Source organism: Oncorhynchus mykiss, chromosome 2, assembly GCF_057628025.1.
Source record: "Oncorhynchus mykiss isolate SJ-2025 chromosome 2, ASM5762802v1, whole genome shotgun sequence".
NCBI lineage: Eukaryota > Metazoa > Chordata > Actinopteri > Salmoniformes > Salmonidae > Oncorhynchus > Oncorhynchus mykiss.
Window position 1 is genome coordinate 32,951,351 of NC_143023.1, and position 52,496 is coordinate 33,003,846.

At 43.9% G+C, this 52,496-nt stretch overlaps 4 protein-coding genes and 1 pseudogene across 18 annotated transcripts; 4 read left to right on the top strand and 1 right to left on the bottom strand.

Annotated features, from left to right (window-relative positions):
- Window positions 1-1,022: 1,022 nt before the first annotated feature.
- Window positions 1,023-7,884, top strand: LOC110487856 (pre-B-cell leukemia transcription factor 1). The gene is made up of 8 exons (XM_090197624.1): window positions 1,023-1,622; window positions 2,427-2,500; window positions 3,850-4,094; window positions 4,516-4,706; window positions 5,449-5,584; window positions 5,685-5,826; window positions 6,913-7,001; window positions 7,183-7,884. Exons 1-8 carry the CDS (start codon window positions 1,384-1,386, stop codon window positions 7,261-7,263), a joined length of 1,197 nt encoding a protein of 398 aa, XP_090053750.1. The 5' UTR covers window positions 1,023-1,383; the 3' UTR covers window positions 7,264-7,884.
- A 93-nt stretch (window positions 7,885-7,977) lies between these two features.
- On the bottom strand, window positions 7,978-14,134 carry LOC110487833 (uncharacterized). Of its 13 annotated transcripts, none has more exons than XR_016486117.1 (11): window positions 13,663-14,038; window positions 12,456-12,609; window positions 11,816-12,148; window positions 11,480-11,709; window positions 11,000-11,333; window positions 10,606-10,754; window positions 10,391-10,452; window positions 10,148-10,249; window positions 9,316-9,780; window positions 8,798-9,129; window positions 7,978-8,681 (listed from the first exon to the last, which is right to left on the bottom strand). XR_016486117.1 is itself a non-coding variant. In XM_090197583.1 (11 exons), the coding sequence occupies exons 1-11, from the start codon at window positions 13,715-13,717 to the stop codon at window positions 8,159-8,161; spliced, it is 2,397 nt and encodes a 798-aa protein (XP_090053709.1). In that variant the 5' UTR covers window positions 13,718-14,134; the 3' UTR covers window positions 7,978-8,158. The 13 variants fall into 13 exon arrangements, 4 of the variants coding, with proteins under 4 accessions (XP_090053709.1, XP_021415439.3, XP_021415426.3 ...); XR_016486107.1 differs by having other exon boundaries at window positions 10,148-10,277; XR_016486114.1 differs by having other exon boundaries at window positions 9,316-9,413; window positions 10,391-10,464.
- Window positions 14,135-14,903: 769 nt separating this feature from the next.
- tap1 (transporter 1, ATP-binding cassette, sub-family B (MDR/TAP)) lies at window positions 14,904-24,600 on the top strand. The gene is made up of 12 exons (XM_021559784.3): window positions 14,904-15,333; window positions 15,780-16,109; window positions 16,211-16,518; window positions 16,707-16,837; window positions 21,126-21,331; window positions 21,659-21,856; window positions 22,139-22,267; window positions 22,514-22,702; window positions 22,800-22,973; window positions 23,137-23,296; window positions 23,527-23,663; window positions 23,885-24,600. The coding sequence occupies exons 2-12, from the start codon at window positions 15,792-15,794 to the stop codon at window positions 24,110-24,112; spliced, it is 2,178 nt and encodes a 725-aa protein (XP_021415459.1). The 5' UTR covers window positions 14,904-15,333; window positions 15,780-15,791; the 3' UTR covers window positions 24,113-24,600.
- Window positions 24,601-28,441: 3,841 nt separating this feature from the next.
- Window positions 28,442-37,216, top strand: LOC110487876 (bromodomain-containing protein 2). 2 transcript variants are annotated; one of them, XM_021559809.3, is made up of 12 exons: window positions 28,442-28,638; window positions 30,321-30,612; window positions 30,827-30,964; window positions 31,128-31,269; window positions 31,483-31,640; window positions 31,810-32,319; window positions 32,538-32,666; window positions 33,010-33,249; window positions 33,694-33,968; window positions 34,493-34,818; window positions 35,078-35,203; window positions 35,300-37,216. In XM_021559809.3, the coding sequence occupies exons 1-12, from the start codon at window positions 28,607-28,609 to the stop codon at window positions 35,425-35,427; spliced, it is 2,496 nt and encodes an 831-aa protein (XP_021415484.3). In that variant the 5' UTR covers window positions 28,442-28,606; the 3' UTR covers window positions 35,428-37,216. The 2 variants fall into 2 exon arrangements, with proteins under 2 accessions (XP_021415484.3, XP_021415470.3); XM_021559795.3 differs by having other exon boundaries at window positions 28,444-28,638; window positions 33,010-33,261.
- Window positions 37,217-42,517: 5,301 nt separating this feature from the next.
- Window positions 42,518-46,111, top strand: LOC149985058 (H-2 class II histocompatibility antigen, A-U alpha chain-like; annotated as a pseudogene). Its single transcript, XR_016490449.1, has 4 exons — window positions 42,518-42,528; window positions 43,167-43,459; window positions 44,199-44,504; window positions 44,626-46,111. The product of XR_016490449.1 is annotated as an H-2 class II histocompatibility antigen, A-U alpha chain-like (transcript).
- The last annotated feature ends 6,385 nt before the right edge of the window (window positions 46,112-52,496 follow it).

Consider the following 52,496-nt stretch of genomic DNA (forward strand, 5'->3'; position numbering starts at 1 on the left):
GTCGCCAGACCCACAGGCTCCAGGTCATCTATAAGTCTTTGCTAGGTAAAGCTCTGCCTTATCTCAGCTCACTGGTCACAATAACAACACCCACCCGTAGCAGGTATATTTCACTGGTCACCCCCAAAGCCAATTCCTCCTTCGGCTGCCTTTCCTTCCAGTTCTCTGCTGACAATGACTGGAACGAATTACAAAAATCGCTGAAGTTGGAGACTTATATCTCCCTCACTAACTTTAAACATCAGCTTTCTGAGCAGCTAACTGATCGCTGCAGCTGTACACAGCCCATCTGTAAATAGCCCATCCAATTTACCTATCTCATCCCCATATTGTTTTTATTTACTTTTTTCTCTTTTGCACACCAGTATTTTCTACTTGCACATCATCATCTGCTCATCTATCACCCCAGTGTTCATTTGCTAAATTGTAATTACTTCGCTACTATGGCCTATTTATTGCCTTACCTCCTCACGCCAGTTGCGCACACTTTATATAGACTTTTTTTATTTATTCTATTGTGTTATTGACTGTACGTTTGTTTATTCCATGTGTAACTCTGTGTTGTTGTTTGTGTCGCACTGCTTTGCTTTATCTTGGCCAGGTCACAGTTGTAAATGCGAACTTGTTCTCAACTGGCCTACCTGGTTAAACAAATGTGAAATTAAATGAAATTAAAAAATAAACTCTGTACTGGTAACCCGTGTTACCAAGTTATCATTACTCATGGTGTATTTATTCTTTGTGTTATTATTTTTCTATTTTTGTCTCTACATTGTTGGGATGGGCCGAAAGTAAGAATTTCACTGTTAGTCTACACCTGTTGTTTACAAAGCATGTGACAAAGGGCCCGAGAGTTAGGATTTCACTGTTAGTCTACATCTGTTGTTTACGAAGCATGACAAATAAAATGTGATGGAAAAAATAGTTGATGATTTGATTGGTAAAGACCTGTGACCTTATTATGAAGCTGATGCATTATTACATTAACTGATATGAAATCAGAAGATGATCCCGCCCCCATCATGGATGCAAATGCTCAATGTATTAGGCTACTTGCAGAATGAAAGATCCCCCTCTTCTCTCTTTGTTTCTGTTTCTCTTTTACACATACACATAGGCCTACACACGCCGTTGCCTCATAGTTATATCCATTTACCTGATTGTTCAGAATAATTACTTTGTTTAAAGTCATAGCTATGAATATCCCTAGTACAGTAGCCTATGGGCTCTGTCTGGAGTACAATTCGAATTTTTATTAACATTCTTGTTCGAGACTTTCTTTGTCAATCGCTAGGGGACTCTAGTGCAGGCCTGCTATAGTGTTTGAGTTTTGAAGGGTGTGTGACTGTGATTACTCGTCCGCGCCACTGTGTGCCGCTCAGGATGTTGCAGCAGCAGCCTCTCACTGGCAACGGGCCCTCTAACGGCCGGGGCCTTGGCCTGAGCTCTCACCCCGGTATGCACCCTCTAAACTCGGTTCATCCATCTTCCCACCACCGCTCCGACGGAGACACGGGCCACGAAGGCGCAGAAAATGGACATGAAAGCCGCAGAGACATTGGCGACATATTGCAGCAAATCATGACCATCACCGACCAAAGTTTGGACGAAGCACAAGCAAAGTTAGTCACAATTGTTTATAACTTATTCAGATTTAGTCACACATTTCTGCAAATTTGCTCAATGGCCAAGAGTTAGCTAAAGTTTTCAGAAGTTTTCAATTTTTTTCTACTTTGAAGTTTTTTAATAAGCTAGCTAGGTAGCCAACGTTGCTAGCTAGCTAATTGGCTTTATGTCATGATATGTTGTTTATTAAATAGTTATTACTTATTCCTCTGGGCTATTTACACGCCTGTTGTTGTTGTGATTTTTTTTGTGGCTAACTCGATGAAGAGGGTGAATTCTTGCTAAGCTAAAACTGGCCAGTTATCTAGCTATGCTCTTGCTTTATTGTTAGCTTGCTAATGTGTTACTACTAACGCGTTAGCCAGTTAGATTTACATGTATATGAATTGCAAGATATTATAAACGGATTGTGGCCATAATCTTGGCATTATCCATTTCATGCTACATTTGTTCTACGAATAAAATGTTAACATATTAGCTACATATTGCAGCTTGCTGCTAGCTAGCCATAGCATTACGTAGCCAACGTTAGCATAGCAGGCTACAGTGAACTCCAGTCAAAAGGTCACGAACAACAGAGCCGATGTTTGTTGTTGTGAATGACATCTAGTTAACGTTAGCTAGCTAAATAAAGCGTGTGAAAGCAGGGAGCTAGCTAACAAACAAATAGCTAGCTAACTAACAAATATTTTGTTCGTGCTAATGGCTCGTTGCTAAATAGCTGACTAGATATACAGCTACAGTAGCTAACGTTAGTTAGCTAGCTAATAATAACAATAATATTTTTTTCCAATCGTCAGAAAACACGCATTGAATTGCCATCGAATGAAACCAGCTTTGTTCAGCGTCTTATGTGAGATCAAAGAGAAAACAGGTAAGTTAATTTTCACTAATTGAAACCCTTTGTTTGATTTTAAACTTGTTGCTAATTCGTTTAAAAGTTTCTGGCCATCTGTGATGAAACAGAAGAAGATGTTGGCTCCATCACAATAATAATGAGTTGCGCATAATCCATGCAGTTAGATGACAGTTAGAAAATTATTTAGCTATTTTACATTTTCAACAAAGATGTATTGTGTATGATGACTTTTCAACAAGATGACCCTTCCTTTATTTGTTTAATCCACAAAGTGCTTCTCCAAGTCTGTACCTCAGAGGGATAATATTTTAATATACACTGAACAAAAATGTAAACGCAACATGTAAAGTGTCCCATGTTTCATGAGCTGAAATAAAATATCCCAGAAATTTTCCATATGAATTTTTGTGCACAAATTTGTTTACATCCCTGTTAGTGAGCATTTCTCCTTTGCCAAGATAATCAATCCACCTGACAGGTGTGGCATATCAGGAAGCTGATTAAACTGCATGATCATTACACAGGTGCACCATGTGCGGAGGACAGTAAAAGGCCACTCTAAAATGTGCAGTTATGTCACAGATAACTTTAGGTAGTGTGCAATTGGTATGCAGACTGCAGGAATGTCCACCAGAGCTGTTGCCAGAGAAAGTACTGTTAATTTCTCTACCATAAGCTGCCTCTAACGTTGTTTTAGAGAATTTGGCGGTACATCCAACCAGCCTCACAAAGCAGACAATGTGTAACAACGCCAGCCCATGACCTCCACATCCGGCTTCTTCACCTGCGGGATCGTCTGAGAACAGCCATCCGGACTGATGATGAAACTGTGGGAATGTACAACAGAATAATTTCTTTACCTGACTTCAGTTCGGCGGCGTAATCGACTTCAGTGGGCAAATGCTCACCTTCATTGGATTTGGCACGCAGGAGAAGTGTGCTCTTCACGGATGAATCCCAGTTTTCACTGTACCGGGCAGATGGCAGACAGTGTGTATGGTGTCATGTGGGCGAGTGGTTTGCTGTTGTGCGTTGTGAACAGAGCACCCTATGGTGGCGGTGTGATTATGGTATGGGCAGGCATAAGCTACGAACAACGAACACAATTATATATGGAAATTTGAATGCACAGAGATACCATGGCGAGATCCTGAGGTCCATTGTCGTGCCATTCATATGCCGCCATCATCTCATGTTTCGCGTGATAATGTAAGGCCCCATGTCACAAGGATCCTTATATGAACTGTAACTCAGTAACATATTTGAAATTGTTGCATGCTGCATTTATATTTTTGTTCAGTGTAATAGGAGACATTGCAACTTAGTTTACCATGAATCAGATTGACAGACCTCTCTTGTTGCAGGCCTATCAATGCGAAATGCACAGGAGGAAGAATCACAGGACCCACAGCTGGTGCGATTGGATAACATGCTGCTGGCGGAGGGTGTGGCTGGGCCGGAGAAAGGTGGCGGGGCGGCAGCGGCGGTGTCCGCAGCCACCAGCTCTGGAGGCATGTCTCCAGACAGCTCACTGGAACACTCAGACTACAAAAGCAAGTTGAGCCAGATTCGCAACATCTATCACACTGAGATGGAGAAATATGACCAGGTACTTTTCTAGTTGTTGTTTTTTTTCAAGCAGTGGGGCAGTCCCAATCCTTTTGTATTGTTTTTTTTGCTTTATTGAAGAAAGATGGGGAAGATAGAGGGAGGGTGAGTCAAAGAGCAGTGGGCCGGATTCAAACTCATATCGACTCTGACATACACTGTACATGTGTGCTGGGGTCAGTGGCTGTACTTGATTTGAGGTGGAGGGACTTGACACTTTGCACACACTGAAAATTACACCCTTTAGCGAAGTAAACTAAAATGAGGTGATGTTATAATTTAGGTGAGATAATTGAACATGAACATAAATGACCGACGTCAACAGTGTCGGCCCGCTGTTGACTTCCATCCTTTGAGCTCAACTGACTGTCATATCTGTCTCCAATCCCCCCTCTCGCTCTCTCTCTCCGTGTCTCCTGTAGGCCTGTAGTGAGTTCACTACCCACGTGATGAACCTGCTGAGGGAGCAGTCACGTACGCGGCCGGTGTCACCGAGGGAGATTGAGCGCATGGTGGCTATCATCCACCGCAAGTTCAGCTCCATCCAGACACAACTCAAGCAGAGCACCTGCGAGGCCGTCATGATCCTGAGGTCCCGCTTCCTCGACGCCAGGTCAGCGTGTAACACTGTTATTGGGGTGACATAACACCTGTCAAAACTTGCCATGACAGTGAATGACAATTCATATACAGGTAGTATTTTTAATGAAGAATAAAACATTCCATAAATGAACAGTGGTTCATGGTCATACCAGTCATATTTCAAATCAAATTTATTTGTCACATACACATGGTTAGCAGATGTTAATGCGAGTGTAGCGAAATGCTTGTGCTTCTAGTTCCGACAATGCAGTAATAACCAACGAGTATTCTAACTAACAATTCCAAAACTACTACCTTATACACACAAGTGTAAAGGGATAAAGAATATGTACATAAAGATATATGAATGAGTGATGGTACAGAGCGGCATAGGCAAGATGCAGTAGATGGTATCGAGTACAGTATATACATATGAGATGAGTATGTAAACAAAGTGGCATAGTTTAAAGTGGCTAGTGATACATGTATTACATAAAGATGCAGTAGATGATATAGAGTACAGTATATACGTATACATATGAGATGAATAATGTAGGGTATGTAAACATTATATTAAGTAGCATTGTTTAAAGTGGCTAGTGATATATTTTACATCAATTCCCATTATTATTTACAGAGCATAATCATGTTATTACAGTGCAGGTTGTGAATGACTATTGTGTGTCAATATCAGTTGTTACTGTAGTTGTGAAACGTATACTTCTGCCTGGGTTGCATGACTACTCTCAACACACTCACCTTTGTGTTGTCAGGCGTAAGAGACGAAACTTCAGCAAGCAGGCGACGGAAGTCCTGAATGAGTATTTCTACTCCCATCTCGCCAACCCTTACCCCAGTGAAGAGGCCAAAGAAGAACTAGCCAAACAGTGTAGCATCACTGTCTCTCAGGTAACCTTGTGTCATATATTTACTATTAGCTCACCCGTTGATACGCCCATATACAGTTGACTCCATTGACCAGCCTCTTACTGGCTTGTTAACTGAACAGGTGTGCAACTGGTTTGGAAACAAGAGAATCCGCTACAAGAAGAACATTGGGAAGTTCCAAGAGGAGGCCAACATCTATGCCATGAAGACGGCCATCGTGGCGACACAGAGCGAGGACTCTCCACACACGCCCAACTCAACAGGTAAGAGCTGAGGAAAGGAAGCCAGGCCTAGTGATACAAACTGTTTTGAGTTTATGGTTCATTTGGTAGTAGAAATGGATGGGTTGTTAGTGTTTTTCTGTTACGGAGCATCAAGAGGAATATATATATATTCTGTTGAGTCTGTCACTGAACTTAAAGGGTACACCATATTTAAAGGGATGGCTTAAAATAAATGTGCTGAAACCCCTATTGAATGAAACATCTGTTGACCAGCAAGTGGGAGGGTTTTCAGCGGTTGAATTACATTTAATCAGCACACGCAAGGGAACCATGTCTGCAAAGCCCGTTACGCAACTGAATAAGATACGTCTGAATTACAACTACTGAGAAGTGCATTGGAAAGGCCTGCTTGAGAAAGGTGTCATTTTCTAAGTTGTAATTGGGCCTTTTGTTCTGTCTTGCCAACTCCTTGCCCAACAATATAATTTGGTTTTACAGCGCAATCAGATCTGGGACGAGGCTGATGTTGTAGGCCTAATAGCCTTTATTAAAGACATCTCCCCTTTTGTTCCTCCACAGGATCAGATCTGGGACCAGGTTGATGTTGTAGGCCTAATAGCCCTTATTAAAGACGTCTCCCCTTTTGTTCCTCCACAGGATCAGATCTGGGACCAGGTTGATGTTGTAGGCCTAATAGCCCTTATTAAAGACGTCTCCCCTTTTGTTCCTCCACAGGATCAGATCTGGGACCAGGTTGATGTTGTAGGCCTAATAGCCCTTATTAAAGACGACTCCCCTTTTGTTCCTCCACAGGATCAGATCTGGGACCAGGTTGATGTTGTAGGCCTAATAGCCCTTATTAAAGACGTCTCCCCTTTTGTTCCTCCACAGGATCAGATCTGGGACCAGGCTGATGTTGTAGGCCTAATAGCCCTTATTAAATGCGTCTCCCCTTTTGTTCCTCCACAGGATCAGATCTGGGACCAGGTTGATGTTGTAGGCCTAATAGCCCTTATTAAAGACGTCTCCCCTTTTGTTCCTCCACAGGATCAGATCTGGGACCAGGTTGATGTTGTAGGCCTAATAGCCCTTATTAAAGACGTCTCCCCTTTTGTTCCTCCACAGGATCGGGGGGCTTCTCACTCACTGGACCAGACCTTTTCCTGGGTGTTCCACCAATGAATGGAGAGCAGCCTGTCTACATGGGAGCACAAGTATGGAACTTCACTGTCATTCACATCATGTTACATATCATCTTTATTTTAGCTCGTAACTAATTGAGAGCACATTCTCATTCACAACAACAACCTTGTGGAGGAGTTGTATTGGAGTGGAGAGGGGTTAATGTAGGTTAATGCCACTACAAGTCACCACATGTATTTTTCTCTTTGGCAGACTAATGGGAACTGGCAAGGGCAAAACACACCCCCCTCTGCCACTTCCCCAGGAAACGACCACTCAGAGGAGTCTGACTGATGGCCCCGTCCACTTTGTGTCGATGACATAGATGGAAAGAAAACGGAAAAAGACTGAAAGAATGATATCACTCTTACTTGGCTGCAGTTTTTGTATGTATTTTCTGTTTCTTACTGTCCAATTATATTATGTCCATGTTCATTATGTGTGTGTGTGTGTGTGTGTGTGTGTGTGTGTGTGTGTGTGTGTGTGTGTGTGTGTGTGTGTGTGTGTGTGTGTGTGTGTGATGTTTTGTATTGGGATCATGGGTTTTGTTTTCCACTACTTTATATGTTACTGTGGTATGTGGGCAGGGAGGCTTGGGAAATTGCATTACCATTGTTTTATTAGGCTATATTATTAATGCTGTTACAAATATTTTAGGATTTTAGTTTAAAGGTCAGATATAGTTGCATTTAGAGGATGTGGGGGCAATAGAGAAAATCCAAAGATTTTGTGTGTTTGTTTTCTCTTTTCTACTGGGCTTGTTTGTCTGTGTGTGTCTATATCATGAATGAAGTATGTGTGCTGGTTATGTTAACAGTTTGAATGAGTATATCAACAGTGCTGTCATTCTGTACAGTGAGTGAAAAACACCTGTATTCTCTCTACCTCTTTTACAATAAAGACTCTGTATTCACAGTCAGTTGGTTTGTCTTGATTGGTTGATATTAGCATAAGAGAGACAGGTCACCTCCTAATATGGCAGAAGAAGAAAAAATTGCACATTAATCGTTTATTGATTTGGATATTTAGAGTAATTGAAGTTACTCATTTATTGACTGAGTTTATATCCCTTCTGTCAATCTACTGTTATTTAGGAGCAAGGGACCTTTTACAGAAAATGTAAACAGCACATGATTGACATGATGGTATTTGGGGTAATTTCAGCATGATATCTCACAGCAGAGCCCCCTTACAAAGCTGTTTGGTTAGAGTCAGGCATGTGGTTATTTAGCTTCTCACTTCGGGCTTTCTGTTCTGCCTTTTTAAAACTTGCTGCCTCAATCTCTGGCGCTGCCCTCCTGGGGTTGTCGCTACTATCGACTATTGATCTGCGATCTGATTGGGTGGGAGCATCTGTAGGAGGGACTACGATCACTCTTTCTATGGGCTCAGTGGCTATTTTCTCTGATAAGGCAACATAAGTCGGTTCGGGCTGCTGTGAACTGGAGCGACGCTGCAGTGCATTCTGGGTACAGGAGAAGGACCGCTGTCGAGGAGCAGGCTGGGGTAACAGGAAGTGCGGTGTCGCTGCTCTCGGGACTTCCTGGGGCCTTTCACGATCTTCGTCCTCTGAGGTAACCTCCTGTAGAGTGCTGATTGGTCTTGGTGGACGCCCCATGATTCTTGGGGTAACCAATGCGGTTGCTGATTGGTTGAGCTGTGGCCGCCAGTTCTGAGGGGAAGGGCACTGCACTCTGCCCATTGATAAATCACTGTCAAAAGAAGAGGAAGATCATACGAGTAGGCAGTGATGAATTTGCCTTATCAAGATGAGTAAATTGCACAAATGTTATTGTGAGTAGATGTGCCAAATGCCACAAGACTTTACCTTGGTGGAGGCGAAGACATATCCCGATGCCCTATGACACCAGAGAAGGAGGCACTTCTCCCAGGGAGCCCAGCGGAATTCACCCATTGGCTATACAGAAAGGCATGCTCATCCCACAGCATATCATTGGCTTGCTCCATAGGAATAGGCCCTCTCTGAACCCTGTGAGCTAATAGGAGCTCCAGGACTTGATGATGCATGCCCTCTCGGGCAACATCCAGTGCCCGGCGTCCTCTGCGATCAGACAGATCCTGATTTGCCCCGTTCAGGAGCAGGAACCGGGCGGTGTCGTAGCAACCGTGAAGGGCGGAGAGGAACAGAGCAGTCTCACCCTATCAGATAATGGGAGTGGTATATATCAGAATGGGAGTGTCGAAGCAATAATATTGGAGTACCCTAAAGTTTAAGCATTCTACGCAGATTTATCTGAACATAGTTTCTTCGAAGTTCCTCTTCCTAAATCTTCATACAAGTATGTGAAGAATCATTAAAGCAGAGGCTTCTGCTGGCCTTGGTACCTTGTTGTCCTGTAGGTCCACCGCAGCACCGTAGCGAGTGAGGGTTCTTGTCAAGGAGAGGTGGTTAACTGAGCATGCCCAGTGGAGGGCTGATCTCCCTGGGAGAGAGAGTGCATTTCAAGTGGAGGAAGGTAAGGGAAGGAAGGTGGGAGTTCAGTACAGAAAGAGAGGGAGTAAGTCAGCCAGTGAACAAACATTATACAACAGAGTCAAGCCCAAATGGTGAAAGATGGGGAAGAGGGAGATTTTGAAAGGGAGGAAATGAAAATGAAAATTATGGTGAGGGACTAGGGAATCAGCCCGAGAGGGAGAGAGCGAGAGATAGTGTGTGTGTGTGTGTGTGAGAGAGAGAGAGAGAGAGAGAGAGAGAGAAGGGCAATGAAGGTTAATATGGTACATCCACACTGCCTGGGCACTAGGGCACATTAACTTCTGTATCAGTTTGAGAGGGGGGCAGCAGGGGTGCTGTAGAGAGGAATGGAAGGGAAGAGTGGGAAGCCATGGAGGTTTTACCAGAACAGAAGAGAAGAGAAGGGGCACATGGGGAGGACCAGAGAGAGATGAGGTCAGTTACACTGGTTACTCAAACCCTCAAAGTAATACAATATAGTAATATGTATGTGAGGCAGTGTGTTTATAAGGTCGTTATTACACCCACGGAAGCTACATAACATTTATGGACATTTGTTCCATGCAATATTGATTTTTAAAATACATTTGCAGAATAATCATCCCATGACACTCTACAGGGAAGTTCAGTTAACTTTTTTTACCGTCTAGCCTAAATTTTGGTTCATAATGTAATTGGGAAATTGGGAGAGTAAAGTGATACCAGTGTGGTCTGTGTTGTTGACCGGCACCCCAGCTCGTAGCAGCTCCAGAACCACACGGTCAAGCCCACTCCGGACCGCACGAATCAGGACCACTGACCCATCTGGACCACACCATTGAACCGAAGCAGACTGTCATAATAACGTTTGGTACAGTCAAAATGGAATACTGTAAATAACAACCAGCGTAATCTACAATTGAAATAAACATATTGACATTTATGTAGAATATGTATGGAACTCACTTGATTAGGTGTTCTGTGATGTGTCGACGGGACAGCATTTCTCTCCCATCCTCTTGGGGGGGCTAAAAGTGGAGCTGAAAGTCAATTTAGTTACTTGTGTAGTTACGTTGTGCAAACCGTAAATTATTCTGTGACAAATTAATGTAAAGGAACAATGAGTCATTTTACAAGCATATTAATACAGTATGTTAACCATGATCAGGAGGTGACGTTACGTTGTATGGGTGATTGTGGGTGGCTCGGGGGGCTGCGGTAGTGCTTCTGCTCTTGCGTTCGGTGGTCACAGATGGACCTGTTGATGTCCTCCATAGAACTCTGGGTAAAGTCAGTGTCACTTCCAATATCCAGGTCCTTTTTCAGGGGCCTGAAATCATACGTTTATGCTCTGAATAGCAGTACTTTGTGCATACTTAGTGATATGACTACAGTATCACTAGTATTGTGTAAATTAGATATAGTCCAACACAACCGTTTTATCTAACAGACAGAGTAAAACTGAAAGCCATACAACCCATTACAATGAAGCAAACTGTTATCTGATCACAGCGCTGTTGATTTACTAGACTGAACATCCTCTAACTTCTCCCATAATCATTCATCTTCACTCACCGCAGTCGAAGGGCATCCTCCCCCAGTGGCTCTCTGCGTCTTTTCTTCTCAGCCTCCCTCGCTTTCTTCTTCTTTATCCCATTCCTGCCTTTCTCTCTCCCTGTCCTGCCCCTCTGCTCTCGGTGGGGTGTGTGCTGTGCCCATGCCTTGGCCACATTGGCTCCGCTGTCATTCTCAGTGACAGTGGATCTGTGCCTAACCCTCTCTCCTCCTCCCTCCCTCTCCGCTCGTCGTCGTCTCACCCTTCTGATCACCAAGACAACCATCAAGACCAAAGCCAGTACCAGGCCCGTTGCCACGCCGATCACAGCCCATATCCATGGAGGTGTTGCTCCTGTGTGGAGATGGGGGGCAGAGATATTAGGTGGTACTCACACACACACACACGCGCACACACACACACACACACACACACACACACACACACACACACACACACACACACACACACAAACACAAACTATGTAATAGGATACATACCATCATTAGTGTCCTCCTTTTCCTCAACTGGGTCCTCCTCTCTCCCTCCTATTTCCTCCCCAACCCCTCTTACACTAATAATGGCCTTTAATTCTGGGTGAGAGGGGACCAACACACGAGTCGATGACGTAGCAGCCCGCAGGAAGTTAGCTGCTTCGATGGCGTACGGGAAACAGGTAGAAGGAAGACGGGAGCACGGCCTGTTATCCACTTGCAGGAATAGGAGTGAACTGTTTCAGAGAGATGGGGAGTGAGAACATTGATGAGTTAACAAAAGAGACTAGGTTAAAGTTAATAAAAATAGGGGAAGCAAAATCACAATCTCTTCATAGTTACCCGTTTGAGTCATCAGAAGAAGCTTGAGCCAGCAGGTTTTCGAGCTGCTGGGGATTAAAGGTGAAGAGGTCCTTGCTGGGGTCAAGGGGCATCGTGCCGCGCAGTTTGAGGGGCGTCTGCAGGAGGGTGCTGAGGGCCCAGAGAAGGGAACTGTTGGAAAATGTGCCGTGTTGCAGGGGGACGTGGGTGTGCAGGAGCAGGGTACCCTTAGCCCACAGAGGGCTGTGGTGCCTGTGACAGTCACTCCCATCCCAGCCACAGGCGGCACTTTCACAGCCCTGGTCACAGTAAGAGTTGGAATAGTGGTCTCGGCAGTAGTGGATGTGACCTGAACTGAGAGAGGGGATAGTTAGAAGGATGAAGAGAAAGCGTGAACCCCAGCTGAAACATCTGGATGTATACAAAAAGGAAAGTGAAAGAGCAGGGTGCGTTTCATTCCAGGAAAATGCTCTCCCCTCTGCTCTTATTCACTCCCCTCACCATGAATATGAGACTACTGGGTAAGAGTAAGTCACCATATTGCTTTCACATATCCAGTCCTGTCAGATCCATGAAGGAGAGTGAACAAATGGAAGAGGGGATGGAACATCTTCCTGGAATGAAATGCAGCTCAGATCTCCCTGCTGCTACAGTGTCTTACTTGCAGCGTCCTTTGTCCCTCAGACAGTCGAACCCGTCTCTCAGACACTCGGGCTCGGTGCACTCTTTATCACATGACCCATCTCTAAACTTGGCCTCACACTGTCTGGACGGACACTGGGCCCAGGGGTCACCACCAGGAGACGCTGCTGCTACTTGGTGAGGAATCACACACACACACACACACACACGCACACGCACACGCACACACACAAACACACACACACACACACACACACACACACACACACACACACACACACACACACACACAAACACAGACACAAAGGTTGGATTTCCACTTAATACTAATATACTAACTTAAACTGAATCACTTTGGATAAAAGCATCTATTAATTACAATACTGTATTACTGTATCAAGCAAGAACCTGTGCTTTGACCTACATTTTCAAGCTGTGTATTGTATAGGCCTAGGTGTATCTATCACCACCAAGCATTCATTGTTAACAATGCTTGGTACCGTGCCAGCCAGGCAGGCTATGAAAGGTGTGTCCTTGGCATGAACCATGAAACGGGAAATAGGAGGCCTGACACAAACAGGAAGTTTCCAGGAGAGGCGAATAGCAACAGGAAATGGAGTGGGCTGGGACTGGATGAAGGTCGGAGGTCGTCACCCTGGCGATGAGGAATGGAATGGGACAATGGAGAGGCTTGGCAGGTGTGTGAGGGACAATAAAAGTATAGCACAGGAGAGTTGGGATTGGACATGGTGTACTGTATAGCAGTGAACATTCAAGGAAATACAGTACAATCTTTGACTCTTATGCAAGCAAAGCACTTTTTGGTCAGTCATATCTTTAAATCAGTGACACATTCACGCAGCATCTTATAAAGTGATGATGAAAGGATGTGAGAGCAGTATATGTCAAGTACGTCACAGTATTTTCTCCTAATGATATATCCTCAGAAATCTATAAAACATAGAAGTGAGAACATCAATGTAAAAAAAAAGTATGTTTTGTTCCTGGGTTTCAAAATAAAGAAAGTCGCACACTCCATGTATAAACTCCCATCAATTTAATGGGTATTTATCAACGTTTCGGCATCACTGTGCATTCCTCAGGGTTGCTAGGAAGTACCATGTAGGACTTCCTCTCTTTAGTCAATTACCTAGTAGAGACTCTACCTCACTCTCACAGGTATCGAACATCATATCAACAAGATAATAGCTGGAAGATGGACTCACCTTGACAGCACCTGCTCAAACCCAACAGAACAGCTATCCACAGCACCAGCATCATTAAGGCAGGCAGGTCCCAGAGAGGATGGAGATGGCAGTAGCCTACTCTCTCTCACTATCCTCCCAGCTGTACCAGTGCGGTTACTAGGTCCAATGCCTTGGTCCAGCTATGGCAGGTCCGGCAGGACTGTACTCCGCTACAGTGTTGTGGGGTATCTCTCTGGGTCTCTTCTGGAGAACTTACTGTCTGACTGCGCTCCTGACCATGTTCGCAATGGGACCATGTGAACAGTTTATATCTAAAGTGGTACACCCAACTTCCAGTGCTGCTACCACCCACCTCTCTCTCTCTAATTATTTTTCAGAAGCACTGCGGATATGTGGACAACTTCCTGACACTGTGTGGAAAACAATAGGAGCGGTGTGTGTGTGTGTGTGTGTGTGTGTGTGTGTGTGTGTGTGTGTGTGTGAGTGAGTCTGCAGTCTGTTTTTCTACTGTTTATAATGCCTCAGGATGTAATCTTTCAAATGAACCAGGCCCTGTATTCATGAAGCAATCTCGGTGCCCCCTGTTCATGCAATCATACTAATTACGTTAAAAAAGGCTAAACTGATCCTAAATCAGTACTTCTTCTCTGAAACACATTATGAATACAGGCCCTGGAGTAGGCCTGCATATATCACTTATTTTTAACTTCCCATGCAGGAGCATGCTCTCTGCATGAAAAAATATTTATATAATCTTAACTACTGCAAACGACAAATAAAACTATTTCAAAATCTCAAAGAAGGGATAATAACCTCCAGGAATGTGGTGGGTGTTAAACTAGACAGATACAGCTGCAGCACCTTATGTCATCTGTCTCAAATGAAAGGATGGATCCAGGAACAGGAAACTAGGGGGTTCTACTTTCATCCTTAACCTCAGGACTCATCAATTATGCCAAGAAACAGCTTCACAGCAGGTGGTACAACAAAGATTGTGTGCCTTTTCAAGTGTTGTTGGGGGAGGGGGGAGGGGGGGTGGGTCTATTTCAGGCTAAGGCATACTACTTACTCATTATCTGGGCAAAAACCTAAAATAGTTTTTATTTATATGATGAGTTTATATATAGAAACATTAGGCTGCTGTGCATTGTCAAGGGGAATATGCAAAAGATGGTCATGGAAATAATGTTCAATGATGGTAGTGATGATGATTATGATTATCCTCGTGTAGGTCATCAAGCATTCCACACGATGTCGCTATTCTGCATTAGATTCCTTTCAAGTTCAAAGGTTAATCAGCCAGTAAGTAATTTCCTGTACAACATTTTCATATATATCAAGCCCTTACACAGTAATCACCTACTCGTTTCACATAAAGTATAGCATAGTATAATTAATATAAAATCGGCATTTGCCAATGTCAAGAAGGGGCGGGTCGTTCAAAAGGGACTTTCCAGTTGTGTACTTTCGGTTTTATTATGAAGCACAATCATCAACTCGAACGTGGGGTCCTCAAGTCTAGTCGCAGGCTGTTGCTGTATAACTAAATTAATACGAAGATTGCCCTTTATATGATATGCGTGTGTAACATAGAACATAGGCTAGATCTATTCTTAATAGATATAGGCTATCGTTTCCTTGACATTCAGAAGAAATTGCAACCTCATTCGTAAGAGCCCACATGCAAACGTGAGTAGTTTATATTTTTAAAAATCTATTTAAACGTGTTATATTGTGTTATATATTACAGCATGTGTTGTTACAATTCGTCATATCCTTCATGAAGCCAAAAAGACTTTGAAATTCACCTAATTGAAAGTGAAAGTAAAAATTGAAGCATAAGATAACAGCTGACACGCTAGCACCCAATGTTGTCCCTTATTAGTCGGTCAGCTGTTTTTCATTAAATGGTCACACTCCCTCCAATATATTCAGATAATCTATGTCCCAGGGGTTTAATTTGGATTTTGTGAGAACTAATTCCCAAATTGCCACTTTTTCCATAATATGCTATAAATAGGTCTATGTGCACATTTCATGTTCCATATGCTATCCCACTTAGTCCTCCTCAATTTAACCCCTGGATATGATGTTCCTCAACCTCATTATCTGTCTCTCCCAACCTCCTGTTCTAGAGCCTGTTCAGAATGCCGAAAATGAACTTCTCTCCGCTGCTCTTCCTGTGCATGGATGTGTGTGTGGTGCAGACAGTCCGCTTGGCCCAACTCTCCCCTCTTCTCCTCCACCATCCCCTCATCACCTTGTGGGGTGGAAGCCTGCTCCGTGCCGGCCTCCACCTCTTTCTCACCTTCAAATTCCCTGGAAGTACCCCATGGATGAGCAGCTTTGAGGGGCTCCAGAGCATGGGGGTCCTCTGCTTCCATTGCCCACTCTACATCAGCCTTCTCTGGGCATGTGGCCAGTCCATCCTGGGGCAACTATGGGGATGGCACTCCTGGCAGGGGGTGCGTGACAAGTCTATATTGCTATAATTATGTTAATATATATACCCTTTTTTGTTTTAAAAATTGACAAACCAAACAGACTAAAATCACTTGTTTTTCAGCTACTTCAGGGCTACTGCGTAACAGTCGTAGCATGTTTGTACTGGACACGCTACGTCCCTTCTCTTCTTACCAAGCCCACCAAGGAACCACAGAAGAAGACTGGGGCCTCTCTAGAGAAACTGATGGGATACATGAAGCCTTATTTCATACGCTTTGGAGCCGTGCTGAGTCTTGTCGTCATCTCCTCCCTTGGTGAGATGGCTATTCCCCACTACACCGGCCGAATGACAGACTGGATTATGAATGAAGACGAGCCTGAAGCCTTTACTCACGCCATCACGGTCATGTCTCTGATTACAGTCATGAGGTATAGTACAGCATATATCAATCATTGGTGATACGATACTCTTGAGTCCTTCCAATTGATGCTCAGTGTTTGATACTACTGTTTAATTTGGAGGTTTCAAGGGTCCTAATCACTTCCACAGGGCATTTATTGTATGATACTGTAGTAACGTGTTTATTTGCCCTCCTTCTCCCATCTCTATCATTCAGTGCTGTGTGTGAGTTTGTGTGTGACCTCATCTACAACATCACCATGAGTCGCATACACACCTCCATCCAGGGCCTAGTCTTCCAGTCGGTGCTGAAGCAGGAGATTGCTTTCTTTGACACAGCACAGACAGGTGAGTCACATCTCATTGCAATCTACAGGTAACTGCCTAAATAAATTAAACACCAACATAAAGTGTCTTAATAGGGCGTTGAGCCACAACTATCCGCCAGAATAGCTTCAGTGTGCCCTGGCATAGATTCTACAAGTGTCTGGAACTTTATTGGCGGGATTGGCACCATTCTTCCATGAGAAATTCCATAATTTGTTGTAGGGATGCACCGATATGACATTTTTGGTCGATACCGATGTCCGATATTTTCCTTACCAAAAACAAACCCGATACCGATAACCTATATTTAAAATTTTAGCAGCCTTTTAAGCATTCTAGTACAGTTAAATAGTTGAAACCAAGTGTCATGTGTTCATTTGTTCAGTTAGGAACAGATTGTTTAATAACTTGTAAATTAGAAAAATTCATCATCCATGAATGTATTTTATCGCACAACAGATATTCATGACAAATATTTTTATCTGCCCCGCATTACAAAGATGGTTAAGTTGTTGATGGCTCTTCTTACTATCCCATCTTGACTGTATGGAGAAACTTAAATGCTTTACAAGAAATATTGGTGAAGCTGCACTGAAAAGGTGCTTACTGTCCACACTAGTACAGGGAGCACCAACATACTTGCACGCAGCTTTAGCTAGGATGGGGAAACGGTGCTTGTTCCTTCCCCAGTATCCAGGTGCATCTTCATTCCTGGGAATAGTAGGTTCTGTCAGGAAAATGTTGGCCGATGTAGTAACAGAAATTGAAAATACAATGCGTCTCTCTCTCTCTCTCTCTCTCTCACACACGCACGCACACGCACACACACCAAAAAGTTATTTTGTTGGCATTTACGTATCTCCTCATTACCAGTAAAACATAATCAAAACCTATTTCTTTCACTTACTTGCTGTGCTGTTTCGTTGTTCATTTGTTCAGCCGTTTCATTCTCAACCAGGATTTTATCATACATGTCAAGCAGTGACGTTTCAGCCCTGTCTGTCCGTGGCCTCTTCTGTCGTGGGTCCTCTTCTTCGGTGCTCACTGTCACTGTGTCCTTTTCCATCTTGTCCAGCTGTGTCAGTAACATTTCATGTAAACCCTGTTTCTTGTCTGCATCGAAGTACGGTCCTTGTACCTAGCATCGTGCATGTTGGCGACACAGTAAAGAGGCTCAGAGAGAATGCCACCAAATTGCTTGTTCACAGCGTCTATAGTAGAGTATTTTTTGCACGTTTTAACTCCACTGTCTGTGTCGGAAGTTTTGTTCAGCAGGTGTTTCAATGCCATGACAGATGGTATCACGTCTGCTGCAGACACAGTTGAATAGCTTATTTCTCGAGTCAGTTGTTCGAATGGAGCTAGGAGTGTGTTCATGTTTTCAATGAGAGTATCTGGTTTGTACGGATTGTTGCATGTAACTCATAGACAGCTGTGTACACGCCAAGCACTCGTTTTTGTTCCAGCAGGTTCTCCATCATGTAAAAAGTACTGTTCCATCTGGTGGAAACGTCTTGCTTTTATGCCTTTTCGTTTTCACTCCAAGCTGCTCCTGTATTGCTTGCAGGCTGTATGCCAGCTGTGAGTGTTTAAAATGACCAACTATCTTCCTACCTGTTGCCACTGTGTCAGAAATGCTGCATTGGACCAAAACACCTTCGTTCACAGCCAGTTTCAGCGTGTGTGCCATGCATGGCAAACTGGCGACTACGCATTCTTCCGAAGCCTTTGTCATGTTACGTGCATTATCACGTAGCACAGCGTGTACTTTGTTCTTGGGGATTTTCCAAGTTTCAAACATTTTCTCAAATGCCATTGAAATGGCAGCAGCGGTATGAGAAGCAGCACATTCTTGAGCATGCAATACGGCTTTCCTCAATAGGAAATCCTCATCGACCCACTGTGCTGTCAGACTCAGCATGCTCATGGGGCTGATGTCGCTGGTCCAAATGCCAGTCGTGAAGCTAATAGCAGCGACGCCCATAGCAAGTAGCTTGTGGATGTGCAATTCAGCAATACTGTGTAACTCCGGTAGGGCAACATCTGAAAAATAGCGTCTACTTGGTAGTGTGTACCGGGGCTCGAGATGTGTCATATATACACATATTCATATACATAGCTCATATATCAAGCACATATATTAAGCCGCCTGACTCAAGTCATTGCACGCACCCCTGTCCAAACAGGAAGCACCCTACCCCCAACCATAAACTGCCCCTCTCAGTTCTCCCTACCTCACGATCCCCTGACACACAAATACCTTCTTGCATAAACACACACTCCATCCCCCCTCTACTGGTCGGGTGCCCAGAGCAGAAGATTCTGCTGTGCACCATTGGGGCTCCTGCTCTGGCTGCAGCAGGTCCGCCTCCAACCCTTCGGGACCATTCAGAAGGCGACACGACAAGACTCCACCTACATCATTCTTTGTATAAAAACTGTTGTAACCTTTGTCTAAGCCCTTTTTCAGCTAACTCCATTTTGAGCTAAATGAATCAGGTCCGTGCACGTTAAACTGCAGGACAAGATATCTTTTGACTCAATAAACTGCCTTTTTGTTACAACTGAAATCCACTCTGTCCAGCGTCCATGATTTGGTCTCACTCTCCTGTAAGTTAATCATCAACAGATGCTCGACCAGTCGGTGAAAGCCAACATCATCCACAACAGAGAACGGTTGATTATCAAGGGCAATTCATTCCATTATCTTGGCATTAATGCATTCCGCCTTTGAGTTGTCTCGCTGAAATTCTCTTACTCTTTCAAATGACTGCTCGACTTGAACTTTTTTTTCTGCTTTTGTTCCAAGTAGTCGCTGAACGTCTGGGGTGATGCACTTTCAAATGAGTAATTAGGTTTGTGGTATTAAAAGATTTCACTTCCTCCCCTCCTCTGGAAATACTAGCAGCACAAACCTTTTTGTTATCTTCCTTTGAAACTTTGAAATAGATTCACAGCGCAGTCATCGTGGCCTAGGTTAGGAACGCTGTGTTGAACATGTAGCGCTGTATTTTTCTTGGCATCCTTACATCACCTGCACTTCAGCTTTGACCTCGGCGTTAAACTAGATGTTGGCATTTTTGGCTAAAATCGGCCAATTCCGGTGCATCCCTAATTTCTTGTTTTGTTGATGGTGGTGGAAAACGCTGTCTTATGCGTGTCTAATTGGGTTGAGATCTGGTGACTGAGACACACACATAAACCTCCTATGCTCTTTGAGACCTCTCTTTCAAAGTCACTAAGATCTCTTCTTCTAGCCATGGTGGCCAAAATAATGGGTAGCTGGACATATTTATACAGACCCTAAGGATGTTCATTGCTTAATTAACTCAGAACCACACCTGTGGGGAAGCACCTGCTTTCAATATACTATGTATTCCTCATTTACTCAAGTGATTTCTTTATTTTTATCAGGTTTGAAGGTAAGACCCAGATGCAGACTGTGTCGGAGGAACAGTGTTTATTACAGCAACAGGGCAGGCAAACGACAGGTCAAGTCAGGCATGGGGTCGATAACCAGAGGAGTGGGGTAAAGGTACAGCACGGCAGGCAGGCTCACCCAGATGTTGGTAATCCAGAGGTGGGGTAAAGGTACAGCACGGCAGGCAGGCTCACCCAGATGTTGGTAATCCAGAGGTGGGGTAAAGGTACAGCACAGCAGGCAGGCTCACCCAGATGTTGGTAATCCAGAGGTGGGGTAAAGGTACAGCACGGCAGGCAGGCTCACCCAGATGTTGGTAATCCAGAGGTGGGGTAAAGGTACAGCACAGCAGGCAGGCTCACCCAGATGTTGGTAATCCAGAGGTGGGGTAAAGGTACAGCACGGCAGGCAGGCTCACCCAGATGTTGGTAATCCAAAGGTGGGGTAAAGGTACAGGACGGTAGACAGGGTCAGGGTCAGGCATTATACCAGGGGATAATGTGGAAGATGGGCGACACCTGGAGGGGGGTGGAGACAATCACAAAGACAGGTGAAACAGATCAGGCTGTGACAATTTTGGCAGTTACCTGTACTTCACCTTTCTTAAATATATTTTTATACAGTTGTTGGGTTATTAATTGATTAAGCTAATTGATAAACACATACTGTATGTCCAAAGGATATACCCCAGTTATTTTTAAATGAAAAGGAGATTATCTTAATAAACATGAGTGATCAGGTCAAGAGTATTGTGCGGATCTTTCTTTTCTTCAAAGTGAAGAGGATACCTTTATGCTATATATGTATGCTTTACGCTATATATATGATATATATATTTGCACACCGTCCCCTCCAAGGGGCTAACTTAACCTATGACCTTTGTTCCAGGTGACCTTGTGTCACGCATCACCACAGACACCAACGACATGAGTGAGTCTCTGAGTGAGAAGTTGAGTCTGCTGATGTGGTACTTCATGCGGGTCACTTTCCTCTTCATCTTCATGCTCAATCTCTCCTGGAAGCTGTCCCTCTTCACCGCTATGGGGCTTCCTATCATCTGGGTCATACCAAAGATATCCGGCAAGTGGTACCAGGTACAGGAAATCAGACCTTTTTCTAACGTATTGTAGTGGAAGTAGCCTGGTCCCAGATCTGTTTGCGTCTTCTTGGCAAAATGTATGGGGTGACAATGACAATAAGAGTTGGCTAGACAGCATAAACAGATCTGGGACCAGGCTATAGTGGGGGTAGTTTTGTGAACTACTGAACACTCCCATGAGTAACCTTGTCTGAGAGTTGCAGTTTTGTGTTTGCATACATCTTGATTCTACAAGTTACAGTCACCAAAAATAGCACTAGAGAGCAGACAGAACGTTACCTGACCAATCAGAAGGTAACTGTGAATTTTGTTTTTGTCCCAGGAGCTCGGTGCGAAGGTTCAAAAGTCACTAGCCCAGGCCAATGACGTTGCCACGGAGACCTTCTCCTCTATGAAGACAGTACGCAGCTTTGCCAACGAGGAGGGTGAGACAGAGCGCTACAGGAAGAGGCTGGAGAAGACCTACTCTCTGAATAAAGAGGAAGCAGCAGCCTACGCAGCTTCAACCTGGACCAATAGTGTGAGTCTCAGCTTCAATTGTAAACGGTCACAGGGTGTGAGCAATTTATCCTAATTCAGTTCCAAAGAGCTTGGATTGCACATTGATTCATGAGGGTACATTAATTTGTCTGTAATATGGGCCCTGAGTTTTTCCTGGCCATGTGAACTGACAAGGGAAAGCTCTGGACAATTGTTATAGACTATAACTACTGTAGGTCACAGAGTTTTTCCTGGTTACATGATCTGGAAAACTCAGAGCCCTGGTCATAATCAATAGTAACCCCATCTGTCTCCCTCTCAGATGTCAAGCCTGTTCCTGAAGGTCAGTATCCTGTACTATGGCGGTAGTCTGGTGACAGGGGGGACCGTCAGCAGTGGGGACCTGGTGGCCTTTGTGCTCTACGAGCTCCAATTCTCCTCTGCTGTGGAGGTAAGGCCATAGATTAACAATCTCCATCCAATCTACCCGCAGCCATCTTATGTTTAATGCCTACTGCCAAATCCAAACAGACCTAAATGTACACACCCTAACAAGGCACTGCCAAGTTGTTCTACAGTAAAATAGGTGTCATAATGATTCATTAGTATCACAACATTTTAATCATAACTAGAGTTTTGAGTAGCAACATTTTGACAGTCACTTACTGGTGTCGCTTTTACACGTCCTGTCTGACAGGCCGTGATGTCGTATTACCCAAGTGTGATGAGGGCAATCGGTGGCTCTGAGAAGATATTCGAGTATGTGGACCGACAGCCCCAAGTTCCTCCAGAAGGCACCCTTGCCCCACAGAATCTTGAGGGACATGTTGAGTTCAAGAATGTCACATTTACCTACCCTACCAGGGAAGATACACCGGTGCTCAAGGTATCTACAGTATATTTACAGTATACTGTATACACATATACTGGATATGAATTAAAATTACATATATATTCAATTACAATTTCTCTTAATCTCTCAGGGCCTGTCTCTGGAGCTGAGGCCTGGGCAGATCACTGCCTTGGTGGGGGCTTCTGGAGCAGGGAAAAGCACCTGTGTGAGCCTGCTGGAGAGGTTCTACCTGCCCCAGGAAGGAGAGATCCTATTGGATGGACAGCCACTGCACAGCTACAAGAACCAGTACCTACACGACAAGGTCATTATGAACAGCAATGGAAGCAATGTTACTCTTCTCCTAAGCCATATTAGTGCATAACATAATTAGCTACCAGCCTTTAAAGAAAAGTACATGATCACAATGTTTGCAAAGAAGTTATTAACCAACTAAAGGCATTATCTAAATGAATAATTTCTCTCAGATCAGTGTGGTGAGTCAGGAGCCGGTGTTGTTTGCTCGTTCTGTCAAGGAGAACATCAAATATGGCAGAGATGATGCCACTGATGAGGAGATGTACCGGGCTGCTGAGCTGGCAAACGCCCACAAGTTCATCTCTGACCTGCCCAATGGCTATGATACAGGTATGTCCCAAAAGATGAACTCATATCTACTTCATTCTGATAGGATTGGTAATATTGTTTCTTTGGGGCTTTGTTTAGTCCTTACTGATAGAAAGTTACAATTTTCTCTGCATAGCTTTGACTTTGAACTGTTAGTGCTTTTCCTTCCTTAAACTACTGATGACACGATTGTAGTGTATGTGTGTTATTCAGCTCTACTGTTCATACTTAATGGTTGTTCTTTATTCCAGATGCCGGGGAGAAGGGAGGCCAGGTTTCAGGAGGGCAGAAGCAACGCATAGCCATCGCCAGAGCTTTGATCAGAAAGCCTCGGATTCTAGTGCTGGACGATGCCACCAGTAACTTGGACACAGAGAGCGAGCATTTGGTAAGAGAACTCTGAATCTTGTTATCTTTCACTGACAGGTCTATTTTTGGGGGGGTTAACCAGTTTCTGTTGATCATCTACTCATAATATAACCCAATGGAGGCTGTTTCCTTCCCTAACATGACTAATTTATTTACAATGTATTGTAATCTCAGCTAATCTCTGACAGTTCAGTGGCTTTAATTCAAACATACTCATCATGTTTCTCTCCATGTCCTTAGGTCCACCAAGCTCTGCTCAAGGACTCAAACCCCTGCTCAGTGCTGCTGATTGCTCATAAACTGAGCACTGTGGAGAAGGCCAATCACATTGTCGTTCTTGAGGAGGGAAAGGTGCTAGAGGAGGGGAGCCATGTTGAGCTGCTGGAGAAAGGTGGAACCTATGCTGACCTGGTGAACAAGCAGAACACTGGCTTCCAGCGCAAAGAAGGGGAGGAGCTGAAAAACTAAAACAGAGGCTCCAATCCCATGACACTTCTCAATTTACACTGAAATCCCACTCTGCCACCATCTCACATTTTCAACATTATTACCTAATATTTCTACTGTATCACATATGCTTTGCAAATACTCTGAGATCATAGCATCAAACTTTAGTTTAATTATCTCCCCTAAGTGATTTTGAGGTACTCAAAGAAAAAACGAATTACAAGAACAGTCCTGTAATATAAAAGGTTTCATGCAAAGAGCACATTTCTATGTTCAACTTTCTATTTGCACTATACTGCAACTTAAGTATTCTTAATGCCCCAAATGCATTTTGTATTTATTTTTACATTTATTTTTGTTGAATTGTTCTCCCACATTTGTGTTATAACTATGTAAATAGGGATCCCAAATAATGTTTTGTTTTCTGTGTACATTGTCTCTAAGGCAGTACAATACATTGGCAGTTTTCTGTTCTGTGTTAATGACAATAAACATTCTGCTCTCTGAAATAATTTCTTCATTTAGTATCTGTATGTGGGGGAATGGTTACATAATACCCGCAAGTTGATCTGTATTACAGTGGGAAACTCCACATCTCATGCTTTCACTTTTACTTTTCTTTGCTACAGGCCTAGATAATGATATCAAAGTCGAATCGCATACAATGACCTCCAGCAATACTGTTACTGTTTAGAGGGTATTTCAATGAAGGCAATACGATGCTTAACACAGTGGCAGTTTCATAACAGTTGCAATAGCATAGTTTTAGGTCCACAAACGTACACACTGCTGGAGCAGCCAGACCCTGCAGCAGTAGCAGCACAGACAAGGGGTAACCCATGTCACAGGGGCTGAAAATCTGAAGCATCTGTTTAAAACGTATGTCAACACCAAATAAATCCAGTCGCTGGTAGAGGGAGAGGATGGAACTAGGTGAAAATGTGCTGACATTCTGCAAATGTTCTCATCGATTAAACATCTGATCTCAACCCTTTTAGCTGTTCCCAAAACTGAAATGTTACGAACATAGTGCACTATGTGTTATAGACTTGACGCTTAGCGTAAATTAAAAAAACATTGTTTAGGAGTGCACGGTCGAATTGAGTCGGTCTCGGTCCATGCGCACTTCACAGAATGTACACTAACGAAAATATGCAAATACATGAAACAAACGTACCAAATAGGATCTCGCTAGCTCGTGGCTTTGCCCACCTTGTTCTGCGCACAATTTAATTTGCTCACACTGTCAACGACTTGGGTTAGTAATAAATATATTTGGTAGCGGGTCCATCACAGCTAAACTGTCGTATCACCATAGCAACAGTATTTGTTTCCCCATTAGCTTTTGTTGAGGCAGAAACTATTCCATGGGGTCCGAAAAAACACAAAACATGAGAAGTAACAAAACACTGGTACACTGATAGACAGTCGCGCACATTTTAAACACAACGATATATAAACAATAAAAGTACAATAATTCAAACAATACAAGTAAAACAAATAAGTTGTGTGTGCATGTGTTTGTCAACGCCGATCCACGACATGTTTATTCTTTTTTTTAAAGGTAATTTTGCTGTTAGCTTGAGTAATTGGAGAATGGAATCCTAGCTCTGTGTAAACCTGTGCATTGTCGTGAATTCGTTTTGGATTTGGGTATTGTGAAGAGACCCCTGGTGGCATGTCTTGTGGGTATGTATGGGTGTCTGAGCTGAATGTTATTTGATTATGCAGACAATCTGGATTTGGCGTATTGCTCTGTTTTGAGCCAGCTGTGCTAGGTCTTTCTTTGCAGCACTTGACCATATTACCAGGCACTAATCAAGATGGGAAAAGACCAGAGTCTGAACAACTAGTACAGTTGATTTTTGTGTAAAAAAAAACGCAGAACATCTAACATATTTTCATAACAGACCAGTTGCAAATTATTTTAAAAATAGGGAAGAGTAATGGCTCAATGCAGCTGCCCTAAGGGACACTATGATGCTAGAGAAGCTTCCATTGAAGAACACTCCCTGGGGTCTATTGGATAAATAACTCTCCAACCATATTGTTTCAGGTGATGTAAAGCCAAAGCAAGTGATGTTATTGATCCTAAATAGTTATTGAAGAAACTCAAAGACTGCACTGAAAATAATACAGCTCCAACTATCATATTATCCATTTATTTTAAGCAATCATCTGTCATCTGAGTCAGTGCAGTACAAGTTGAGTGCCCTTCTCTATGCATGCTGAAAGTCAGTAGTTAACTTGTTCTCTGAAAAATCAGTTTACTAAGAGCAGGCAGTGAAACTGATTAGGTGGCTATTAGAGCCAAAAAAGGCTGTTTTACTATTTTTAGGCAGTGGAATTACTTTAGCTTCCTTCTATGCCCGTGGACACCCTTTTTAGGCTTTGGTTAAAGATATCGCAAATAGGGGTGGCAATACAGTCTGCTACGATTCTCAATATTTTCTCATCAAGGTTTTCTATACCGGTTGGCTTATCATTATTGATGATAACAATAGTTACACTAACTTCACCAAATTCAAAACAGCCATCATTCTCTTTCATTATTATACATTTTACACAAAAATATGATGGTTCACTGACCAATGTTTTCATTTCACTTTTTCCACTTCACTAGTGAAACAGTCATTGAAATGATTGCCAATATCAAAAGATTTAGTTATAAATTACCCATCAACTTCAATAAATGATGAAGATTAATTGGGTATTCTGCCCATGTCATTTAAGGTACTCAAAGTTTTTCACTGTGTTTTATGTCATTTATCTTGGTTTGGTAGTTTCTTATTTTTGTACATTTCCCAATTTACAGTATGCCAACGAATCAGCTGACCAGCCTGACTTGTTTGCCACCTCTTTTACACCATTTCTTTGAACTATACAATTTTTCAATTCATCATCAATCCAGAGGGCTCCAACAGTTCTCACAGTTAATTTCTTAACAGGTGCATGCTTGTCAACAATTGGCACGAATAACTAACTTCCAGTGGATTCACTTCTTCATACACATCTATGGGAACTGATATTGCTTTAGAGCAAAGCCCTGCAGCATTATTGAAGATATGATCAATACAAGTGGATGTCACAGATCCAACACTATTGATATGCACTCTAGTTGGTTGAGTAATACGCCTGAGTCATATTACAGGCATTAGCCACAGTTAGAAGCTTCCCCTTGAGAGGACAGCTTCCCCTTAAGAGCACCCAGAAAAAAAATACCTATCTGTTAACATCGCACACACTATCAAGCATTGCGCACATATTTAGATGAGGCAGATGAATTTGCAATCTTCTTATGGTCCATCTGCAGCTTTTTGGTGATTTTTCTCACTTTCTCCATCAAGGTCTCTGGAGACTGGAACACCATCCACAACAATGTTATTCCTCTTGGATTGTCCCTCTAGATATGTATCTGTAATTATCATTCACATACAGTACTGTCATCATCTCACGTGGACTTAGTTTATCATCATCTTGCAGCAGGCAACTGCAATTGCTAAAATGCCATAGATTTTTTATTTTATCATGGCAAGTCAGTTAAGAACAAATTATTATTTACAAAGACTGCCAATTGCGCGCCACCCTATATAACTCCCAATCACAGCCGGTGATTGAGAGCAGCATGGATTCAATGCAGCCTGGATTTGAACCAGGTACTGCAGTAAGCCCTCTTGCACTGAGATGCATTGTCTTAGACCATTTTGCCCATTGGATTGTGGAACCTTCAGTCTACCATAAGGACAAAGCCTGATTTTCCTTTCCTAATTAATCATGTGACTTTTGGCTAAATGTCAGGTTTAAAAATATTCACTTTCAACTTAACCTGAGTTATGCTCCAACCTAGTGACTGAATAAAACCTACAACTGTGGCTGATACAGCCAATGGAGTGGGGTCTGAGGCTGCTAGACTTTTAAGATGCACCCAGGGGAGGTTGCGTTTTATTCATCCAATACATTGCAATTCTAACGTTTGGCAGGGACCTTGGCCCATAAAGGCTGGTGATTTTCTGGCTATTTTAGCTAGCTACCGTTAGCTACTTGGGGCTAAACATTGGGAAATTAGTACGCAGTCATGACATGAGGAAGACCTACCACCGGTAATAATTGTTTTGTATTTAGAATTCGGAGTAGCTCGTAATAAGCATTCGGTTTCGTAAACGTAAAGATTGTAACGGTTATATAAACAAATCATCTGTGTTGTTTTTATCTGACTAGCTAGATTAGCCGCCAAACTAAAGGAACAGGATGTTTTTCTTGCAGGGTGTGACATATTAAATTACAGACAGCGTGGATAGCCAAACATAATCTAGCACCTATGCGGAGTAGCCAATCGGAAGCAAGTATTACGAGAAGTACGACAGGAATTGCACGGAAACGACACGTGATATGTTTATAAAGCGGCAGGCCGAAAGCTTTTCGGCGCCATTTCATTGTAGTACTGTTCGGTTTTTATTTAGTGGAACCGTAACAGTGGACAAATTTGGAACATAAAAAGAATCCGGATCCATCCTGATGGAAACGGCCGTTAACCCGCCCCTTGACAGGTACCTTTAGGAACATTGTACCTTCAGGCTCGGGTCGGAACTGATTTTGCAGGCTTGAAAATGAACACGAATCGGGACTGAATGGCTAAACCTAGTTAGCTAGTATTCACTGTCGGTGCATCATCTAGCTAACTAGTCTTTACTCAACTTGGACACCAAACAATTAAAACATTCCCTTGGCTAGTAAGATGTACATATAGAGATGTTTTTGTTCCGAACAACCCCTTAATTAGTTATGCAGCGAGGGTGGATATTGCCATAATGTGGGTCAGCCTACTCAATAACTTAGTGCTGGGGATTGTTTAAAATTGGCTGTGGTGATGAAACGCTTCACTGAGCGGCACTGCGCCACCGCCATTTTCCTGCTATAAATCTTAATGACAGAGAAATAAACCGAGATAGGGCCGCAAATGTGCAATTTATTTGTAGCTTATTCCGTTGCTCTAACCCGTTTGTTTACTTTCTGATGTTCGCTAGCAAACGTTAGCATCCTGGCTAACTAGCTTGGTAGCTAGCTGGATTCAGTTGTTGACAAACGATGCGATGGTTCCAAGCTAGCCAGCTAAGTTAGCGTTTCCACAAATGGGGTCTCACGTAAACAAGCTAGTAACAAGAGGAGCTGATTGGATAGTTGTGCAAGGGTTTAAGTCACAGGAGTTTGAAGGTTTTGACTGACGATCCTGAGGGTCTGTTTTGGCGTCGGTGTGTTTACAAACACTCATAAAAGGCGGGGCGACGACACTGACCCCACGCAATAAGCGCAGAAGCCTCGCCTCTCTGCCGGCTGAAGTAATTGCCACAGTTAAGAATTAAAGCATATCACAATTTAACTAGCTAATGCCTTTGATTATAGCCTATTACCGGTTAACACCCACAAATCAATGTTAATTCAACGAAAATACTTGGGAGGTTAGGCTAAGTATAACAAACACGCATAGAGAGGGCAGTAAACTGGTCAACATACTATCTATCCGTCTTATTCCGGGTTATCAAGGAATAATATTACTAATATGTTGACAGATACTCGGCAGCTCTTTCCCTTTTCTTCAAAGGGGTTAACTTAACAAAGCCATGTTGTGTTGGTGTGAAAAATCAGCTCATGAGCATTGCCTACTTTTGTGTCAGTGGGATGGCATGTGCTTGCTGTGAGACCTGGGGTGACTGGGATAAAAATCATCAAAATCTGGTCCAGTGCAAAAGATGGAAGCGAATAGAGGGAGAACCTGCATGTTTTCACTATTCTATCACTGAATGCAAGTTTAACTGCCATAAGTGCTGTACAGTATTTATGTTTAGTACAGTAGTGCTTCAATGCAGCCCCAGTGATTTTCCCATCCAGTGATCTGTGTTGCCGGGGCTGTGCCAAAAGTGGCAGCCTGTTGATAGAATCCTCATTGCATTGGTGAGGGAGAAGATGGCGAAGGGCCTGTGTTTGCGAAGGGTTCCTTCCTAATGCTTTCCTGCTTGAATTGTAGGGCAATGATGAAATATCGCAAATATCAAGCACATTGTAGCTTACTACTTTTGAAATGCCAGGGCTGAGGGATAATTTTAGCATATGAATGAGTTTTCTGCCCAAATGTATCTCTCCACTAATACACCCCTTTCTGTCTTCCCACGGCCTGTCCTGTCTATCCCACTACTTCAACCTCTCCCACCCTCTGTTCCTCTCTCCTGGTCAGCATCTCTCTGGGAGTGGTTGGGCTGTCTGGCGGCGGGATGGAGCACCATGTCTCGGGCCCAGGCAAGCGCATGCGGAAGCCCTCGCTGCTGTATGAAGGCTTTGAGAGCCCCCAGTTGCCACATGCGCCGCCCCCTCCCCCGGTCCAGCCCCCCGTCAGGGACCCCGGCCGGCAGGGTTGCATGACCAACCAGCTGCAGTTCCTCCAGAAGGCTATGATCAAGTCCCTGTGGAGGCACCATTTTGCCTGGCCTTTCCATGAGCCAGTGGATGCCTTCAGACTCAACCTCCCAGTGAGTTACACTGTTTGTCTATAAACAAGTGTAGAGATTAGTGGTCACCAACATTGGTCCTAGAGAGCCATAGGGGTTGCAAGCTTTTGTTACAACCCACCACCATGTAGGCCTACACCTATGAGTGTTTGTCCACAGTTGACATCCTTGTCACACCACCATTCAACAGTCGTTACTCTCGTTTTCTTTATTCTGTTCTTTCTTGCTCTACTAGGATTATCACAAGATCATCAAGCAGCCCATGGACATGGGCACCATCAAGAAGCGGCTGGAGAACAACTACTACCGCAGCGCCAGTGAGTGCATGCAGGACTTCAACACCATGTTCACCAACTGTTACATCTACAACAAGGTATGGCCATAATTTTTACATGTGTAGGTCAGGCTAATGCATCAATGACAACGGACCGAATATGTTTATCATAAGGTCTTTCCATATTCACAGCAACTGTAGATGTACCGGTGTTAACTGGATTTTGATTATAAAGTGCCAGTGGCCTCTTCTCCTCTCCCAGCCCACAGATGACATAGTGCTGATGGCCCAGTCCCTGGAGAAGGTGTTCCTGCAGAAGGTGGCCCAGATGCCCCAGGAGGAGATTGAGCTGCCCCCTCCTGCCCCCAGGGGCAAGCCTGGCAAAGGAGGCCGCAAGTCCAACAGTGAGTCACTCTGGAGAATGTGGTGGGGAAAAGAACGTAAGGGCAATGTTCAATGAAGAGTTGGTGAATGTACTGTGTATGTTTGGTTAAATATGAGTTGGAACAACCGTGTTTAACGTGTAGTTCACTGTACATTTTTGGCCATAATATTCTTGGTAGTATTACCATTATGTATGTGTTCTTGTGTCTGATTTTTCTCTGTCCATCTTTCAGTGTGGAAAGCTCACCAGGTCCCTGCGGTGTCCCAGTCAGCATACTCCCCCTCCTCCTCTGACACGGGTGACTCCGACACCCCCCCTCAGACCATGCTGCCCAAGAGTCTGCCCCCCACACAGCTGTTGAGCCTGCCCCCCACACTGCCCACCGCTAAGGTACCACACCTCACTTCACTAAGACCTGAATAGGAACTTGCCATAGTACTGTACATTGTATTGATGCTACACACTTGTTGCTGCCTTCACACTGTATATAGGCTACAGAACCTCCATTGACAAACAGAATACCATACTGTAACTTCTCTCTCTCTCTCTCTGTGTACAGAAGAAGGGAGTGAAGCGGAAGGCGGACACCACCACTCCCTCCAACATGATGACCATGCCCTTGTCCGTAGGAGGTGGTCGGATGGTGGGCCTGGGAAAAGGAGGCCACGGGCAAGGCCTGAGCCACGACCCCTCCACTCTCTGCCTCACCTCCCTGGGGGACATGGACCCCCCTCCCAGCCTGGTTAGAGGACCCATGGGCCCAGGAGGCCCCGTTCTGCTCCAGCCAATGATTGCCGGAGGTGGGAAGACATTGGCTCGGCGCGGGGGCAGTGGACGCCCCATCAAGCCCCCCAAAAAGGATCTGCCGGACTCTGTGCAGCCCAAGGCGCCGCGGCGGGCCAAGTTGAGCCAACAGCTGCGTTACTGTAACAGTGTACTGAAGGATCTGCTGTCCAAGAAACACGCGGCCTACGCCTGGCCCTTCTACAAGCCAGTGGACGCCTCGGCCCTGGGCCTGCACGACTATCACGACATAATCAAGTGCCCCATGGACCTCAGCAACATCAAGGTCCGCTTGCAAGATAGAGATGTCGCACTGCCGTGACTCAATGAGAACTGAATGTGGCTGAAATACACAGTTCATAGATTACCTCATATCTTCTCAGATTTGTTTTGCGTGGATATCTGTCACAGTATGAAACCAAGGAGGCTTATCCTGATCTGGAGTCCTCTCCTTTATCTGTTGGAGTTTAAAACAGTCTCTTTTCTCTCCTATCTTTCTCTCAGAGGAGGATGGACAGTCGGGAGTACAGGGATTCGCAACAGTTTTCCGCTGACGTCCGACTCATGTTTTCCAACTGCTACAAATACAACCCCCCCGACCATGACGTAGTGGGCATGGCCCGCAAACTGCAGGTGAGCTTGGTTCCGTCACCACAACTCACCCTGGAACCCTTAGTTCACCTTTGTTGCCAGACCTCTATGTCCACTTCATGCTCAGTGGGTTTTACTTGCAATGACTGCGGTATGTGGTCGTCTTACCTACCATGGCTGAACGCACTGACTGCAAGGCACGCTGGATTAGTCTACTTAATGACTAATATGTCAATCGTTTTGGTCTCCATTTCCTCTGTTCTGTCCCTACAACTTTGTCTCTCGTGATAAGTGTTATTGTTGTGTAACAAAACAAAAAGGAACATGATGCACAATGGTGTTAAAAACAAGCTCTTCACTCACTCCGTTTTGTCCGTCCATCCAGGACGTGTTTGAGTTCCGCTTCGCCAAGATGCCGGACGAGCCCCTCCAGCAGGCTCCCCCCAAGTCCCGTGGCATGGGCGGCAGCATGGGCACTCACGCTCACGGTGGAGGTGACTCCTCGTCTTCGTCGTCGTCGTCGTCCTCCTCGTCAGAGAGCGAGCCCAGCAGCGAGAGCGAGAGCAGCCCCAGCTCGGACAGCGAGGAGGAGCGAGCACACCGCCTGGCCGAGTTACAGGACCAGGTGTGTACACAGGTAGACTCAACCCCCCCCGTTCACCTAACACACTGCACCACACACACCTAACACACTGTACCACACACATAACAGGCCTGCTTTCATCTACACATCACAAGCATAGACTGCATCAAGAGTTTAGACTTCTGTCCGACACAGGGTTTTCTAATATTCTGACAAATCCATGCTCGTATACATACTTTCACTCATTTGGTGTACATGTTTATACAAGTACTCTGTCTGTGTTCAAACATGCATGTACATAAGCCTGCCTGTATTTTCTCACTATTACACTAAGGTAGGCCATCATTGTAAATAAGGATTTGTTACCTACTGACTTGCCTTGTTAAATAAAAAAAATATCACAGTATTCCATCATGACCTAGCCATATACGTGAAGTGTATTTGTGCAGTTGAACACTCCACCTCTGGTCTGACCCCCGGTCACAGCTCCGAGCCGTACACGAGCAGCTGGCAGCCCTCTCCCAGGGTCCAATTGTCAAGAACAAGAAGAAGAGAGAGAAGAAAGACAAGAAGGAGAAAAAGAAGAAGAAGAAGCCGGAGAAGCGAAGCCGAGGACGGCCCAGTGCGGAGATAGGGGGTGAGGACTGGGAGATGCCGACGGCCAAACCGATGAGGACTCCGAAGAGTAAATCCAGTAGCAGGAGCTCAGCTCCCGCCTCCTCACAGGGCAAGAGAGGCCCCGGCAAGAAGAAGGGCAGCAAGTAAGTACATATTGACCTCAAACACGACCTTTCTCTTTGCTTTTACTCAACTTTTCGATCTGTGATCCATGTCCTCCATTTCTCCTACCTTGCTTGTTTCAGTCTCTCATTTTGTAGACTTTCACATTGCTTCCTCTTTCCACCTTTTCTGTTTCCTCCCTTTGCTTTTTTCATGTTTCTTACACCATTTTCTACTTCCACTCTTTCATCACATTCCAATTTCCAACTTGACCTGTATGTCTCTAGAAACTGCAGTGGGGTCACAAAGTACAGATTATTGTATGGGACTGTATATCAAGTTCATTTTGATAAGAGATGAAAATGTAATTAATTGAAGGTGATATGTTGATGTAAAAATGTAAATGTACTGAAATGTAGGTTGTCATTATATTTTGGGTGGGATCACGAGAAATAATTGGGTCCCCACAAGTTCGGGCACGAAAAAATGGTCTCCCTGCTGGAAAATTTTGCATACAACTTCTTTAGTACTACTCCACAGTCTCTAACACACCGCCCCCCTTTAGAAACACCAAGAAGTCCCAGGCTGCTACCATGCCCTACTACGCTTCGCCTACTTTCTCCATGCTGCCCCACTACGACTCCGAGGAAGAGGAGGAGACGTCTCCCATGTCGTACGACGAGAAGCGCCAGCTGAGCCTGGACATCAACAAGCTGCCCGGCGAAAAGCTGGGCCGCGTCGTCCACATCATCCAGTCCCGCGAGCCCTCGCTGCGCGACACCAACCCAGAGGAAATCGAAATCGACTTTGAGACGCTCAAACCGTCGACGCTGCGTGAGCTGGAGCGCTACGTCATGACGTGCTTGAGGAAGAAGCCCCGTAAGCCCTATGGTGAGAGGGAACAAATAGCGATAGCTAATGCTAGCTGTGGTTAGCTAGTATGGTGTAAAGGGGGATGTGTCATGTTGTCACTGCAGACACTTGCTAATGCCATGTTATGCTACGAACTGGTGCTGTGGTGATAATGCTACATGCTAGCGCTCTGGTTGACTAATACCATACAAAAGGAACCAGTCTTTCACTATGGAATGTTTTTATATGTATGTGTGGGCTGAGTATGTAACCTGTCCTCCTGTCTATGTCTTAACAGTGAAGAAAGGGGGCCCCGGCAAGTCCAGAGAAGAACTGACCCTGGAGAAGAAGAGGGAGCTGGAGAGGAGGCTGCAGGATGTCAGCGGACAGCTCAACTCTGGCAAGAAACCCCAGAAACCCAAGGGTGAGAACCACAGACACACGGAGCTGCTTTTGCACATGTAGCATTTAGCATTGAGATAAATGCTAATCCTATTCCCACTTTGTCTCTCTCTCGCAGCGGAGAAGCTCAGTGGCGTGGAGCCCCATGCCCAGCCCTCTCGCCTCAGCGGTAGCAGCTCCAGCTCAGACTCTTCCTCCTCCTCGTCATCCTCCTCCTCTGACACCAGTGAATCAGACTCGGGTTGATGAGACAGTGGGAGAGGGAGGGAACCCCCCGTAGAGCTCAGGGACATGCAGCAGCCCCAGGACGAGGTCTCCTGGGACGGTCTAGGGAGGAAGAAGAGTGCCCCTCCCTCGAATGGCACCCCAGCACGAACACTCCAAGATGATTGATGATGATGGTGGGATTTGTATGCAGGGTGGAGGACGCGTGAAGGTCACTAAGGATACTCAAGACCAGAAACATAGAGATCAGCCAGGTTCAAGAACAGCTGCCATGTTAGCACCTTTATTCTCAATGTTGGTAATGTAACAATACGAGAGCGCCTCTGACCGTTCGCAATGAAATGACCATTCAGGATAATGTGTATCCAAGTCTTTACTGGTGTCAACAATTTGCATATCTGCTTTCGCTGAACATCTTCATAGGTTTTGAAACTATCAGGAATCAACAGCACAGCGGAGAAGCGTCTATCACTTAGCAACAGCTATGGAGGAGGAAGTGGCTCTCAGAACGTTCAGACAGAAACCGCATCGGCCCAACTCTTTGACTCTGCTCAAGACCCCCCAACACAAATGCATTGTTATCCCTCTCCTCCCTGTGTAAATACTTGTACAATTGATCTATGTTTCTTTTATAAAGAATAATTTTATGGTGATCCCCCAAAGAGGGAGACTGTGGAGTAGTGAAAGGATGTGAGATGTGCCCAGCACCATGTTGGACACTTCTTGATATGCACTCATAGATTGATAAGAACTGAATGGGTATAAGCAGTATGGCAGAAACCCCACTTGCCCTCCCAGAAGCTATGTGGAGTGAGTATTGTAATGCTTCACACTTATCTGTTTGTTCACTACGAGGCCGTCACTGTCTAGTGGTTGATTTTCAGATCAGATTTTCAGACTTATGTATTTTCTGTCAAGTCTTATAGCTGCAGGCACGAGTCAGTACATTTTTGTTGTTGCTGTCTGTGTTTCATTTGAGATCTGTTCTAACCGCTAACAGACCTACGTTCAGCTGGACATAAAGTTCAGAGGCAAAAGGAGAGTTTTATTTCCATTCCATATGTTACTCTTAAGAGATCTAACTACTGAAACGGTTTTCCTTGACAGTGAGATTTGTCCTACTACATGTACGACACTCACCATTTAAGAAACAGCCCGGGTGTCATTTCTCAGGAAAGGAGTAGGTTTCTTGATGGTGACACTGCAGTCTTACAATCACAGCGGTCGTAGAAGCTGATTGGTTCTTCAGTTCTAAGCAATTCCGTTAACTCTGCTTAAAGGAAAATCCCAATCAATCATTTGGTATTTGTTTCATTAGTCCACTGTTGATGCAGTTCCACAATGTTTTGCATGTCAGCCATCAAGTTTTCAACATAGAACTTTCAAAATACAGAAAGTGTCACAGTATGATGCGCTTTGCAAGCTAACTGTTGGTTGGATGTTAAATCATCATGCACACAGGAGTAGACGTCCTAAGTTGAAGTTTGGACCAAGAGATACATACACCAGATGAGATGTACAGAAGTTAGGCTGTTAGATATCGAAGGAAATGTGTGTGTGTGTGTATATATATATATATATAGTACTGTATTTCAGTGGTCAAATGATCATGCTTCTTTCTGCCAGTGAGTATTTTTTTCCCCCAGTCTTTTCTTTTATACTCCATTTTTATCCTCCTCCACTTAGTCATGCTTTTATTCCAGAACATGTCCTGGACATTGTTTTGCCTCCTGGTTGACTGAATTGCTGCCTCAGGAGCATGCCACTCATTTGAAAACTGTATATATTAAAATGAGACCTCTTCTATAAAGCCTTTTATATTTGTTTGCGATAATGTATACGCAGTACACTCCTATTATTTATACAGTGCCTATGGAAAGTATTCCGACCCCTTAACCTGTTCCACATTTTCTTACATCACAGCCTTATTCTAAAATTGATGAGGAAAACAGACAATTTAATCAATCTACACACAATACCCAATAATGACAAAGTGGTTGTTAGAAATGTTTGCCAATTTATAATAATTTTAAAAATCACATTTACATAAATATTCAGATCCTTTACTCAGTACTTTGTTGAAGCACCTTTGGCAGCGACTCCAGTCTTGAGTTGTATTGGGTATGACGCTACAATTCTTCTCCGCAGATCCTCTCAAGCTCTGTCAGGTTAGATGGGGAACATTGCTGCACACATATTTTCAGGTCTCTCCAGAGATGTTTGATCGGGTTCAAGTCCAGGCTCTGGCTGGGACATTCAGAGACTTGTTCCGAAGCTACTCCTGCGTTGTCTTGGCCTGTGCTTAGAATCGTTGTCCTGTTGGAAGGTGAACCTTCAACCCCAGTCTGAGGTCCTGAGAGCTCTGGAGCAGGTTTTCATCAAGGAACTCTGTACTTTGATCTGTTTGTCTTTGCCTCAATCCTGACTAGTCTGCCATTCCCTGTCGCAGAAAAACATCCCCACAGCATGATGCTGCCACCACCATGCTTTACCATAGGGATGGTGCCAGGTTTCCTCCAGACATGACGCTTGGCATTCAGGCCAAATAATTCAAAATTGGTTTCATCAGACCAGAGAATCTGGTTTCTTATGGTCTGAGTCTCCAGATGCCTTTTGGAAAACTCCAGATGGGCTGTCATGTACGGTTGAAGTCGGAAGTTTACATACACAGGTTGGAGTCATTAAAACTCGTTTTTGAACCACTCCACAAACTATAGTTTTGCAAGTCGGTTGGGACATCTACTTTGTGTATGACACAAGGAATTTTTCCAACAATTGTTTACAGACAGATTATTTAATTTATAATTCACTGTATCACAATTCCAGTGGGTCAGAATTTTACATACACTAAGTTGACTGTCTTTAAACAGCTTGGAAAATTCCAGAAAATGATGTCATGGCTTTAGAAGCTTCTGATAGGCTAAGGTGTATGATAGGCTAATTGACATAATTTGAGTCAATTGGAGGTGTACCTGTGGATGTATTTCAAGGCCTACCTTCAAACTTTGTACCTCTTTGCTTGACATCATGGAAAAATATTTCATCACATTCCCAGTGGGTCAGAAGTTTACATACACTCAATTAGTATTTGGTAGCATTGCCTTTAAATTGTTTAACTTGGGTAAAACGTTTCGAGTAGCCTTCCACAAGCTTCCCACATTAAGTTGGGTGAATTTTGGCACATTCCTTGTGACAGAGCTGCTGTAACAGAGTCAGGTTTGTAAGCCTCCTTGCTCGCACATGCTTTTTGAGTTCTGTCCACAAATTGTCTATAGGATTGAGGTCAGGGCTTTGTGATGGCCACTCCAATACCTTGACTTTGTTGTCCTTTAGCCATTTTTCCACAACTTTGGAAATATGCTTGGGGTCATTGTCCATTTGGAGGACCCATTTGCGACCAAGCTTTAACTGATGTCTTGCTTCAATATATCCTCATCATTTTCCTCCCTCCTGATGCCATCTATTTTGTGAAGTGCACCAGTCCCTCCTGCAGCAAAGCACCCCCACAACATGATGCTGCCACCCCTGTGCTTCAGGGTTGAGATGGTGTTCTTCGGCTTGCAAGCCTTCCCCTTTTTCCTCCAAACATAACGATGGTCATTATGGCCAAACAGTTCTATTTTTGTTTCATCAAACCAGAGGACATTTCTCCAAGAAGTACAATCTTTGTCCTCATGTGCAGCTGTAAACCATAGTCTGTTTTTTTTTATGGCGGTTTTGAGCAGTTATGTCGATATACAACTTGTTTTACTGTGGATATAGATAATTTTGTACCCGTTTCCTCCAGCATCTTCACAAGGTCCTTATGAGTGTATTAACAAGAACTTTGTGGAGTGGTTGAAAAACGAGTTTTAATGACTCCAACCTAAGTGCATGTAAACTTCCGACTTCAACTGTATATACAGTGCCTTGCGAAAGTATTCGGCCCCCTTGAACTTTGCGACCTTTTGCCACATTTCAGGCTTCAAACATAAAGATATAAAACTGTATTTTTTTGTGAAGAATCAACAACAAGTGGGACACAATCATGAAGTGGAACGACATTTATTGGATATTTCAAACTTTTTTAACAAATCAAAAACTGAAAAATTGGGCGTGCAAAATTATTCAGCCCCTTTACTTTCAGTGCAGCAAACTCTCCAGAAGTTCAGTGAGGATCTCTGAATGATCCAATGTTGACCTAAATGACTAATGATGATAAATACAATCCACCTGTGTGTAATCAAGTCTCCGTATAAATGCACCTGCACTGTGATAGTCTCAGAGGTCCGTTAAAAGCGCAGAGAGCATCATGAAGAACAAGAAACACACCAGGCAGGTCCGAGATACTGTTGTGAAGAAGTTTAAAGCCGGATTTGGATACAAAAAGATTTCCCAAGCTTTAAACATCCCAAGGAGCACTGTGCAAGCGATAATATTGAAATGGAAGGAGTATGAGACCACTGCAAATCTACCAAGACCTGGCCGTCCCTCTAAACTTTCAGCTCATACAAGGAGAAGACTGATCAGAGATGCAGCCAAGAGGCCCATGATCACTCTGGATGAACTGCAGAGATCTACAGCTGAGGTGGGAGACTCTGTCCATAGGACAACAATCAGTCAGTCGTATATTGCACAAATCTGGCCTTTATGGAAGAGTGGCAAGAAGAAAGCCATTTCTTAAAAGATATCCATAAAAAGTGTTGTTTAAAGTTTGCCACAAGCCACCTGGGAGACACACCAAACATGTGGAAGAAGGTGCTCTGGTCAGATGAAACCAAAATTGAACTTTTTGGCAACAATGCTAAACGTTATGTTTGGCGTAAAAGCAACACAGCTCATCACCCTGAACACACCATCCCCACTGTCAAACATGGTGGTGGCAGCATCATGGTTTGGGCCTGCTTTTCTTCAGCAGGGACAGGGAAGATGGTTAAAATTGATGGGAAGATGGATGGAGCCAAATACAGGACCATTCTGGAAGAAAACCTGATGGAGTCTGCAAAAGACCTGAGACTGGGACGGAGATTTGTCTTCCAACAAGACAATGATCCAAAACATAAAGCAAAATCTACAATGGAATGGTTCAAAAATAAACATATCCAGGTGTTAGAATGGCCAAGTCAAAGTCCAGACCTGAATCCAATCGAGAATCTGTGGAAAGAACTGACACCTGCTGTTCACAAATGCTCTCCATCCAACCTCACTGAGCTCGAGCTGTTTTGCAAGGAGGAATGGGAAAAAATGTCAGTCTCTCGATGTGCAAAACTGATAGAGACATACCCCAAGCGACTTACAGCTGTAATCGCAGCAAAAGGTGGCGCTACAAAGTATTAACTTAAGGGGGCTGAATAATTTTGCACGCCCAATTTTTCAGTTTTTGATTTGTTAAAAAAGTTTGAAATATCCAATAAATGTCGTTCCACTTCATGATTGCGTCCCCCTTGTTGTTGATTCTTCACAAAAAAAATACAGTTTTATATCTTTGTTTGAAGCCTGAAATGTGGCAAAAGGTCGCAAAGTTCAAGGGGGCCGAATACTTTCGCAAGGCACTCTATATAAGTTCATATATATATATATATACACCCACAAACATTTTACTGAGTTAGTTCATAAAAGGGAGTCAGTCAATCAAAATAAGTTAGGCCCTAACCTAGGGATTTCACTGGGAATACAGATATGCATCTGTTACACGGAACCCAAACCGGTTGCGCTCGTGCGCTATCGTGCATAAATGTATTTTGTCCCCCTACACCAAACGCGATCACGACACACAGGTTAAAATATCAAAACAAACTCTTAACCAATGACATTAATTTGGGGACAGGTCGAAAAGCATTAAACATGTATGGCAATTTAGCTGGTTAGCTTGCACTTGTTAGCTAATTTGTCCTATTTAGCTAGCTTGCTGTTGCTAGCTAATTTGTCCTGGTATATAAACATTGAGTTGTTATTTTACCTGAAATGCACAAGGTCCTCTACTCCGAGATTTAATCCACACAAACGGTCAAGCGAATCGTTTCTAGTCATCTCCTTCCAGGCTTTTTCATCTTTGAACTTATATGGTGATTGGCATCTAAACTTTCATAGTATTACCACGACAACTGGCAAAACAGTTGGTCTTTCAATCACCCATGTGGGTATAACCAATGAGGATGGCATGTTGGGTACCTGCTTCTATAAACCAATGAGATGGGAGAGGTAGGACTTGCTGCGCGATCTACGTCAGAAATAGAAAGGACTTCTATTTTAGCCCTTGGCAAAGCAGACGCTCTTTGGCAAGCGGGAGCAGTATGGGTGCAAAAATTGAATAACATGGATTTCTAAATGTATTTTGCAATGCTCGCGCACACGACGTGTCCGGTCTGGTCAGCATGTTAGTATGGGTCAGAAAACCAGTCCATATCTGGTGTGTCCACCATTTGCCTCGCTGCACGTTTTCAGGCTGTTGATTGTGGAATGTTGTCCCACTCCTCTTCAATGGCTGTGCCAAGTTGCTGGATATTGGCGGGAACTGAAACACGCTGTCGTACACGTCGATAGAGAGCATCCCAAACATGCTCAACGGTTGACATCTGGTGAGTATGCAGGCAATGGAAGAACTGGGACATTTCCAGCATCCAGGAATTATGTGCAGAACCTTGCGACATGAGGCTGTGCATTATCATGCTGAAACATGAGGTGATGGCGTTGGATGAATGAAAAGACAAAGGGCCTCGGGATCTCATCGCAGCATCTCTATCAGTGGAGGCTGCTGAGGGGAAAACAGCTCATAACAATGGGCGGAACTGAGAAAATGGCAATGCATCAAACACCTGGAAACCGTGTGTTTGATGTATTTGATACCATTCCTACGATTCTGCTCCAGTCATTACCACAAGCATGTTCTCCCCAATTAAGGTGTCGCCAACCTCCTGTGCTGTGCATTGAAATTACTAGTGATAAAATGCAATTGTGTTATCTGTAGCTTGTGCCTGCCCATACCGTAACCCCACTGCTACCATGGGGCACTCTGTTCACAACAACAAACAAAAAAGATGTGGAGGTCCTGGGCTGGCGTGGTTACCCATGGTCTGCGGTTGTGAAGCGGGTTGGACGTACAGTATAACTAAGGGCAGACACTGTAATGATCATGACTCCACAGTAGGTGGCAGCAGTCAGACATGGGCTATGTCTGGGCGATGCTGATCATTCAGATAGAAATGTTTTGCGTAGAATAGGGAGTCATGTCTCAGCTCTATTTATTGCGTTTCTAGCTGCAAAGTTCTGCATATTTCACCTCTTTGATACATGCTAGTTGTGTGTAAGGTGTGCCATGCATACTCAGAATGCCTAACATGTTCTATGTAGTAACCATAGATATGGTAATACACATCAGTGTCATCCAGATAAAAGATTTGATTAGCTGATGATATTGAGGAAGTCACCTGACACCTTCAGCAGAACTGTTTGGAGTACAACACTAGATTCGGAACAAAAAAATTGGTACATTACTGATAAGCCTCACTGGACAAGTGTACTTGGGATGGGGGGCAGAGTGTTCCTGGCTTTAGTACTGGGTGTTTGTCTACTGACACACCGCCAAAGTAAGTCCACTTTTACTCATTTCATATGAGAGACAGGAATGTGATTAGAGGAAGGAAGCAGAGTTCCAGTATTCTATTCCGTAAACCCATAGATGCAGACAGCTGCTTTATATCAGTTTGCATTGTTATTAAAACAACATTTACTGAAAGGCGTAACCAAATAAATTATATTGCATTCAACTACTCTCGTACCAGAGAGCAAGATTGTCATGTTTGTCATTTTCCATCTCAACTTGTGTTATTGAACACGGGCAACCATTTGCTGCAGTTTTTGACCTTCTGCCAAAAAAACATCACTAGCGACAAAGAGTATGAAGTGGAGTTTGATGGAGATGAGCTCTTTTACGTTGACCCCATGACCTACCGGGTAGAGCAGTGACTGTCAGAGTTCGCCCAGTAGTGGACCCCTGACCCAGGACTGCCTCACTAAGTGTACGTGTCCCTCGGAACCTGCAAGTACAATATCCCCCACTGCATTGTGGGAGAAAATTTGGGGCGGCAGGTAGCCTAGTGGTTAGAGCGTTGGGCCGGTAACTGAAAGGTTGCAAGATCGAATCCCCGAGCTGATAAGGTATGAATCGGTCGTTCTGCCCCTGAACAAGGCACTTAACCCATTATCTAGGCCGTCATTGTAAATAAGTATTTGTTCTTAACTGACTTGCCTAGTTAAAAAAAGGTTAAATATTTTTTTTTTATTTTTTTTTTTTAAAGAGCCCGCAGGAGGCAATAGGTGAGTGCTGTTTCTGTAAAGTCACACCCCAGCTAGCACATCATTATCTGTTTTTTAGAGCTTGGTGAGTGTAGTTTCCTATGGTTATTTTGCATATAACCTTACCACAACTTTATGGGAAGGGTACAGGGTAGTTGCTTGGCTTTGGAACATTCTCAGCACATTTAAGGAACTTGACGAAGTGGTTTGATATTGGGAATGTTCTCAAATAGTTTAGAGAAGGTTAAGAAACAACATTCTTCTGTGTGAATTTCAGTACTTCAGCAAAACGTTTCCTCATGGTTCTACTTAAAGTCATGTTCTCAAATTGTTCAGAGAATGTTAAAAAAACAAATCCATAAAAAAACCACAAGAAAATGTTTAGCGTTCTAATAATGTTATTTAAAAACATATACATTCTGTTCTCAGCATCAATAAAACACTCTGTTTGGTGCGTTTTTTTTTTACAAACTGGTGCATTTAGCCCCTTAGTTCAGGTCATTTGGAATGGTGTGAACACTATCCTCACTCGGGAGTGAACAACAGAGCCTCCCACATATAGTCCCAGAGAAAGGTGGAACTGGGAGTCCCCAACACACTCATCTGCCTGGTCATTAATTTCCACCCAACACCCGTGCATGTGACTTGGACCATTAACGAGCAACCGGTGGGAGAGAGGACCGTCAGTCAGACCCAGTACTACTCCAATGAAGACTTCAGCTTCAGGATCTTCTCCTATCTGAGCATCACACCTCAGGAGGGGGACATCTACTCCTGTAGTGTGGGTCACGTCAGCCTGCAGGAACCGTTCACCAGGAACTGGGGTGAGTCACTGCTGGTGTGACCTTATACTGTAGGGTATGACACAGAGAAAGGTGGGAGGTTGTTGATACTGTATTAGGGACACTAATACATCAGTTGTTTCTTCACTATATGTGTCCACAGAGGTTGAAGTGCACACGGCCCACCAGACTGTAGAGACAGCAGTGTGTGTTGGAAGTGTGACTCTAGGAGTGGTGGGAGTAGCGACAGGAGTCTGGTTTATCAAAAAAGCCAAGAGGTCTGGTTGGGCCTGTAGTAAATGGACATCAGTGTCATCAAATGGATCTACCTCCTGGCCCTCTTCCCCTGCCTTACCCACCAATGGTAGAGACAGAGATGACCACGCCTACTGAAATGCCGGATTGGACAGCGTCACCAGAAGATGACTCAAGCCAACCCACTACTGAACAAGACTGGTGTCAGGAAGAACCACCCTCTGCCTCAAGTGACACCTCTGAATGGGAACAGCTGTTAGACTCATTGCTGATAGAGTAAGGGCACTATCATAAACGGATGCCCATATATCAACTGTTGTTAATATGTGGTAATGCAGCTGTGTCCTCCAAGTTTGTAGAGGGGAGGACACTCACGTGACCTCGAGTGAGAGATAAAAAAGGTATATATAGAGAAACTGCCGATACTTCGGCGCTGCCTTCTTGAATTCTGAATTCATTTAGACAACCATTTGACTTAGGGTAATTGGCACCTGACTCAAATTACTTAAAGATTCTAACTTGTTGGATCTGAGAAGTGTCTCTCCGATATACCGTTTAACTATTGAACAGCTGTTCTGTCGCCTGTGGCCTTCGTGCTTGTATGCTGATGCAAATTACACCCAGAGAAAGTCTAAAAAACTTAACCTCTCGATTGAGCTCAGTACCTCGCCCTCGTTGCATGGCACGGACGCTGCGGTAGTTCAACGGGACTGAGAGTCACTCTAGTCCTTAAGTTGATCCACTGTCTATAACCTATGGTTATCCGAATTGACTCTGTCGCCTGTGGCCTTGGTGCTTGTATACTGATGCAAATTACATCCAGAGAAAGTCTAAAAAACGTAACCTCTCGATTGAGCTCAGTACCTCGCCCTAGTTGCATGGCACAGACTATTCGATATTCCAGTGGGGCAGGGAATCACCAGCGGGTTCTCTCATCCAGTCCAAACCTGAATCTCTAAATTTAGTAAAGCACCGACTCCAATTCAACCTCTCAGCCAGTAGAGGGGAGTCGCTACCTACCTAAATTCTTAAAAGAACTCTGACCGACTGAAACTCTGCTCCTGATACCGTGGGTCTCCCTGTCATCTTTTAAAGGTAATTAAGTTGAAATATTATATTTTATTAGAGATAAGTGTTATCATTGTACCAGGCATTATAGAGCATTAAGGCATTTGCATGTTTTTGATTAACGCTGGGTGTAACCAAGTAACAAATTGTGTATTTTGAAGTGTGTTTGATTGTAAAAGACAAAAAACAGAGTGTTTCCAAAAATAAACGGTAGCCTTATTTTGTCTCGAGTAAAACGCCCTCCCAAGACAGTTAACGGCACGGGAGATAACAACTTGGAAACGGAGACTAATACTCTATGACAAAGTGAGTTATCATTAAAAGACGAGGAAGGTGTGTCCAGTAGTGATTCATTAATTGTCTTATCGATCTATCTAAGTTTTATTATCCAAGCGATACATAGCCGACGGGCAGAGTAGTGAGACTAAGTTGACTAAAGGTCCTCACACTGTAAACTAGATACATCACAGAGGGGAAATACTCAACCTGAGGGAAATCATATAGAGACTGGTAGGACTAGTGCTTAATAACAACTCAAGGATCCATTAGTGGTGTAAAAGGAGTAGTCTAGAGGATAAACGTGGGGTTCACACATCCCAGCTAGAGCTAGACCGTTAAGAGTGACAAGGCAAAAGACCTCTCTACGCGGACAACGTATCGATTAAGAAAGAGAGGCAGGGCTACGCGAGCGGTCCTGGTTATACCGAGATAGCCTGAAGTATCTATAGTGCCCTGTCCAATCCAGGGAACGGGACGCTAACCACCTCTAGCACCCCGCTGCCGGCCAAGGGGCGGGGCTGAAGGTTTCGTATCGCGACAGGCCTTAAGAACATAGGAAACTATCAGCAATATAGCAAGGGCTCCATGTAACAATACCAAGTACAATTATCATATTCAGCAACCTACAACTGCGCTGGTGACTATGATGCTGTTCACTATTGTGAGGGAAATTTCTGTTAAACCTTACTAATGCTGGTGTGCTAAAATATGTCTTTAACTTCTTGGTGACAGGGGGGCAGTATTGAGTAGCTTGGATGAATAAGGTGCCCAGAGTAAACTGCCTGCTACTCTGTCCCAGATGCTAATATATGCATATTATTAGTAGTATTGAATAGAAAACACTCTGAAGTTTCTAAAACTGTTTGAATGATGTCTGTGAGTATAACAGAACTCATATGGCAGGCAAAAACCTGAGAGAAATCCAACCAGAAAGTGGGAAATCTGAGGTTTGTAATTTTTCAACTCTTTGCCATTTCAATATACAGTGTAAATGTGGTCATATTGCACTTCCCAAGGCTTCCACTAGATGTGAAAAGTCTTTAGAACTTTGTTTCAGGCTTCTACTTTGAAGGGGGAGAGAATGAGAGGGGATTGAGCCAGGTGCCTGGCAGAGTGCCACAGGCTAGTGGCGCGCGGTCACGAGAGCGTTAGCACTCGTTCCATTGCTTTTCTACAGACAATGGTTTCTACGACCTGTAATATAACTTTTTGAACTTTTCGTCCGACGTTCGGCTGGACCTGAACGCGCCTTTGGATTTGTTTACCAAACGCCCTAACAAAAGAAGCTATTTGGACATAAATTATGAACTTTATCGAACAAATCAAACATTTATTGTGGAACTGGGATTCCTGGGAGTGCATTCTGATGAAGATCATCAAAGGTAGCTAGCCAGAAGCTAGTCAGAAGCTAGCCAGTTTACTGGCTAATGTTAGTATTCAGCTAAACACGGTTTGTGGTCATCAGCTATCCTTTAGCTCGAAAAGCTATCGCCAGTTTTGTACAACGCGACTCAGACCAGAACATACCGGACCTATTTTCTCACCATATCCCCGGATTTCAACCGCAAGCTCTGGACATTTACACCTGGATCTCGCAGCTAGCTAGCTGCTATCCGTGTGACTATTGGCTTACGTCGATCCCCGGAGCAAACATAAATTATTCCGGAGCTAGCCAGCTGAAGAGTACCATCAGCCACTCCTGGGCTACAATCACCTATCCGGACCCGTTTTACTACCGATGCGGAGCCCCACCGGTCCTTCACGACTGGACTACTGACATTATCTGCCCAAGGGAGTTATCCAACTGGCCTCTCCGTCACGACGTTACCTGAACGCCCATCTGCGGCCCGCTAATCGTTAGCTGTCTTATCGGCTGCAATCTGAATAGGTCTATTGGACAATTTTTCTTGGGTCACTATATCTATATCTATTTTGCCATTTGGATTGATCCTCTCTACCACACGGAACCCTACTAATCTACCTACAGAAATGCACGAGGTGGCTAAAAACAGACCTCCATCCTATGCTAGCTTGCTACCGATGGCCCGTCTAGCTGTCTGAATCGCCCTGACCCCAACCAACCTCACTACTCACTGGACCCTTATGATCACTCAACTAAAATTGCCTCTCCCTAATGTCAATATGCCTTGTCCATTGCTATTCTGGTTAGTGTTTATTAGCTTATTTCACTGTAGAGCCTCTAGCCCTGCTCATTATACCTTATCCAACCTTTCAGTTCAACCACCCACACATGCGATGACATCACCTGGTTTCAATTATGTTTCTAGAGACAATATCTCTCTCATCACTCAATACCTAGGTTTACCTCCACTGTATTCACATCCTACCATACCTTTGTCTGTACATTATACCTTGAAGCTATTTTATCGCCCCCAGAAACCTCCTTTTACTCTCTGTTCCGGACATTCTAGACGACCAATTCTCATAGCTTTTAGCCGTACCCTTATCCTACTCTCCCTCTGTTCCTCTGGTGATGTAGAGGTGAATCCAGGCCCTGCAGTGCCTAGCTCCACTCCTATTCCCCAGGCGCTCTCTTTGGATGACTTCTGTAACCGTAATAGCCTTGGTTTCATGCATGTTAACATTAGAAGCCTCCTCCCTAAGTTTGTTTTATTCACTGCTTTAGCACACTCTGCCAACCCGGATGTTCTAGCCGTGTCTGAATCCTGGCTTAGGAAGACCACCAAAAATTCTGAAATCTTCATCCCTAACTACAACATTTTCAGACAAGATAGAACGGCCAAAGGGGGCGGTGTTGTAATCTACTGCAAAGATAGCCTGCAGAGTTCTGTCCTACTATCCAGGTCTGTACCCAAACAATTTGAACTTCTACTTCTAAACACCTCTCTAAAAACAAGTCTCTTACCGTTGCCACCTGCTATAGACTACCCTCTGCCCCCAGCTGTGCTCTGGACACCATATGTGAACTGATTGCCCCCCATCTATCTTCAGAGCTCGTGCTGCTAGGCGACCTAAACTGGAACATGCTTAACACCCCAGCCATCCTACAATCTAAACTTGATGCCCTCAATCTCACACAAATGATCAATGAACCTACAAGGTATCACCCCAAAGCTGTAAACACGGGCACCCTCAAAGATATCATCCTAACCAACGTGCCCTCTAAATACACCTCTGCTGTTTTCAACCAAGATATCAGCGATCACTGCCTGATTGCCTGCATCCGTAATGGGTCAGCGGTCAAACGACCTCCTCTCATCACTGTCAAACGCTCCCTGAAACACTTCAGCGAGCAGGCCTTTCTAATCGACCTGGCCGGGGTATCCTGGAAGGATATTGATCTCATCCCGTCAGTAGAGGATGCCTGTTTTGTTTTTTTTCTTCCCGCAACACAAACTCAAAGTTCTGGGACACTGTAAAGTCCATGGAAAATAAGAACACCTCCTCCCAGCTGCCCACTGCACTGAGGATAGGAAACACTGTCACCACCGATAAATCCAACATAATTGAGCATTTCAATAAGCATTTTTCTACGACTGGCCATGCTTTCCACCTGGCTACCCCAACCCCGGTCAACAGCACTGCACCCCCCACAGCAACTCGCCCAAGCCTTCTCCCATTTCTCCTTCTCCCAAATCCAGTCAGCTGATGTTCTGAAAGAGCTGCAAAATCTGGACCCCCACAAATCAGCCGGGCTAGACAATATGGACTCTTTCTTTCTAAAATGATCTGCCGAAATTATTGCAACCCCTATTACTAGCCTGTTCAACCTCTCTTTCGTGTCATCTGAGATTCCCAAAGATTGGAAAGCAGCTGAAGTCATCCCCCTCTTCAAAGGGGGGGACACCCTTGACCCAAACTGCTACAGACCTATATCTATCCTACCCTGCCTTTCTAAGGTCTTTGAAAGCCAAGTCAACAAACAGATTACCGACCATTTCGAATCCCACCATACCTTCTCCGCTATGCAATCTGGTTTCAGAGCTGGTCATGGGTGCACTTCAGCCACGCTCAAGGTCCTAAACGATATCTTAACCGCCATCGATAAGAAACAATACTGTGCAGCTCTATTCATTGACCTGGCCAAGGCTTTTGACTCTGTCAATCACCATATCCTCATCGGCAGACTCGAAAGCCTTGGTTTCTCAAATGATTGCCTCACCTGGTTCACCAACTACTTCTCTGATAGAGTTCAGTGTGTCAAATCCGGAGGGCCTGTTGTCCGGGACCCTGGCAGTTTCTATGGGGGTGCCACAGGGTTCAATTCTTGGACCGACTCTCTTCTCTGTATATATCAATGATGTCGCTCTTGCTGCTGGTGAGTCTCTGATCCACCTCTACGCAGACGACACCATTCTGTATACTTCTGGCCCTTCTTTGGACACTGTGTTAACAACCCTCCAGACAAGCTTCAATGCCATACAACTCTCCTTCCGTGGCCTCCAACTGCTCTTAAACGCTAGTAAAACAAAATGCATCCTGCCCACCTAGCATCACTACTCTGAACAGTTCTGACTTAGAATATGTGGACAACTATAAATACCTAGGTGTCTGGCTAGACTGTAAACTCTCCTTCCAGACTCATATTAAGCATCTCCAATTCAATATTAAATCTAGAATTTAATCTTCCTATTTCGCAACAAAGCCTCCTTCACTCATGCTGCCAAACATACCCTTGTAAAACTGACTATCCTGCCGACCCTTGACTTCGGTGACCTCATTTACACAGTAGCCTCCAACACTCTACTCAGCAAATTGGATGCAGTCTATCACAGTGCCATCTGTTTTGTCACCAAAGCCCCATATACTACCCACCACTGTGACCTGTATGTTCTCGTTGGCTGGCCCTCACTACATATTCGTTGCCAAACCCACTGGCTCCAGGTCATCTAAGTCTTTGCTAGGTAAAGCTCCGCCTTATCTCTGCTCACTGGTCACCATAGCAACACCCACCCGTAGCACGCGCTCCAGCAGGTATATTTCACTGGTCATCCCCAAAGCCAACACCTCTTTTGGCTGCCTTTCATTCCAGTTCTCTGCTGCCAATGACTGGAACGAATAGCAAAAATCATTGAAGTTGGAGACTTATCTCCCTCACTAACTTCAAGCATCGGCTGTCAGAGCAGCTTACCGATCGCTGCAGCTGTACAAAGCCCATCTGTAAATAGCCCATCCAACCAACTACCTACAGCATCCCCATATTTGTTTTGAGTTTTTCCTGCTCTTTTGCACACCAGAATTTCTACTTGCACATCTATCACTCCAGCTAAATTGTTATTACTTTGCCACTATTGGCATATTCATTGCCTTACCTCACTTTGCTCACACTTTATACAGATGTTCTATTGTGTTATTGACTGTACGTTTGTTTATCCCATGTGTAACTCTGTTTTTTGTCACACTGCTTTGCTTTATCTAGGCCAGGTCGCAGTTGTAAATGAGAACTTGTTCTCAACTGGCCTACCTATAAAAAAATCCCTCCCAATGTGTTCTCCAATCTCATAGAATATTTTAGAAAAATACTGTGTTGTCCTTGCAAGAACAGTGTGCTTGGAGTACTGAAAACAGGAGTACAAAAAGTACCCAAAAAGTTTTTTGGTGCTATCTTTTTTAGATTTGTATTACTTGTTGAACAAAATGTCTTTATGCTATTGTGTTAGTATAATTATTTTTTTAATAGGATTTGTGTGTGTGTGTGTGTGTGTGTGTGTGTGTGTGTGTGTGTGTGTGTGTATGTATGTATGTATGTATGTATGTATGTATGTATGTATGTATGTATGTATGTATGTATGTATGTATGTATGTATGTATGTATGTATGTATGTATGTATGTATGTATATATATATTTTTTTTTTTTTTTGCTCCTCTTTATCAAGGGTGCTGGTAATTATGGACCTGGCTGTATGTAATGTTAACATGTGTGCAGGTAATTGATGTGCATTTCAAACAATTATGCTAGCTAGATACAGGGGATAAAAGAGGTTATACAACAAGGTCATTTTTCTGTCTTTATTTAATTGGTAATGTTGACTCATTAACATCCATAGAATTGTTTGAATGTCGATTTATAGCAAAAAAAATCATAGAATATCACAGCTCTGTTATACCAAACGTGAGGAAAAAGCTACTCATTATGCAAGTCCTGTTGAATGACAATGATTACTTCAGTTGCCTTGGGACTGCACATGCACAGCGATAACAGAAAGGCTCTTTATGTGAGGTAAGAAAATGAACATTTTGAAGTCAATGAAAATTAACTGATCTATTTTGATAAATAGTTGCTCCTACCTATCTCTCTGATTTGGTCCTGCCGTACATACCTACACGTACGCTGCGGTCACAAGACCCGGGCCTCCTAATTGTCCCTAAAATTTCTAAGCAAACAGCTGGAGGCAGGGCTTTCTCCTATAGAGCTCCATTTTTATGGAATGGTCTGCCTACCCATGTGA

What these genes read in the sequence shown, in the direction of transcription:
- LOC110487856 (XM_090197624.1), top strand. Translation starts at nt 1,384, where the DNA reads ATGTTGCAGCAGCAGCCTCTCACTGGCAACGGGCCCTCTAACGGCCGG. An exon ending in TGAGATCAAAGAGAAAACAG is followed by an intron (nt 2,501 to 3,849) that starts GTAAGTTAATTT and finishes CTCTTGTTGCAG; the next exon opens with GCCTATCAATGCGAAATGCA. An exon ending in TCCCGCTTCCTCGACGCCAG is followed by an intron (nt 4,707 to 5,448) that starts GTCAGCGTGTAA and finishes TTGTGTTGTCAG; the next exon opens with GCGTAAGAGACGAAACTTCA.
- LOC110487833 (XM_021559751.3), bottom strand. Translation starts at nt 13,717, where the DNA reads ATGATGCTGGTGCTGTGGATAGCTGTTCTGTTGGGTTTGAGCAGGTGC. An exon ending in GAGGATGCCCTTCGACTGCG is followed by an intron (nt 10,755 to 10,999) that starts GTGAGTGAAGAT and finishes GTATGATTTCAG; the next exon opens with GCCCCTGAAAAAGGACCTGG. An exon ending in TGGACCTACAGGACAACAAG is followed by an intron (nt 9,130 to 9,315) that starts GTACCAAGGCCA and finishes ATTATCTGATAG; the next exon opens with GGTGAGACTGCTCTGTTCCT.
- tap1 (XM_021559784.3), top strand. Translation starts at nt 15,792, where the DNA reads ATGCCGAAAATGAACTTCTCTCCGCTGCTCTTCCTGTGCATGGATGTG. An exon ending in CTTTGACACAGCACAGACAG is followed by an intron (nt 16,838 to 21,125) that starts GTGAGTCACATC and finishes CCTTTGTTCCAG; the next exon opens with GTGACCTTGTGTCACGCATC. An exon ending in AATTCTCCTCTGCTGTGGAG is followed by an intron (nt 22,268 to 22,513) that starts GTAAGGCCATAG and finishes CCTGTCTGACAG; the next exon opens with GCCGTGATGTCGTATTACCC.
- LOC110487876 (XM_021559795.3), top strand. Translation starts at nt 28,607, where the DNA reads ATGGAAACGGCCGTTAACCCGCCCCTTGACAG. An exon ending in GTTAACCCGCCCCTTGACAG is followed by an intron (nt 28,639 to 30,320) that starts GTACCTTTAGGA and finishes TCTCCTGGTCAG; the next exon opens with CATCTCTCTGGGAGTGGTTG. An exon ending in CCACACTGCCCACCGCTAAG is followed by an intron (nt 31,641 to 31,809) that starts GTACCACACCTC and finishes CTCTGTGTACAG; the next exon opens with AAGAAGGGAGTGAAGCGGAA.